The 72,089-nt window shown below is 44.7% G+C and overlaps 3 protein-coding genes across 3 annotated transcripts; all 3 read right to left on the reverse strand.

The window, feature by feature from the left end:
- Positions 1–17,054: 17,054 nt before the first annotated feature.
- LOC138643284 (octapeptide-repeat protein T2-like) lies at positions 17,055–17,693 on the reverse strand. The gene has a single exon (XM_069732215.1). It carries the CDS (start codon positions 17,691–17,693, stop codon positions 17,055–17,057), a length of 639 nt encoding a protein of 212 aa, XP_069588316.1.
- A 29-nt stretch (positions 17,694–17,722) lies between these two features.
- On the reverse strand, positions 17,723–19,255 carry LOC138643285 (trichohyalin-like). The gene has a single exon (XM_069732216.1). The coding sequence runs from the start codon at positions 19,253–19,255 to the stop codon at positions 17,723–17,725; it is 1,533 nt and encodes a 510-aa protein (XP_069588317.1).
- A 6,437-nt stretch (positions 19,256–25,692) lies between these two features.
- LOC138643537 (dynein axonemal heavy chain 1-like) lies at positions 25,693–53,172 on the reverse strand. Its single transcript, XM_069732431.1, has 4 exons — positions 53,032–53,172; positions 51,849–52,042; positions 51,641–51,713; positions 25,693–25,963 (listed from the first exon to the last, which is right to left on the reverse strand). The coding sequence occupies exons 1-4, from the start codon at positions 53,042–53,044 to the stop codon at positions 25,806–25,808; spliced, it is 438 nt and encodes a 145-aa protein (XP_069588532.1). The 5' UTR covers positions 53,045–53,172; the 3' UTR covers positions 25,693–25,805.
- Positions 53,173–72,089: the final 18,917 nt, after the last annotated feature.

The following is a 72,089-nucleotide window of genomic DNA, read 5'->3' on the forward strand; positions in this document are numbered from 1 at the left end:
GTTTGAACTTCATTTCCGACCTGGAAATAAGAATGTCAAAGCAGATGCTCTTTCGAGATCCTTTCAACCTCAGGACATGGAGGATTCTCCGGCTCACATCATTGATCCTGCGAGGATCGTCACTCTTGCTCCTCTAAGAGTGATTCCTACTCCTCCTGGCAAGACTCTTGTGGCTAATCAAGACAAGGAGAGAGTTTTACGTTGGGGTCACTCCTCCAAAATTGCAGGACATGTAGGAGTCAAGAAGACACTGTCTCTTATCTCTCGGCACTACTGGTGGCCATCTCTCCGTCAAGACGTCACCAAATTCATCGCTTCTTGTCCTTCTTGTGCTAAAAATAAAGTCCCTAGGCAGCTTCCCTCCGGTCTCCTGCATCCTCTGCCTGTGCCTTCCGTTCCATGGAGTCATATCGCTATGGACTTCATCACTGATCTACCTTCTTCCTTGAATTGCTCTGTCATCTTGGTTGTTGTAGATCGGTTCTCTAAAATGGCTCACTTCATCGCTTTGCCTGGTCTGCCTTCCGCTCCTGAGTTGGCAAAGATCTTTTTACACCAAGTCTTCCGTCTTCATGGTTTTCCACATCATATTGTCTCAGACCGTGGAGTACAATTTACCTCACGTTTTTGGAGAGCTCTCTGCAGTCTATTAAAGGTTAACTTGGACTTCTCTTCCGCCTATCACCCTCAGTCCAACGGACAAGTGGAGCGAGTTAATCAAGTTCTGACTACATATCTGCGACACTTCACCAATGCACACCAAGATGACTGGGTCTCTCTTCTCCCTTGGGCTGAATTCTCTTACTACAATCTTCCCAGCGAGTCTTCCTCCAAATCTCCCTTTTTCGTAGTCTATGGTCAACATCCGAACATTCCTCTTCCTGTTTCTCTTTCCTCGGGGGTACCGGCAGCAGATTTCTTGTCCCGGGAATTCTCTACGATTTGGAATGAGACCAAAGTGGCTCTTGAGAAAGCTAGAGCTTAATATGAAAAGGTTTGCTGACAAGAAGCGTTTGGATGCTCCGCCATATTCTCCGGGTGATAAAGTTTGGCTCTCCTCTCGCTATATCAAGCTTAAAATTCCCTCTTACAAACTGGGTCCTCGCTACATTGGTCCTTTTCCTATCTTGAGTCGCATTAATGATGTCTCTTATAAGTTGAAGCTACCTGCCTCTTTACGCATTCCCAATGCCTTCCATGTGTCTCTTCTTAAACCCGCAGTCTTTAATTGTTTTCACTCCGCTACCTCTTCCTCTCCTCAGCTCTGTACTTCTGATGGAATCTTTAATGTTAAAGATATTCTTGCCAAAAAAGTAGTTAGGGGTAAAACTTATTTTTTGATTGATTGGGAGGGATTTGGCCCTGAGGAGAGGTCCTGGGAGCCCCGAGAGAACATCAACGCTCCCCTTATCATGAAAAGATTCCTTTCTAGCCTTAAAAGGAGGGGGACTAAGGAGGGGGGTACTGTCACGCCCGCACATACTTACCCGGCTTCTCCCATCCCTCGGCGCGCTCACGATCCTGTCCCGCGCCGCTCTGCCTCCTCCTTCGCCGGCTCTCGGCGTCTGGTCTCTTCGCGCATGCGCGGTCGCGTCTCCCCCGTCGCTGAGCCTTCTGGGAGGTCGCGACCCGGTGGCTCCGCCCCAACATGGCGGCGCCCATCGGGTATTTCTTCCCGGCGTCTTCCTAGGTAAGACGCCTTTGCTTTGTAGGTGCACTGTCTGCCGTCAGTGTCCCTATGCCCTAGGCTCCCCTGTACCAGTGTCTTTTCTCAGCCCAGTCCTTGCTTTGTCTCTGTATCCTGCCAGTCCGTGTTCCTGCTGTATCCTCCCAGTCCGTGTTCCTGCTGTGTCCTGCCAGCCCGTGTTCCTGCTGTATCCTCCCAGTCCGTGTTCCTGCTGTATTCTGCCAGTCCGTGTTCCTGCTGTATCCTGCCTGTCCGTGTTCCTGCTGTATTCTGCCAGTCCGTGTTCCTGCTGTATCCTGCCAGTCCGTGTTCCTGCTGTGTCCTGCCAGCCCGTGTTCCTGCTGTATCCTGCCTGTCCGTGTTCCTGCTGTATCCCGCCAGTCCGTGTTCCTGTTGTATCCTGCCGGTCCGTGTTCCTGCTGAGTCCTGCCGTTCCGTGTTCCAGACATTCTTTCAGTTAAGTCTTGTTTTCCTATTATTCCCTGCCATCCTTATAGCCTGTGGTTTCCTTCTTTATTTTGGGTCGTCCCTTTGGCTCTAGCTGTTGTGTCTCCATTCCCCCGAGGTCCTGCTCCTAACACTCCCTGTATAGGGGGTGATTCCATCTGGTCCGCTCGACCCCAGGGGCTCTAGAGTCACGACCCAGAGGGTCCACTCTCGGATTTCTGTCCGAATACTTACATGGAGCATCTTATGGGGGCCATAAACCTTTATGGAGCAGTGTACGGGGCATATACCATGGAGCATCTTATGGGGGCCATAAACCTTTATGGAGCAGCGTATGGGGCATATGGATGGGAGCAGCAAATTACAGAACGGTGGCGCAGGATGGGAGCAGCACATGACAGGATGAGGGCGCAGGATGGGAGCAGCACATGACAGAACGGGGGTGCAGGATGGCAGCAGCACATGACAGAACGGGGGCGCAGGATGGGAGCAGCACATGACAGAACGGGGGCGCAGGATGGGAGCAGCACATGACAGAGCGGGGGCACAGGATGGAAGCAGCACATGACAGAACGGGGGTGCAGGATGGGAGCAGCACATGACAGAATGGGGCGCAGGATGGGAGCAGCACATGACAGGATAGGGGCGCAGGATGGGAGCAGCAAATTACAGAATGGAGGCGCAGGATGGGTGCAGCACATGTCAGAATGGAGGCGCAGGATGGGTGCAGCACATGTCAGAAAGGGGGCGCAGGATGGGAGCAGCACATGTCAGAATGGGGGCGCAGGATGGAGCAGCACATGTCAGAATGGAGGCGCAGGATGGGAGCAGCACATGTCAGAATTGGGGCACAGGATGGGTGCAGCACATGACAGGATGGGGGCGCAGGATGGAGCAGCACATACCAGGATGGAGACCATATACCAATATAAATGATCGCCACCCGGGCGTAGAACGGGTTCAATAGCTAGTTAATATTATAATGACAATCTATTTTACATTAGGACAATTATAAACATTCCATAAGTCATTACATTTTATTGGCATTTCCATGAAGTTTCTGTCGTGCCGTAATATTCCCAGCGCTGCCCCATATTTTTCAGACTTCTGCCCTTCGCCCCGGCGGATGGATATCTGCTGTCTGATGGCCGCCCATTCTTTCATTAGAGCTCGGAGTTTATCACAATTTCTGGGTTTTGTCTCTTTTTGAGGATTGTCCATAGCTTCTCATGTGACTGAGATCTGGGGAGTCTCCTGGACCCAAAATGTCAATGTTTTGCTTCCGGAGCCGCTAAGTTCTCACTTTTGCCTTGTGGCCTGGTCTTCATCATGCTGGAAAAAGCATCATTACACATTGTGAGTGATCCGCCTCCATGGATGAGAAGCCCCCACACATTGTGAGTGACCCCTCCATGGATGAGAAGCCCCCACACATTGTGAGTGACCCCTCCATAGATGAGAAGCCCCCACACATTGTGAGTGACCCCTCCATGGATGAGAAGCCTCCACACATTGTGAGCGATCCACCTCCATGGATGAGAAGCCCCCGCACATTGTGAGTGATCCCCCTCCATGGATGAGAAGTCTCCGCACATTGTGAGTGATCCCCTCCATGGATGAGAAGCCTCCACACATTGTGAGTGATCCCCTCCATGGATGAGAAGCCCCCACACATTGTGAGTGATCCCCTCCATGGATGAGAAGTCTCCGCACATTGTGAGTGATCCCCCTCCATGGATGAGAAGCCTCCACACATTGTGAGTGATCCCCTCCATGGATGAGAAGCCCCCAAACATTCTGAGTGATCCCCTCCATGGATGAGAAGCCCCCACACATTGTGAGTGACCCTTCCATGGATGAGAAGCCCCCAAACATTCTGAGTGATCCCCTCCATGGATGAGAAGCCCCCACACATTGTGAGTGACCCTTCCATGGATGAGAAGCCCCCAAACATTCTGAGTGATCCCCTCCATGGATGAGAAGCCCCCACACATTGTGAGTGATCCCCTCCATGGATGAGAAGCCCCCACACATTGTGAGTGACCCTTCCATGGATGAGAAGCCCCCAAACATTCTGAGTGATCCCCTCCATGGATGAGAAGCCCCCACACATTGTGAGTGACCCCTCCATGGATGAGAAGCCCCCAAACATTCTGAGTGATCCCCTCCATGGATGAGAAGCCCCCACACATTGTGAGTGATCCCCTCCATGGATGAGAAGCCCCCACACATTGTGAGTGACCCCTCCATGGATGAGAAGCCCCCAAACATTCTGAGTGATCCCCTCCATGGATGAGAAGCCCCCACACATTGTGAGTGATCCCCTCCATGGATGAGAAGCCCCCACACATTGTGAGTGACCCCTCCATGGATGAGAAGCCCCCAAACATTCTGAGTGATCCCCTCCATGGATGAGAAGCCCCCACACATTGTGAGTGATCCCCTCCATGGATGAGAAGCCCCCACACATTGTGAGTGACCCCTCCATGGATGAGAAGCCCCCAAACATTCTGAGTGATCCCCTCCATGGATGAGAAGCCCCCACACATTGTGAGTGACCCCTCCATGGATGAGAAGCCCCCAAACATTCTGAGTGATCCCCTCCATGGATGAGAAGCCCCCACACATTGTGAGTGATCCCTCCATGGATGAGAAGCCCCCACACATTGTGAGTGACCCTTCCATGGATGAGAAGCCCCCACACAGTGTGAGTGACCCCCTCCATGGATGAGAAGCCCCCACACATTGTGAGTGACCCTTCCATGGATGAGAAGCCCCCACACATTGTGAGTGACCCTTCCATGGATGAGAAGCCCCCACACATTGTGAGTGACCCTTCCATGGATGAGAAGCCCCCACACATTGTGAGTGATCCCCTCCATGGATGAGAAGCCCCCACACATTGTGAGTGACCCCTCCATGGATGAGAAGCCCCCAAACATTCTGAGTGATCCCCTCCATGGATGAGAAGCCCCCACACATTGTGAGTGACCCCTCCATGGATGAGAAGCCCCCACACATTGTGAGTGACCCGTCCATGGATGAGAAGCCTCCACACATTGTGAGTGATCCACCTCCATGGATGAGAAGCCCCCGCACATTGTGAGTGATCCCCTCCATGGATGAGAAGTCTCCGCACATTGTGAGTGATCCCCCTCCATGGATGAGAAGTCTCCGCACATTGTGAGTGATCCCCTCCATGGATGAGAAGCCTCCACACATTGTGAGTGATCCCCTCCATGGATGAGAAGCCCCCACACATTGTGAGTGATCCCCTCCATGGATGAGAAGCCCCCACACATTGTGAGTGACCCTTCCATGGATGAGAAGCCCCCAAACATTCTGAGTGATCCCCTCCATGGATGAGAAGCCCCCACACATTGTGAGTGACCCCTCCATGGATGAGAAGCCTCCACACATTGTGAGTGATCCCCTCCATGGATGAGAAGCCCCCAAACATTCTGAGTGATCCCCTCCATGGATGAGAATCCCCCACACATTGTGAGTGACCCCTCCATGGATGAGAAGCCCCCAAACATTCTGAGTGATCCCCTCCATGGATGAGAAGCCCCCACACATTGTGAGTGACCCTTCCATGGATGAGAAGCCCCCACACATTGTGAGTGATCCCCTCCATGGATGAGAAGCCCCCACACATTGTGAGTGACCCCTCCATGGATGAGAAGCCCCCACACATTGTGAGTGATCCCCTCCATGGATGAGAAGCCCCCGCACATTGTGAGTGACCCTTCCATGGATGAGAAGCCCCCAAACATTCTGAGTGATCCCCTCCATGGATGAGAAGCCCCCACACATTGTGAGTGACCCCCTCCATGGATGAGAAGCCCCCACACATTGTGAGTGACCCCTCCATGGATGAGAAGCCCCCAAACATTCTGAGTGATCCCCTCCATGGATGAGAAGCCCCCGCACATTGTGAGTGACCCCCTCCATGGATGAGAAGCCTCCACACATTGTGAGTGACCCCATCCATGTATGAGAAGCCCCCACACATTGTGAGTGATCCCCTCCATGGATGAGAAGCCTCCACACATTGTGAGTGATCCCCTCCATGGATGAGAAGCCCCCACACATTGTGAGTGACCCTTCCATGGATGAGAAGCCCCCACACAGTGTGAGTGACCCCCTCCATGGATGAGAAGTCCCCACACATTGTGAGTGACCCCCTCCATGGATGAGAAGCCTCCACACATTGTGAGTGATCCCCTCCATGGATGAGAAGCCCCCACACATTGTGAGTGATCCCCTCCATGGATGAGAAGTCTCCGCACATTGTGAGTGATCCCCCTCCATGGATGAGAAGCCTCCACACATTGTGAGTGATCCCCTCCATGGATGAGAAGCCCCCAAACATTCTGAGTGATCCCCTCCATGGATGAGAAGCCCCCACACATTGTGAGTGACCCTTCCATGGATGAGAAGCCCCCAAACATTCTGAGTGATCCCCTCCATGGATGAGAAGCCCCCACACATTGTGAGTGACCCTTCCATGGATGAGAAGCCCCCAAACATTCTGAGTGATCCCCTCCATGGATGAGAAGCCCCCACACATTGTGAGTGATCCCCTCCATGGATGAGAAGCCCCCACACATTGTGAGTGACCCTTCCATGGATGAGAAGCCCCCAAACATTCTGAGTGATCCCCTCCATGGATGAGAAGCCCCCACACATTGTGAGTGACCCCTCCATGGATGAGAAGCCCCCAAACATTCTGAGTGATCCCCTCCATGGATGAGAAGCCCCCACACATTGTGAGTGATCCCCTCCATGGATGAGAAGCCCCCACACATTGTGAGTGACCCCTCCATGGATGAGAAGCCCCCAAACATTCTGAGTGATCCCCTCCATGGATGAGAAGCCCCCACACATTGTGAGTGATCCCCTCCATGGATGAGAAGCCCCCACACATTGTGAGTGACCCCTCCATGGATGAGAAGCCCCCAAACATTCTGAGTGATCCCCTCCATGGATGAGAAGCCCCCACACATTGTGAGTGATCCCCTCCATGGATGAGAAGCCCCCACACATTGTGAGTGACCCCTCCATGGATGAGAAGCCCCCAAACATTCTGAGTGATCCCCTCCATGGATGAGAAGCCCCCACACATTGTGAGTGACCCCTCCATGGATGAGAAGCCCCCAAACATTCTGAGTGATCCCCTCCATGGATGAGAAGCCCCCACACATTGTGAGTGATCCCTCCATGGATGAGAAGCCCCCACACATTGTGAGTGACCCTTCCATGGATGAGAAGCCCCCACACAGTGTGAGTGACCCCCTCCATGGATGAGAAGCCCCCACACATTGTGAGTGACCCTTCCATGGATGAGAAGCCCCCACACATTGTGAGTGACCCTTCCATGGATGAGAAGCCCCCACACATTGTGAGTGACCCTTCCATGGATGAGAAGCCCCCACACATTGTGAGTGATCCCCTCCATGGATGAGAAGCCCCCACACATTGTGAGTGACCCCTCCATGGATGAGAAGCCCCCAAACATTCTGAGTGATCCCCTCCATGGATGAGAAGCCCCCACACATTGTGAGTGACCCCTCCATGGATGAGAAGCCCCCACACATTGTGAGTGACCCGTCCATGGATGAGAAGCCTCCACACATTGTGAGTGATCCACCTCCATGGATGAGAAGCCCCCGCACATTGTGAGTGATCCCCTCCATGGATGAGAAGTCTCCGCACATTGTGAGTGATCCCCCTCCATGGATGAGAAGTCTCCGCACATTGTGAGTGATCCCCTCCATGGATGAGAAGCCTCCACACATTGTGAGTGATCCCCTCCATGGATGAGAAGCCCCCACACATTGTGAGTGACCCCTCCATGGATGAGAAGCCCCCACACATTGTGAGTGACCCCTCCATGGATGAGAAGCCCCCACACATTGTGAGTGACCCGTCCATGGATGAGAAGCCTCCACACATTGTGAGTGATCCACCTCCATGGATGAGAAGCCCCCGCACATTGTGAGTGATCCCCTCCATGGATGAGAAGTCTCCGCACATTGTGAGTGATCCCCCTCCATGGATGAGAAGTCTCCGCACATTGTGAGTGATCCCCTCCATGGATGAGAAGCCTCCACACATTGTGAGTGATCCCCTCCATGGATGAGAAGCCCCCACACATTGTGAGTGATCCCCTCCATGGATGAGAAGCCCCCACACATTGTGAGTGACCCTTCCATGGATGAGAAGCCCCCAAACATTCTGAGTGATCCCCTCCATGGATGAGAAGCCCCCACACATTGTGAGTGACCCCTCCATGGATGAGAAGCCTCCACACATTGTGAGTGATCCCCTCCATGGATGAGAAGCCCCCAAACATTCTGAGTGATCCCCTCCATGGATGAGAATCCCCCACACATTGTGAGTGACCCCTCCATGGATGAGAAGCCCCCACACATTGTGAGTGACCCTTCCATGGATGAGAAGCCCCCACACATTGTGAGTGATCCCCTCCATGGATGAGAAGCCCCCACACATTGTGAGTGACCCCTCCATGGATGAGAAGCCCCCAAACATTCTGAGTGATCCCCTCCATGGATGAGAAGCCTCCACACATTGTGAGTGACCCCCTCCATGGATGAGAAGCCCCCACACATTGTGAGTGATCCCCTCCATGGATGAGAAGCCCCCGCACATTGTGAGTGACCCTTCCATGGATGAGAAGCCCCCAAACATTCTGAGTGATCCCCTCCATGGATGAGAAGCCCCCACACATTGTGAGTGACCCCCTCCATGGATGAGAAGCCCCCACACATTGTGAGTGACCCCTCCATGGATGAGAAGCCCCCAAACATTCTGAGTGATCCCCTCCATGGATGAGAAGCCCCCGCACATTGTGAGTGACCCCCTCCATGGATGAGAAGCCTCCACACATTGTGAGTGACCCCCTCCATGTATGAGAAGCCCCCACACATTGTGAGTGATCCCCTCCATGGATGAGAAGCCTCCACACATTGTGAGTGATCCCCTCCATGGATGAGAAGCCCCCACACATTGTGAGTGACCCTTCCATGGATGAGAAGCCCCCACACAGTGTGAGTGACCCCCTCCATGGATGAGAAGCCCCCACACATTGTGAGTGACCCTTCCATGGATGAGAAGCCCCCACACATTGTGAGTGACCCTTCCATGGATGAGAAGCCTCCACACATTGTGAGTGATCCCCTCCATGGATGAGAAGCCCCCACACATTGTGAGTGACCCTTCCATGGATGAGAAGCCCCCACACATTGTGAGTGACCCTTCCATGGATGAGAAGCCCCCACACATTGTGAGTGATCCCCTCCATGGATGAGAAGCCCCCACACATTGTGAGTGACCCCTCCATGGATGAGAAGCCCCCAAACATTCTGAGTGATCCCCTCCATGGATGAGAAGCCTCCACACATTGTGAGTGACCCCCTCCATGGATGAGAAGCCCCCACACATTGTGAGTGATCCCCTCCATGGATGAGAAGCCCCCGCACATTGTGAGTGACCCTTCCATGGATGAGAAGCCCCCAAACATTCTGAGTGATCCCCTCCATGGATGAGATGCCCCCACACATTGTGAGTGACCCCCTCCATGGATGAGAAGCCCCCACACATTGTGAGTGACCCCCTCCATGGATGAGAAGCCCCCACACATGAATGGTCTCAGGAGGCTTTACTGCCGGCAGACATAGGACTCATGGCAGCGTCACCTTCTCTTCTACAGACAATTGTTCTTTCAGATGTCCCTATGGTTTGAAGGGGACTTCATCAGAGAACATAACTTTGTAGGACATACAGGGATTGTACTGCAGAACACGAGAATAAAGTTATTTTTTCTACGTTGTTTTTGATCCCAGACAGTGGGCTCGCTTATGAAATGCCGATAATTGTACTCCAGTAACCATAGAAACAACCGACTAAAATATCTAAAAGCACTGAAGCAGCAAAGATTGTGGAAAACCAAATTTTATGTCGGTCCCAAAACTTTTGGCCTCAACTGTACAATAAAAAGAAAAGAGGGAAAAGCATAAACCGTACATAAAAAATAGATATGAAATTTACAGATAGATATTTATGTGATACCATCACAAAGAAGCAAGTATTTGTAAAGTGTAAAGAAAATGATACCCTTTTTTTAAATTATTTTAAGAATATAAATATGAACATTCTGAGGTGCATTTATATTCAGCCCCTGTAGCCTGATGTCCCCAAATAAAATCCTGAGAGACCAATTGCCTTCAGAAGTCACATAATTAGTACATTGTGTCCCTCTGGGTGTGATTTCTTCAGAATAACTATAGCTGCTCTTTGAAGGCCTCAGAGGTTTGTGTGAGAACATTAAAGCTCAAACAGCATCATGAAAACTAAGAAGGAGCCCACCAGACAAATCAGGGATAAAGTTGTGGAGAAGAGTAAAGCAGGGTTGGGTTATAAAAATAGTCCAACCTTTGAACATCTCACAGAACACTGTTGAAACCATCATCCAATAATAGGAGTATGGCACAACTGCAAACCTACCAAGACATGGTCATAGACCTAACCTGACATCCCAAGCAAGGAAAGCACTAATGAGTGAAGCAGCCGAGAGACCCATGGTAACTGTGGAGGAGATGTAGAGATCCATAGCTCAGGGTGGGAGAAGCTGTCCACAGTATAACTATTAACCGTATACTTTACAAATTGGGCCGTTATGGAAGAGTGTCAAGAAGAAAGACATTTTTGAAAGTCATAAGAAGTTCCATTTGCAGGGGACACAGCGAGCATGTGGAAGAAGGTGATCTGATCAGATGACACCAAATGGGAACTTTTGGGGCTAAATGCAAAACACTATGTGTGACAAAAAACTAACACTGCACATAACTCTGAAAACACCATCCCTACTGTCACATATGGTGGTGGCAACATCATGCTGAAGAAGGATTGTCTTCAACTGGGGCAGGGAAGCTGGTCAGAGTTGATGGGAAGATGGATGAAGCTAAATACAGGGCAATCCTAGAGGAAAACCTGTTTGAGGCTGCTGGACACTTGAGATTAGGGCGTAGGTTAGAGCAGGACAACAACCCTAAACATCCTGCCAGAGCTACAATGGAGGGCTTAGATCAGAGCATAATCATGTGTGTGAATGGCACAGTCACGGTCCAGACCAAAATCCCACAGACTCTGTGACAAGTCATGAAAATTGCTGATCACAAACGTCTCCATCGAATCTCCCTGAGCAAGAGCGAGTGTGCAAAAAAGAAGAGGCAAAATGTCACCTCTAGATGTGCAAAGCTGGGAGAGACAGACCTCAAAAGACTGCAGCAGTAATTGCAGCAAAAGGAGGTCCTACAAAGTACTGACTCAGGGGCTCAATACAAATGCACCTTACAATATTCAGATTTATATTTTTTAAATAATTAGAAAACCCTGTATCATTTCCTTTATACGTCACAAGCACTTATTACTTAGCATTTGGTATCAGAAAATTATGGGTGTAACGTGAAAAAGTGGGGAAAAGTTCATGAATATTTTTCCAACGCACTGTAGATGGATAGATACGGTAACTTGTGAACGTATTTACCACACCTTAACATTTTCCATGTTTTGTTGTTATAACCTTGAATTTCACTGTTGTTTTTGAGGGTTTGCATCAGTTCATGTAATGAACTTGCCTACAATTGTGAACATTTGGTTTTCTTGTTTTTGTGTGAAACAAACAACAAATAGGACAAAATAACCAAAAACTTCAGTGTGCAAAACAATTTACCCCCCCTAAAGTCAGTACTTTGTAGAGCCTCCTTTTGTGGCAAATACTGCTGCAGTCACTTTGGAATAGTCTCTATGAGTTTTCCACATCTGGCTACTGGGATTTTTGCCTAATCCTCAAGGCAAAACTGCTCTAGCTCCTTCACATTAGATGGTTTCCTCTGGAGAACAGCGATCGTCAAGTCTGACCACAGATTCTCCAGTGGATTAAGGTCTGGGCTGTAACTCGGCCACTCAAAAACATTTACATGCTTCTAATGCTTGCTTTAGCAGTATGCTTTGGGTCATTGTCTTGTTAGACGGTGAACCTCCATCCTGGTCACAATTCACTGACAGAAACAGGTATTAATCAAGAATATCCCTGTATTTCACGTCATCCATCTTCACCTCGACCATTATCCCTGTCCCTGCTGCTGAAAAAAATCCCCATGGCATGATGCTGCCACCATCATTTTTCACTGTGGGGATGATGTTCTTGTGGTGATGAGCGGTGTTGCTTTGGCACCAGACATAGCGTTTACCTTGGTGGACAAAAAGTTCAATTTTGGTCTCATCTGACCAAAGCACCTTCCTCTATACATTTTGGGGAGTCTCCCATCCGTCATTTGGTAAACTCAAAACGAGTCTTACAATTTTTGTGTGTAAGTAAAGGCTTTTATCTGCCCACTGCTCTATGGAGTGTATGGCTTATTGTGGTCGTATGTACAGATACTCCAGTCTCTGCTTGCGAACTCTGCAGCTCCTTCAGGATTACCTTTGGTTTCTGTGCTGCCTCTCTGATTAATGCCCTCTTTGCCTGTGCTGAAAGTTTTGGTGGATGACCTCTCTTGGTAGGTTTGTTGTGGTGCCATGTTCTTTCCATTGATGATAATGGATTTGATGGTGGTATTGGGGATCATCAGAAATTGAGAGGTTTTTTTTAACCGAACCTTGACTTGTACTTCTCAACAACTTTGTCCCTGAGTTCTTTGGAGATCTCCTTGGTCTTCATTATACTGTTTGGAGATCTCCTTGGTCTTCATGGTGTTGTTTGGAGATCTCCTCAGCCGTCATGGTGTTGTTTGGAGATCTCCTTGATCTTCATGGTGTTGTTTGGAGATCTCTTTGGTCTTCATGGTGTTGTTTGGAGATCTCCTTGGTCTTCATGGTGTTGTTTGGAGATCTCCTTGGTCTTCATGGTGTTTGGAGATCTCTTTGGTCTTCATGGTGTTGTTTGGAGATCTCCTCAGCCGTCATGGAGCTGTTTGGAGATCTCCTTGATCTTTATGGTGTTGTTTGGAGATCTCCTTGGTCTTCATGGTGTTGTTTGGAGATCTCCTTGGTCTTTATGGTGTTGTTTGGAGATCTCCTCAGCCGCCATGGTGTTGTTTGGAGATCTCCTTGGTCTTCATGGTGTTTGGTTAGCGGTGCCTCTTGTTAATGGTGCTGAATCCTCTGTGCCTTTTCATAGAAGGTAAAGTGTATATACTGACAGACATGTGACACTTAGATTGCACACAGGTGGACGTCCTGTCACTAAGCACGGGACTTATGTAGGGAATTGCTTGCACCAGAAAATTTTTAGAGGCTTCATAGCAAAAGGGGTGAATACATATGCAAATGCCAATTTTTAGTTATTTGAGCCCATAAATTACATTTTTGCCTATATTTTTCTCACTTCACCAACTTAGACTATTTAGTGCTGATGCATCACACACAAATCGGATTACAAAAGGATTAACACACAGGTTGCAATGTAGCAAAATAGATAAAAAGTCAAGGGGATGAATACTTTTGCAAACCACTGTATAAAAGGGTGGTGTCTATCAGCACCTGGCACATTCTATGGCATCGGACCTTGTGAAATTGCTCCACACCCAATGTTTATCTCTTCTATAACCAGGATTTTCTATGTGCTCTTTTTTCTTATTGCCGAGAGATGAGGCGGAGAGAACTTTTGTGCTCCATGGACAAAGCGTAGAATGTAGGCTATCTTCAGGAGAGGGTGCGCACCCCTGAGAGCCGACTGTTGTGTGGGAATTCATGTCCTATAAAGGTCTCTGGACACAGAAAATCCACATTTGCATTTACTCCGAGTCATCTATTGAGGGGACTGCGGCCTGGAGTCAGCGCTCTCTGCCCGGGCAGCCAGAATTATGCGGAAACTTTGGGTTTTTTGGAAAGGAATCTCATTAAACCTCTCCGAGAAGAGTCCAGAGAATCCGTAACAACCTCTGTGAGGTGAAGCTCGCACATCTACAAGGCTCCAGGGTCAGACCCTTATTGTACGCCTCCTGAAAATGTGTGACACCCACACAAAAAGAGATTGGCGTGAAACAATGGAGAGAGACGCCGAAAAGATTAGAGCCGGTATCTGAGCACAATCAGTATTCAGCCCTGTCACCCAATAATCTCCTGAGCGAAACCCGGGGAAAAATAAAGAGGCAACCGTGAAAAACAAGAGAAAAACTGCAACAACAAGTGCAAATGACACCGCCCTGCAGTCACAACATGGAAAGCCTGGCAGAGTTTGCTTATTGTTAACTTTTTTTTTTTTTTATAGTATATGAAAAATATTTTGTGGCCAGGAAACTATCAACAAGCAGGAGAAAGAAAGAGAAAGAAAGAAAAAGAAAGAAAGAAAAAAAGAAAGAAAGAAAGAAAAAGAAAGAAAGAAAGAAGGAAAGAAAGAAAGAAAGGAAGGAAGAAAGAAAGAAAGAAAGAAAGAAAGAAAGAAAGAAAGAAAGAAAGAAAGAAAGAAAGAAAGAAAGAAAGAAAGAAAGAAAGAAAGAAAGAAAGAAAGAAAGAAAGAAAGAAAGAAAAAGGAAGAAAGAAGGAAAGAAGATAAAAATAGATATGAAATATATATATAGCTAGACAGGAAAAATGTCAGCAATCTAGTTGTGAGATACTGAAAAAAAAGAAAGCTAGATGGTTAGATAGATAGATGACAGGAGATGCCGCGCTGGTGGAGTGTTATTAATGGAGCCCTAATTGGCTCAGTGACTACAGAAGACAGAGCACAATGGGGCTGACAGGAGTATTGTGTAACAACTCATAAAAGATTTCATAAAAGACAATCACAGAAGAAGTACGAAATAATTTGACAGGCAAGTAATTAACATGATCAGACGGAGCAAAACACAATTAATGCCATGACTTAAGCAAAATAAATTATCTTAATATCCACCTTGTGTTCAGTTGGTAGAACAATTCCATATGCAAAATATGAGACTTTATAGACAGATAGATAATATATATATATATATAATAGATAGATAATAGATAGATAGATAATATATCATAGATAATAGATAGATCATAGATAGATAGATAGATAGATAGACAATAGATAAATGATAGATAATAGATAAATGATAGATAATAGATAGATTATAGATAGATAATATAAAATAGATAAATAGATAAAGAGATACATAATAGATAATATATAGATAATAGATACATAGATAATAGATAGATAATAGATAAATAATATATAGATAATAGAAAGATGATATATAAATAGATAATAGACATATAATAGATAGATAATAGATAGATAATAGACATATAATAGATAGATAGTAGATATATAATAGACTTAGTTCTGGAAAGTAAAACAATTTGCTGCTGCTGATCTATGATTTCAGCTCTGGATAGCTCAGGTGACGTGTTAATGTGAACGTCTTGGAAAGAGATTTTAATAAGAAACCAATTAGATTTCCCAAAGCCGCTTGTGTCTGGAGGAAGGTGCGGGGCGCTCGGTGACTGGAAAAAAATTTTTGAATGAAAAAGTGCTAAACTATGTTGTATGATTCCTTGATCTTCTTCCATTGTGGAGAGATCTCCGGCACAGATCACTTACAGGATCACACGCAGAGTGCAGCCATTTCCATGGAGGGTTTCCCTCATTCAGCCCTATGGGTAAAGCAGCTGTGAGAAGCTAGAATGAAGGACATGTTAATGATTCAGGTCCGGCGCTGCAGTCAGATAAGTCGCTGCCCATGAGGATCTTGGCGTGGGGACTGGCAGAAGGTTGTGTAAGACAATTGCACTAATATAAGCCGTGCGGATTATAACGAGCGCATGACACCATGTATTACCAAGGAAAAAACGCTCACCATATATTACCATCCGCGTGAGGAACACCACATAAGTGCAGGACATAGTGAGCGCGCGCCACCGTGCATTACCGCGTGTACAGAATATCGCAGGACTGCACAATGTGCATTATATACAGTCCCATGTAACACTGCCAGATGACTGGGCAGAGACCGGTGTGGCTGCTCAGGGTTTCCATTATGAAGAAAGCTGGGAAAGCATCAAGGAGTGATAGAAAGCTACAAATGCAGAAAGCAAGCAATGCGGGAAGCAGAAATGCATCCAATGCACTGCAGATGTACATTCATACGTTCCTTCCCTTCTTTCCTCTTTCCTTCTCTTTCTTTTCTCAATCTCTTCCCTCATTTCCCTCCTTCCTTCGCCTCCTTTCTTCTCTCCCATTCTTCCATCCTTTCTTTTATTCCTTCCTTCCTTTCCTCCATCCATTTGATATCCTTCTTTCCTTCCCTCTCTTCTCTTCTCGCATGATTCTTTCCTTCCTCCCCTCCTTCTTTCCTTCCTCCCCTCCTTCCTTCCTTCCTCCATCCCTTCCTTCCCTCCATTTGTTCCTTCTTTTCTTCTCTTCTGCTCACCCTTCCTAATTTTCCTCCTTCCTACCTTCCATCCCATAATTGCAGTCACATGATTTAGGAGACGACCGTATGTGATGGAAATGGCAGAAGACAGCGATGGGTAAGTATTTTGTTACACACACTGGACATACTTCTTATCCTTCACATCCCCTTATTTCACCCTTCCTTTTTCTTCTTACCTTCTGTGCCTTCCTTTTTGTATCCATTTACTTCTCTTTATCATCTTCTCATTGTCATCTATCTTTTCTTCCCATACATTGAACATTTGTCTTTTTCCATTCCTCTACTTCCCACTCTTTCCTCCTTGCTGTTTTCCGTTCTGTCAACTTTTCATCCTTCTTCCTATTACCTAATGGGTCCATTTCCTTTTTCCATCTCTTTCTTTCCATTGAATTAATTCCTTTCCTCACTCCTTTCTTGCCTTTTCCCACCAATCCCTTACTTTTGTTCTTTTCTCTTCCTTTCCTGCCTCACCTATTCCCTTTCATTCATGGTTTCCTTCCCTTCTTTGCTATCCACTTCCACCTCTTTCTTCTTGTTGCCCCCACTCTTCCTTCCATTATTTTCTCTTTCCTTCTGCGCTTTCGTCCACTGTTCTCTTCCTTCCTCTTTGCCTCCATTCTTTTCCTCCCTTTCCTTCTATGCTTTCTTCCATCGTTCTCTTCCTTCCTCTTTACCCTCATTCTTTTCCTCCCTTTCCTTCTGCGCTTTCTTCCATCGTTCTCTTCCTTTCTCTTTGACTTCATTCTTTTCCTCCCTTTCCTTCTGTGCTTTCTTCCATCGTTCTCTTCCTTCCACCTTTGCCTCCATTCTTTTCCTCCCTTTCCTTCTGCTTTTTCTTCCACCATTCTCTTCCTTCCTCTTTGCCTCCATTGTTTTCCTCTCTTTCCTTCTGCACTTTCTTCCACTGTTCTCTTCCTTCCTCTTTGCCTCCATTCTTTTCTTCTCTTATCCTTCTGCGCTTTCTTCCATCGTTCTCTTCCTTCCTCTTTGCCTCCATTCTTTTCTTCTCTTTTCCTTCTGCGCTTCTTTCCACCATTCTCTTCCTTCCTATTTACCTCCATTCTTTTCCTACCTTTACTTCTGTGATTTCTTTCATCGTTCTCTTCCTTCCTCTTTGCCCCCATTTTTTCCTCCCTTTCCTTCTGCGATTTCTTCAATCAATCTCTTCTTTCCTCTTTGCCTCCATTCTTTTCCTTTCTTTCCTTCCACCACTCTCTTCCTTCCTCTTTGCCTCCATTCTTTTCCTACCTTCCCTTCTGCGCTTTCTTCCATCATTCTCTTCCTTTCTCTTTGCCTCCATTATTTTCCTCCCTTTCCTTCTGCGTTTTCTTCCACCATTCTCTTCCTTCCTCTTTGCCTCCATTCTTTTCCTCCCTTTCCTTCTGTGTTTTCTTCCATCGTCCTCTTCCTTCCTCTTTGCCTCCATTCTTTTCCTACCTTTCCTTCTGTGCTTTCTTCCATCGTCCTCTTCCTTCCTCTTTGCCTCCATTGTTTTCCTCCCTTTCCTTCTGCGCTTTCTTCCACTGTTCTCTTCCTTCCTCTTTGCCTCCATTCTTTTCCTACCTTTCCTTCTGTGCTTTCTTCCATCGTCCTCTTCCTTCCTCTTTGCCTCCATTCTTTTCCTCCCTTTCCTTCTGTGCTTTCTTCCATCGTCCTCTTCCTTCCTCTTTGCCTCCATTCTTTTCCTCCCTTTCCTTCTGTGCTTTCTTTCATCGTCCTCTTCCTTCCTCTTTGCCTTCATTCTTTTCCTACCTTTCCTTCTGTGCTTTCTTCCATCGTCCTCTTCCTTCCTCTTTACCTCCATTCTTTTCCTCCCTTTCCTTCTGTGCTTTCTTCCATCGTCCTCTTCCTTCCTCTTTACCTCCATTCTTTTACTCCCTTTCCTTCTGTGCTTTCTTCCATTGTCCTCTTCCTTCCTCTTTGCCTCCATTCTTTTCCTCCCTTTCCTTCTGTGCTTTCTTCCATCGTCCTCTTCCTTCCTCTTTACCTCCATTCTATTCCTCCCTTTCCTTCTGTGCTTTCTTCCATCGTCCTCATCCTTCCTCTTTGCCTCCATTCTTTTCCTCCCTTTCCTTCTGTGCTTTCTTCCATCGTCCTCTTCCTTTCTCTTTACCTCCATTCTTTTACTCCCTTTCCTTCTGTGCTTTCTTCCATCATCCTCTTCCTTCCTCTTTGCCTCCATTCTTTTCCTCCCTTTCCTTCTGTGCTTTCTTCCATCGTCCTCTTCCTTCCTCTTTACCTCCATTCTATTCCTCCCTTTCCTTCTGTGCTTTCTTCCATCGTCCTCTTCCTTCCTCTTTGCCTCCATTCTTTTCCTCCCTTTCCTTCTGTGCTTTCTTCCATCGTCCTCTTCCTTCCTCCTTGCCTCCATTCTTTTCCTCCCTTTCCTTCTGCGCTTTCTTCCATCGTCCTCTTTCTTCCTCTTTGCCTCCATTCTTTTCCGCCCTTTCCTTCTGTGCTTTCTTCCATCGTCCTCTTCCTTCCTCTTTGCCTCCATTCTTTTCCTCCCTTTCCTTCTGCGCTTTCTTCCATCGTCCTCTTCCTTTCTCTTTACCTCCATTCTTTTCCTCCCTTTCCTTCTGTGCTTTCTTCCATCGTCCTCTTCCTTCCTCTTTGCCTCCATTCTTTTCCTCCATTTCCTTCTGTGCTTTCTTCCATCGTCCTCTTCCTTCCTCTTTACCTCCATTCTTTTCCTCCCTTTCCTTCTGTGCTTTCTTCCATCGTCCTCTTCCTTCCTCTTTACCTCCATTCTATTCCTCCCTTTCCTTCTGTGCTTTCTTCCATCGTCCTCTTCCTTCCTCTTTGCCTCCATTCTTTTCCTCCCTTTCCTTCTGTGCTTTCTTCCATCGTCCTCTTCCTTCCTCCTTGCCTCCATTCTTTTCCTCCCTTTCCTTCTGCGCTTTCTTCCATCGTCCTCTTTCTTCCTCTTTGCCTCCATTCTTTTCCGCCCTTTCCTTCTGTGCTTTCTTCCATCGTCCGCTTTCTTCCATCGTCCTCTTCCTTCCTCTTTGCCTCCATTCTTTTCCTCCCTTTCCTTCTGCACTTTCTTCCATCGTCCTCTTCCTTTCTCTTTACCTCCATTCTTTTCCTCCCTTTCCTTCTGCGCTTTCTTCCATCGTCCTCTTTCTTCCTCTTTGCCTCCATTCTTTTCCTCCCTTTCCTTCTGTGCTTTCTTCCATCGTCCTCTTCCTTTCTCTTTACCTCCATTCTTTTACTCCCTTTCCTTCTGTGCTTTCTTCCATCATCCTCTTCCTTCCTCTTTGCCTCCATTCTTTTCCTCCCTTTCCTTCTGTGCTTTCTTCCATCGTCCTCTTCCTTCCTCTTTACCTCCATTCTATTCCTCCCTTTCCTTCTGTGCTTTCTTCCATCGTCCTCTTCCTTCCTCTTTGCCTCCATTCTTTTCCTCCCTTTCCTTCTGTGCTTTCTTCCATCGTCCTCTTCCTTCCTCCTTGCCTCCATTCTTTTCCTCCCTTTCCTTCTGCGCTTTCTTCCATCGTCCTCTTTCTTCCTCTTTGCCTCCATTCTTTTCCGCCCTTTCCTTCTGTGCTTTCTTCCATCGTCCTCTTCCTTCCTCTTTGCCTCCATTCTTTTCCTCCCTTTCCTTCTGCGCTTTCTTCCATCGTCCTCTTCCTTTCTCTTTACCTCCATTCTTTTCCTCCCTTTCCTTCTGTGCTTTCTTCCATCGTCCTCTTCCTTCCTCTTTGCCTCCATTCTTTTCCTCCATTTCCTTCTGTGCTTTCTTCCATCGTCCTCTTCCTTCCTCTTTACCTCCATTCTTTTCCTCCCTTTCCTTCTGTGCTTTCTTCCATCGTCCTCTTCCTTCCTCTTTACCTCCATTCTATTCCTCCCTTTCCTTCTGTGCTTTCTTCCATCGTCCTCTTCCTTCCTCTTTGCCTCCATTCTTTTCCTCCCTTTCCTTCTGTGCTTTCTTCCATCGTCCTCTTCCTTCCTCCTTGCCTCCATTCTTTTCCTCCCTTTCCTTCTGCGCTTTCTTCCATCGTCCTCTTTCTTCCTCTTTGCCTCCATTCTTTTCCGCCCTTTCCTTCTGTGCTTTCTTCCATCGTCCGCTTTCTTCCATCGTCCTCTTCCTTCCTCTTTGCCTCCATTCTTTTCCTCCCTTTCCTTCTGCACTTTCTTCCATCGTCCTCTTCCTTTCTCTTTACCTCCATTCTTTTCCTCCCTTTCCTTCTGTGCTTTCTTCCATCGTCCTCTTCCTTCCTCTTTGCCTCCATTCTTTTCCTCCCTTTCCTTCTGCGCTTTCTTCCATCGTCCTCTTCCTTTCTCTTTACCTCCATTCTTTTCCTCCCTTTCCTTCTGTGCTTTCTTCCATCGTCCTCTTCCTTCCTCTTTGCCTCCATTCTTTTCCTCCCTTTCCTTCTGCGCTTTCTTCCATCGTCCTCTTCCTTTCTCTTTACCTCCATTCTTTTCCTCCCTTTCCTTCTGCGCTTTCTTCCATCGTCCTCTTCCTTCCTCTTTGCCTCCATTCTTTTCCTCCATTTCCTTCTGTGCTTTCTTCCATCGTCCTCTTCCTTCCTCTTTACCTCCATTCTTTTCCTCCCTTTCCTTCTGTGCTTTCTTCCATCGTCCTCTTCCTTCCTCTTTACCTCCATTCTATTCCTCCCTTTCCTTCTGTGCTTTCTTCCATCGTCCTCTTCCTTCCTCTTTGCCTCCATTCTTTTCCTCCCTTTCCTTCTGTGCTTTCTTCCATCGTCCTCTTCCTTCCTCCTTGCCTCCATTCTTTTCCTCCCTTTCCTTCTGCGCTTTCTTCCATCGTCCTCTTTCTTCCTCTTTGCCTCCATTCTTTTCCGCCCTTTCCTTCTGTGCTTTCTTCCATCGTCCTCTTCCTTCCTCTTTGCCTCCATTCTTTTCCTCCCTTTCCTTCTGCGCTTTCTTCCATCGTCCTCTTCCTTTCTCTTTACCTCCATTCTTTTCCTCCCTTTCCTTCTGTGCTTTCTTCCATCGTCCTCTTCCTTCCTCTTTACCTCCATTCTATTCCTCCCTTTCCTTCTGTGCTTTCTTCCATCGTCCTCTTCCTTTCTCTTTACCTCCATTCTTTTCCTCCCTTTCCTTCTGTGCTTTCTTCCATCGTCCTCTTCCTTCCTCTTTGCCTCCATTCTTTTCCTCCCTTTCCTTCTGCGCTTTCTTCCATCGTCCTCTTTCTTCCTCTTTGCCTCCATTCTTTTCCTCCCTTTCCTTCTGTGCTTTCTTCCATCGTCCTCTTCCTTCCTCTTTGCCTCCATTCTTTTCCTCCATTTCCTTCTGTGCTTTCTTCCATCGTCCTCTTCCTTCCTCTTTACCTCCATTCTTTTCCTCCCTTTCCTTCTGTGCTTTCTTCCATTGTCCTCTTCCTTCCTCTTTACCTCCATTCTTTTCCTACCTTTCCTTCTGCGCTTTCTTCCACTGTTCTCTTCCTTCCTGTTACTTTGTGTAAATCCCACATTCAACTCATTGATGCTTTGGTGCCAAGTAACGACACTAATGATTTAATTTGAAGATTCACAAATGTTTTGCGCGTCTCGTACTTCTCCGAACTTGGGATCTGTTTATCCAACACCCTGTGACTCCGGCGGGTTTACACGTCCTTATCGCTGAATAATCAGAGTCTTAATCGCTCCGTGAAGTCAATTAACACCTCCGGTCTAATTACCGTCTATGGTAAGAACTCGACCGTCTTCACGGTTCTGAGCGTCTTCCATTTCTTTACGGCTCCTCCTAGGCCGGGTCTCCAGGTCCAGTCCTTGTAGATCCCATCGGGGGGGGAGGCTTCCAGGATTTACAGTATGTTCTTAATTAGCCAATTAACCTCACTCCAGTTGGAAATGTAAAATGTCTCCACGGTGTGTGAGAAATTGAAATCCAGACCCATCGGACGCCCAGAATTAAATTTTTAAGTTTACAATTTAATTGGATATTAACGACATCTGAATTCCTGCAATTATTTTCGTTAAGATGTTTAAAAAAAGGAGTGATCAGTTTTAATTAAAGGGTTTCCATGCTTCACACAATCCGTTTTTGCGATGTCGCCTCCAGCTGTGATTTGCAGGGAAATCGTGATGCAATTTCCTTACAGCGCCACCACAGGAGTAAAGATGTATTACACCACTCCCTTACGGAATGAATGGACACTGTGTCGGGATTTTACTGAACCTTCGATGCTCATGGTCGGAGTCACCCACTGCATATAGCCTAGGAAGCGATGATACACAACCCTCGGATCTCAGGTCAGGGCGCAGAGTGTGGTGCCAGTGCCTCCGGAGTCATGGTGGCAGACCACCACTTCAGTAGCAGGATTCTCACTCACATCTATGCTAAAACCCCAGGTCTCCATCCTTCCCCCTTCTGCAGATGATTATTTCCACCGTCTGAATGTGGACAAGAATGTTTCCATTCACTAACAGCAAGCAGAGATCTTCATGTTAAAGATGGATCTCCCATCATGTCTTCATCCTATGTGCCCCTACCATGGCCACTTCTTCGCTGACTTTTCCTGGACTCCTCGGTGACTACTCTCTACATCTATTTGCCTAATGTATCAATGTCTAATCAGGAAAATGTATCAGGAAAAATGAGTAACACTGGCAACCCCTCTATTAGCTGCACAGGGGGCGACAACCATCCCTTCACTTAAAGGCTATACAAATAAAATATTGTCCCCAATAAACCATTACATTTTACTTGCAGTACCACTCCTGGCCACACAGCGAAGACGGCGCAATATTCATTTTCCGCTACAGGGAATGTGTGAGTAGGATCCACCCTCCTAATCCGTCCATATGAGCATGTAGGTCATAAGAGGATACCTTCATTACTGCAATCCGATATCTTATTCCAGAGAAATCCATGTTTTTCTTAAAGGGAAGTTGTCAGGTCCCCCATGCCCTCCAATCCTGCAGCATTCAGCTATATGCGATTAACCTCCCTCCCTAACCAGGCTTGTATAACAGAATTCAGTTAGGCTGTGTGCACACGTTGCAGATTTTTTGTGTTTTTTTTCACGTTTTTTTTTGCTATAAAAACGCGAAAAAAAGCATACATTATGCATCCCATCATCCCAATTGTATCATACAATTATTAGGTTCTGTAGAAGGACGTAGATCTGGGGATTTATTATGATGGAATATAGGCTGAACTGGATGGACAAATGTCTTTTTTCGGCCTTACTAACTATGTTACTATGTTACTATATTTAGAATGCATTCTGCAAATTTTTGTGCACATGATGCGTTTTTTTCCGCGAAAAAAAAACGCAGCATGTACATTTATTTTGCGGATTTTTTGCCGATTTCCCACTATATTATTGCATTGGGAACCTCCGGAAAAATCTGCAAAGAAACGCACCAAAAACGCTGCAAAAACGTGGTAAAAACGCGCAAAAACGCATGCGGATTTCTTGCAGAAAATGTCCTGTTTTGCTCAGGAAAATTCTGCAAGAAATCCTGAACATGTGCACGTAGCCTGAAAGAAATGCTTTAAAAAAAAAATCATTTATAATCTCCGCTTTCACTACGCTAATCAGAGCTTTGACTAGTCAGCCCACTTTCCATGTTATCACGCGCCTGTACGAAGCGACATCATAGCCAGCTCATGCAAATCTACGCAGGCGAGCCACTCATTCCTGCAGCATCACTGCGTCTCTGAAGCCGGTTGCACGCTTCCCGGCTTCAGAGACATGCACTGAGCATGTCAGGAAGTTCAAAAGATGGCTTCTGCTTGAGAAAGGTCCACACTTGGAATGAAATATCGCCACTATGACTGGGTGTAAATAAATCTCAGTAATTCTTTTTGGAGATAGATAGATATATCATAGATAGAGAGATAGATAGATAGATAGATAGATAATAGATCTATAAATAGATAATAGATATATAATAGATACAGTAGATAATAGATAGATAATTAATAGATAGATCGATAATAGATAATATATAGATAATAGATACTACTATGTTATGTTACTATGTAATAGATAACAGATAGATAATAGATATGTAATAGATAATAGATAGATAAAATGCGTTAGTAGATAAATTTCTCTAGAATGATATCAGTATATTTTTGCCCTGTGTTGTCAGATCTCGGCTACTTGCTGCAGGAGGATCCTGAATCCCATCATCCGCCTTATTAAGCATTCAATGCGTGTCCGCTCAGCAGTCTGGACGAGAGGCCGATGTCAGGAGATTGTGCACATTAATGCTGAAACACACAACTTTCATTTCCCATTCATTTACCAGAGCCATATGATAAGATAATAGAATGTGACCTTGTGCAGGCCGCTAATATGTGACACACTGCAAACCAGCCCACCATGGAGAACAAAAAAGAACTGCCCTGAATGGGGCAAATCTACGAGCCAATCACATATCAGGAGAAGTAGGACAGGTTGTATACTGGAGATTATGTGTGGGGAATGTCAAAGGTCGCAGCCAGGGGGGTCACGAACAGCTCTGTGCTGCCCCCTATCATCCAGACAATATGCAATTGACCGACGATCAACAGAGAAGGCCGCAGGCTTTTTCCACTAAGGCCGGTTATTGGGAAACTAACAGCATGTGGTATATACTACTCCGATTCCAAAGCATAGAATATGTGTATAAACTCTTTGTATGGTCACTGCTAACTGCACGATAACCCAAAAACTACTCGCCGCCACCACCAGTCATTTGTATACAGGCCGCCTGGAGGCCTCGTTCTGGTAGCATATGGCTTTGGGGCGCGGTTTACAGAACAAAAAGAACAGAACTGTTATGTTTTATATTTACTCCAGATTGATAGGCAGTGTTTGTTAAATATATGCAAAAGATTTTACAAAGGGGGACAAACAATACAGCATATGCAATTACAGAAAATAAAGAGAATAAACAAAAGAAACTTACTAAACCTCTAAGTATTGACGACGTCTAAAAGTTGGCATTTACCTTTTATTTGCTCCTAAGTTACACCCACACCCCTCCACTTGTTGACTCCTACCAGGGTTGAACATGGGATGTGGCTTCAGTTTCAGATAATTATGAGATTCACTACATTGATGATATATTTGCTCCTGAGAGTCGCAGGTGCTCGATTTTGATGTCATAATTTTTTTTTAACATGATTTTATCTAGAGACCAAATATGACAGGTGTAGCCTGGTCTATCAGCCCATATTTAATTGAAAGGTATCTGGTCATCACTCAGAGACGTGAAACAATGCTTTGCATTCGCCATTTCATCCCATTTCCGAAAATATCATTTTCCTATTTATGGCAGTTCATACAAACCATCCCTTCTGTGGGGGGTGCACACAAGCATCCCAGAAGCAAAGCATCGAGATAAAGCCGTTATTCCATGGCAAGGAATTAACATCCATCTTCTCTCTTCACACAGGTACAACTCCCCACCTCTGCTTGCTGTCGCATCTGGGAAAACCGAGAGACTATTTGTCCAAAACAGTAACCATATTTTATTTATCGCATCTTTTAAACTAACAATGTATGACTACAAAACATAATGAATGACAAAAGCTAGATAATGGTGAACACTGGTGAAGCTCCTACACCCCTTTTACATATTATATATATATCAATAAAGTGGATGGGTGGACGGTGGACCCATAAGGTTAGCAGCAATAAAAATAAAGTGCTAGTGCTTAACTTGATCTAATCATTCATTCAATGCCCCTATGCAGTGTTTAATAATCCCTAAGCGTATGGATATATACTAGCTATTCAGTGCAATCTCACACATAGTGACACATATGCTGGAAGTTAAGTAAAAAGGGCAGCACACTGCAGCGCCAAAACATGCAAACTTGAAAACACGAAATTTGAACTGCATTACTGCACTAGAAATATGAAAAATGAGCGCTTTTAGCGCATAAAAATGGCCATATTTATGTGTACCTCGTAGCCACTTTACGGCATCTCTCTTATACCAGGTCCTACGTTTGACCTACCTCACCGAGAATAAACGTCTCCATCTGAATGGGTACATGTGAAACCTCTTCTTGGACTCAAATTCTCTCTCTCTGTGGAGGGGTATTGGACCTACTATAATTAAAACACCTGTGGCTAGGAGGCGGAGTGCACGATCAGAAGGCTAGAGAATACATTTCAAAAACCTGACCTGCACATCCAAACATAGACTGAGTGTGAACAGGTGCTGAACCCAGAGTCGCCAACTCGTATATAGTTAAGTAAAAAGGGCAGCACACTGCAGCGCCAAAACATGCAAACTTGAAAACACGAAATTTGAACTGCATTACTGCACTAGAAATATGAAAAATGAGAGCTTTTAGCGCATAAAAATGGCCATATTTATGTGTACCTCGTAGCCATTTTTGAAATGAAACATATGCTGGAAGGTCAGTATATCACTGCAGAGCATTCACCATAAATGATATGCTGCCACTGACATTACATTTCAGGGTTTTTTTTACCCATAGTCTCCACACGGTGTCAGATGCAGACAGCCCCGACGCGCGTTTCGTGTGGGCTTCCTCGGGGGGCCGTGTCTACCTGTTTATATATCGGGCATAATACCAGATCCAGTTACATGTACATAAATTTAAAAAATTTACACAAACGTGACTATAGCCTGCATTAGTTCCCCATTGTTAAATGTAGAGGAATAAATTTATACAAATCATATAAATTAATTTTGTGTCAAATACTAATAACCAAAAAAAGTGTATAAAAATACTTAGTGTTAAACATATATTAGATGTGCACTCTTAAGAACACACATAATAATAATAATCTTTATTTATATAGTGCCAACATATTCCGCAGCGCTTCGGCACACATACAAACGGATAGATGACAAAGCCAGAGTGCGCAGACCTAGACGGCCAAATATAATCAATACAACACACTCAAACCCAATATAAATCCATCATAATCATTAACCCACATAGAACATTTTTCTCAGAGGGGTTCGTGTGTTTGTTGATAGCTTGTCATGTTATCATCTATAGGCCCATATAAGACGAAATCCGTTATGGTCAATCTACAGTCATATGAAAAGATATTAATTAGTACATCAGTACAAATAAAAAAGAATCTAAAAAAAACAAGACTGCATACGTAAGACAACACATAGATACAATCAAGTCCAGAGATATATTCATTACAGAAACGGCACAAAACTAAGGTGTTCATTTAGGCCTGCAGGAGTCATTGTCCCCAATATTGTGATCCATCGGCACTCACATTGTGCCAGGTTTCATTTAGGCCTGCAGGAGTCATTGTCCCCAATATTGTGATCCATCGGCACTCACATTGTGCCAGGTTTCATTTAGGCCTGCAGGAGTCATTGTCCCCAATATTGTGATCCATCGGCACTCACATTGTGCCAGGTTTCATTTAGGCCTGCAGGAGTCATTGTCCCCAATATTGTGATCCATCGGTACTCACATTGTGCCAGGTTTCATTTAGGCCTGCAGGAGTCATTGTCCCCAATATTGTGATCCATCGGCACTCACATTGTGCCAGGTTTCATTTAGGCCTGCAGGAGTCATTGTCCCCAATATTGTGATCCATCGGCACTCACATTGTGCCAGGTTTCATTTAGGCCTGCAGGAGTCATTGTCCCCAATATTGTGATCCATCGGCACTCATGTTGTGCCAGGTTTCATTTAGGCCTGCAGGAGTCATTGTCCCCAATATTGTGATCCATCGGCACTCACATTGTGCCAGGTTTCATTTAGGCCTGCAGGAGTCATTGTCCCCAATATTGTGATCCATCGGCACTCATGTTGTGCCAGGTTTCATTTAGGCCTGCAGCAGGAGTCATTGTCTCCAATATTGTGATCCATCGGCACTCACATTGTGCCAGGTTTCATTTAGGCCTGCAGGAGTCATTGTCTCCAATATTGTGATCCATCGGCACTCACATTGTGCCAGGTTTCATTTAGGCCTGCAGGAGTCATTGTCCCCAATATTGTGATCCATCGGCACTCATGTTGTGCCAGGTTTCATTTAGGCCTGCAGCAGGAGTCATTGTCTCCAATATTGTGATCCATCGGCACTCACATTGTGCCAGGTTTCATTTAGGCCTGCAGGAGTCATTGTCTCCAATATTGTGATCCATCGGCACTCACATTGTGCCAGGTTTCATTTAGGCCTGCAGGAGTCATTGTCCCCAATATTGTGATCCATCGGCACTCACATTGTGCCAGGTTTCATTTAGGCCTGCAGGAGTCATTGTCCCCAATATTGTGATCCATCGGCACTCACATTGTGCCAGGTTTCATTTAGGCCTGCAGGAGTCATTGTCCCCAATATTGTGATCCATCGGCACTCATGTTGTGCCAGGTTTCATTTAGGCCTGCAGCAGGAGTCATTGTCTCCAATATTGTGATCCATCGGCACTCACGTTGTGCCAGGAGACGTTTAGCATCTCCATCCCGTATGCCCAGACGTATCCTGTCAATTCCCCTGATTTTTAATTACCTTATATACTCGAGTATAAGCCGAGATTTTCAGCCCAAAAAAATGGGCTGAACGTGCCCCTCTCGGCTTATACTCGAGTCATGGTCGGCGGGTGAGGGGGAGCGATGCCTGTCAAATACTCACCCGCTCCTGGTGCTCCTGACGTGGTCCCTGCATGACAACCTGCAGGCCATTTTCAGTATTCTGTAGTGGATTCTCTTGGCATTGGGAACTTCTCGCAGGAGAAAACTCCTAATATTCTGTTTAGATCAGCACATTACTATCACTGCTGCCACATACAGCAGAAACATCTCCCGGCAGAGTACCACATTTTTTTACTTATTTATTTTTTTTGGAGTGGGGGGGGGGGGGGGTGAGTGCATCTTGTGTCATTTATCTCAGGATCAGATTTCCTGGAGTTTTAGGCCATAGAAAATGTTGGAACTATTTTTCAAATTGTCTCTTCAGAGAGGAAGAGGACTAGAACTCTAGCGCCACCTATTGGAAGTAGCCATCCTAACAGTCAATGTCGACCCTTTAACGAGCCTTGTCACATGACTTAGGATAAGAGCCAAACCAGAATCTCAATTTGCAGACACGATGTTTCGGGGTACTGCCCCTCGTCAGTGCAAAGTGGAGATCTGGTTTGGCTGATTGAGAGGCGTTGACTGTTAGGATTGCTACTTCCTATAGGTGGCACTAGAGTTCTAGTCCTCTTTCTCTCTGAAGAGACAATTTGCATATTTCCCAGAGGAGCATTGCGGCTTTAAGTCTCCTCACCTCGACATGCTTATCATGTCACTCTCCGCAAGGAGAAACGATACTTCTTGGATCCCGGAACTATTTTTCCTAACACTTTTTTATTTAGTTCTTTTTGCCATTTTCCTGATCATTTGTAGATGATCTGTGATGTTCCTCTCGTTTAGTTATGTGATTTTGGTGACTTTCCGCTCACAGATAAGAGACATAATTGTACAGATAATCCGGTGCTCGGCCCGTCCCCGCTAATACCTGCCGGCCGCGAGTGCACGCAGCGTTCACAGGCGGCGTGAAAGCCGCGGCGTGCGGAGAATAGAACATTCTGTAATAATTAATGAAAAGGCTGCAGAGCAAAAATCTGCTCATTACCACTAAAATGTAAGAGACACGACTGGTGCGGCGGCTGCTCGAAATAAAGGGGCCGACAGAGAAACTCTGTTACCATAGCAGCAATCTGCACAGTTCAGAACCCCGTCCTCTGCCTCCTGATTGCTTCCCCGAGGAGGTAAACAAACAGCTGGTTTATTTTATTTCCTCGCAAAAGCCTCCGAAAATTCACATTCTACCTTCGGAAATACACACAGCACCCAGGAAAGGGAAAAATGACCAAAAATATCCAAAAATTACATAAAATAATGTAATAACCAAAATAACTACACAAGTACTGTATGACGAGAATAATTACAAAACTAATAATAATAATAATAGTAACAAAACATTTGGAGAACAGCAACGAAACACTGGAAGGCAGAACTGATGCTCAGAAATGAAAACTACGAACTAAAATAAAATGAATATAAATAATAATAATAATAATAATAATAACACAAACAATTGTAATTATTATTATTATTATTATTTATAACAGCAAAACCTTTGAAGAAAAGCCAATGAAAGACTGGAAAGCAAAACGGATGTTTAGAAATGAAAAAATATTATGGACTATAATTAAATAATTGTTATCATTTATGATTAATTATTGTATTATATTATTAGATTACTTATAATTATTTATAATTAATTATTATATTATATTACTTATTATTGTTATTTATAATTCATTATTTTATTAATGTATTAATTATTATTATTTATAATTCATTATTATATTATTATATTACTTTTTACCATTTATCCTCGTTCCTAAGGAGGCACATTCCATTTTTTTTTTTATTCGTGAATGTGGTATAAAGAGCTGTAAAACATATTCTCATTTGGATATTTAAATCATTTTTGTCTTTTTTTTCAAGATACGTGGGGCTTTATATTTCTCTTATTTTTGTATTCTCTTTTTTTTAGCCGATTCTAATTTGAAATTCAGTAAGTGGTTAACAATTATTTGTCATCATTAACTTAATTAATAATAAAAAGTCAAAGAATTTGTTTAAAGGGTCTTGTGGTCGGGCAGTAAAATATCGTGAGAAGTATCTTCTTAATGTTGTTCATCACTGCCATGAACTCACTATCAATAATTCTGAAGAAAACAAATCTTGAGTGTTCAAATCAGCAAGAATTCATAGAGGATTTAACATCTATTATATACGGAAGACATGAAGCTGCACGAAAAAATCTGACACTGAAATTCAAACATTGACAAAAACCGCCAGAATATTCAGTACAGACATTTCAACGGATTTTTTTTTTGCCCCTAAAAATTAGATGTTCCTGTTCACAAAAAGAGGAAAATCCTGGACAGCGAAAGAATTGAAATACCAAAATGATGCCAAATTATTGAGAACAATCATAAATACCCGACTACCCGTGCATTCTGCTGCTGGGTAACATTAAGCACGGACAAGTAAAACGCAAGATCACTTTCAGAGAGAGCAAAAAGTGCAAAACTATATGGTGACAATTTTTGGAAGAAAAGTTGACCAGTAAAAAAAAATACAAAAATATGGCTACGGCTTAAAAATGCAAATTTGAAGAAATAAACTGAAGGGCCAATTCTAGCGACACAGGAATTGACCATTCAAACGATGGAAAAGCCAAGACTGAAAATTCTTCCAAGTGTAGACTGTGCTAGAAATCACACAAAACAATAAAATTATCGACAATGTGCTCAGTTCATGTAAAAAATAAATTGCGCAGACTGACTACAAACAATCACATAATACCGCAACAACCAAAAATGTCGAAAATTACCAGTTATCCACTAAAAAGAACTGGTGGAACAGCAGAGTGGTCGGAAATTAATATGCGGAACTTTTATGGGACTTTTGCATACAAACGAGCAAATTATTACACACCCAACCTCACACTCGTCAAGAAAAGAGGATGTGGTCATCGACAAAACAATACTTGTAGATTAGGGTTGAGCGAAACGGGTCGGCCATTTTCAGAAGTCGCCGACTTTTGGCAAAGTCGGGTTTCATGAAACCCGACCCGACCCCTGTGTGGGGTCGGCCATGAGGTCGGCGATCTTCTGATCTGGAATCGGAATTCCGATACCGAGTTCCGATATGTTTAAGATATCGGGAATCGGTATTGGAATTCATATTTAAAATAAAGAATAAAAATAAAAAAATATTGATATACTCACCCTTGGACGCGCCCTGGTTCTCACCGGCAGACTGCCTTCCTAAGAATGAGCGCCTGAAGGGCCTTCGATGACGTCGCGGCTTGTGATTGGTCGCGTGAGCGGTCACATGGGTGGTCACGCGACCAATCACAAGCCGCGACGTCATCTAAGGTCCTTCAGGCGCTAATTCTTAGGAAGGAAGCGTCCGAGGGCGCGTCTGAGGGTGAGTATATTCCTAATAGGTATATGCTCACCCTCGGACGCGCCCTGGTTCTAACCCGCAGCCTTCCTTCCTAAGAATCAGCGCCTGAAGGACCTTAGATGACGTCGCGGCTTGTGATTGGTCGCGTGACCGCCCATGTGACCGCTCACGCGACCAATCACAAGCCGCGACGTCATCGAAGGTCCTTCAGGCGCTCATTCTTAGGAAGGAAGGCTGCCAGTGAGAACCAGGGCGCGTCCGAGGGTAAGTATATCAATATTTTTTATTTTGATTCTTTATTTTACACTTAAATATGGATCCCAGGGCCTGAAGGAGAGTTTCCTCTCCTTCAGACCCTGGGAACTATTAGAAACCCAATGCACTGTATTGGGTTTCGTGTTTCGGCTGACCCCGACTTTTCTATATGATCGGCCGATTTCACTCGACCCGACTTTTCAGAAAGTCAGGATTCGTGAAACCTGACCCGATCCTATAAAAAGAAAAGTCGCTCAACCCTATTGTAGATAGCAGAGTGGAGGAAAAAGAAATGGGAAAGGCTTGAAAATATCAAGACCTGAAAATTGAAATTCAAAGACTGTGGCACAAGGTAGCAGCCTTGATACCAGTGGTTACCAGAACAGTGGGTGTTATCCCTAAAACCCTTGGGAGGCATTTACAAGTCAATGCCGACAAAATCACCATTGGTCAACTACTACACTTACACTGTGCAACATCTTGAATTCTGGGAAGAACGTGATGTGTATTGGAGGCCAACACCAATGTGACATCGGGCAGTTACGATTTATAAACAATATTATTGAAAAGTACTAATATTAACCCCTTCAGCACACAGGAATTGTATTAGCTATTTTGCGTCCCAGCTTTCCTAGAACCAGAATTTTTATTATTCCGTCGATGTAGTCATATGCAAGTTTATGTTTTAGTTGTTGAGACTAATTTCATTTTTTGGGGTTATATGTACTGTATTAAAAATACATCATACAGTTATTTAGGGTTGAGGGAAAAAAACAGGAATTTTGCATTTTTTTATTTTGCAGTTCAGTACAATTAAAAACACTTTTCTGGAGAAGGCAACATTAGAATTTCTGTCTCCGTTCTCATACTTTCATGTTGGCAAAATAAGGACGTAAAAGTCCAGGAAATATCTCCCACCTGAGCAGGCCACCTACTTTTGTGTAGGGTCTAAATAAAATCCACACCTTTTACATATCCCTAAATTTGCCGGATTGTTTTGCTGCAAGTGAAAATCTCACCAAGGGCAAATTTGCAAAATCAATATCAATTTGCGCAAAACCCAAATAAGCAAAATAAGCCAGAAACCCCCCAAAACTTAGTCAAATCATGTCATAAACTGACAAATGATCATCAGACTAGTGTGCAACAGAGATTTCATGAGCGGAGTTGCTATAAAAAAAAATTCATGACATAGGCCAGTAATATTCTGAACTCTAAACCCGATCCTAAATTGTATGCTGACCCTCAATCAGACCCCAAAATTAATTCAAAACCCAATACCTGACCCCAAAATCAATTCAGATCCCAAATTAATTCCCATTCCAAAACTCTGTAATAAAACTAATGTAGACTCTAAATCAGACCTACCATATTAAGTACAGACGAGGACCAGAGACCCCAAAACTCAATCACTACCTCAAACCCGAGACAAAAATGAATGCAGTCCAAGACAAGACCCCAAGATTAATCCAGTCATAAAGTCAGACCCTAAATCAAATTAGACCTCAGGCCGAGCCCCAACAAAATTCAGTTTAGATTCCAAACCAGCCCCTTCCAGTTATTAGCCACTAGAGCTTAGTGAATCCCCTGAAATTACATTTCGGCAGATTTTCTCAATTCCGGGAGTGTGGTTGCAGATTATTCTTCTAAGCGGAGGATGAAAATTTTTTTGGGCCCTTTCCCTACCAATCATTGTATCACTGGTCCCGCCTGGCCTTCTGATCGAACTCTCGTTAGTCTTCTTCTTGGGTTTTCTGTTGGCCAAGCATGCCGCCAATAAAGTGCAGCTTGCCCCCTTTGTGATCGCGTAGACATAGTTAGCCACGGCACAATCCAGAAGACCCAGAGGAAGGATAAGAGCTTAGAAAACGCCTGGGGAGCGGCAATGGTGGGACAGTAACGGGAGGGTCAAGGAGAGGCGAGAATGATTTCAATGCTTTTTCCAACCCCTTCCCGATATTCAGAATCCAGCAAAATTCACGCTATTCAAATTCCAAAAATTCAGTTTAGTTCCAATCAGAATTATTGGAGAAATTTGTAGCAAATACGATTTGCTCGTCTCTATTGGCCACTCCTCACTCTTGGGACCTCGTCACCTCCCGGCAGGTCAGAAGGTTAATTATCAAGATGGTTTTAACTCCATATTGTTCCCCTATTATGATATTTGCTCTGTACCGGAAACAAACATCTGTGTGTCTGATACCCGCCCTCCGTATGTATTCACGCCTTCACTGAGTGATTGATATTAACACTGAATATGCTCGCCTAATGAATGCCGTCGCGGTTTTAATCACCGATGTGTTGAGTGAGTGCTGGGAAATATATGAAAACGGCTGAGAGGAATGCTAATACTCTATTAATTAGAACACTCTGCCCTCCTGGGGTTCATAACATAAGACGAGAAAGGATTACAAAAGCAAATGAATAAAATTACCGCTCAGAGAAGGACACTAGATAAATTAATGATAGACTTCAAGAGGACAGAAGAACCCGAGCTCCTCCAGCAGCGCTCCACGGCTAAGAAGCAAAACAAATGTAACCTCTTCCCAGGTCCAAGCAATCAACAAAGAGCGGTCTATTATTCAGAGAAAATATGAGACATCCAAGGATTAAAGAGTTACACAGAAGAATCATCAATATAGGGGCAGTATTATAGTAGTTACATTCTTGTATATAGGGGCAGTATTATAGTAGTTATATTCTTGTACATAGGAGCAGTATTATAGTAGTTATATTCTTGTACATAGGGGCAGTATTATAGTAGTTATATTCTTGTACATAGGAGCAGTATTATAGTAGTTATATTCTTGTACATAGGGGCAGTATTATAGTAGTTATATTCTTGTACATAGGAGCAGTATTATAGTAGTTATATTCTTGTACATAGGAGCAGTATTATAGTAGTTATATTCTTGTACATAGGAGCAGTATTATAGTAGTTATATTCTTGTACATAGGAGCAGTATTATAGTAGTTATATTCTTGTACATGGGGGCAGTATTATAGTAGTTATATTCTTGTACATAGGAGCAGTATTATAGTAGTTATATTCTTGTACATAGGGGCAGTATTATAGTAGTTATATTCTTGTATATAGGGGCAGTATTATAGTAGTTATATTCTTGTACATAGGAGCAGTATTATAGTAGTTATATTCTTGTAAATAGGGACAGTATTATAGTAGTTATATTCTTGTACATAGGAGCAGAATTATAGTAGTTATATTGTTGTATATAGGGGGCAGTATTATAGTAGTTATATTGTTGTAAATAGGGGGCAGTATTATAGTACTTATATTCTGGTACATAGGGGCAGTATTATAGTAGTTATATTCTTGTACATAGGAGCAGTATTATAGTAGTTATATTCTTGTAAATAGGGACAGTATTATAGTAGTTATATTCTTGTATATAGGTGCAGTATTATAGTAGTTATATTCTTGTACATAGGAGCAGAATTATAGTAGTTATATTCTTGTACATAGGAGCAGTATTATAGTAGTTATATTCTTGTGCATAGGGGCAGTATTATAGTAGTTATATTTTTGTACATAGGAGCAGAATTATAGAAGTTATATTCTTGTACATAGGGGCAGTATTATAGTAGTTATATTCTTGTACATAGGAGCAGAATTATAGAAGTTATATTCTTGTACATAGGGGCAGTATTATAGTAGTTATATTCTTGTGCATAGGGGCAGTATTATAGTAGTTATATTTTTGTACATAGAGACAGTATTATAGTAGTTATATCCTTGTGTATAGGGGCAGTATTATAGTAGTTAAATTCTTGTATATAAGGGGCATAAATCCAATATTTTTTTGTATAATTGAGTTTACGATTTGGAGTGTTAGCCCCGGCTTTATTCATAATTTTTACACAGTTTTCATGTTTGTTTGTTTTTACATAACATTTAAATTTACTTATTTCTTTAAACCATACTCACTGCCATTTACTTTGCAGTATGAGCACTTGCACTTCTGATGTTTCCATGGTAACATCATTCTTTCGGTGTGCGGTGTCCAGGGTGCTGAGATTTGCACTGTACAATCCTGAACTAGAGATAGACTTCTTAATTCCCAAGTAGCACTTATTACAGAAGAGACTTTTCTGAAAACAGTCTTTTGAAAATCAAGTGCGACTAGATGAGACTGCAGAGTCCTGTTTCTGTGAGAGATAATCTGGCCTTAAAATGAAATTCCAGTGGGACCAATGCTCATTATGTTCAGTGTCACTTGCAAGGAAAAGCCAGAGTGTGGGACAAGGAGTGAGCCTAGTTAAAGGTAACAAAGGCGGTGTGCATTTTCTCATTTTTGCTTCAGAGGATCATTGGCTGCAACTTTCTGCAAATCCTAAAACTTTTTTTTTCAATAATATATAAAAAAGATTCATAAAGCCACCACTAGGGAGTCCTCACTATACACAGATTTATACCGCCACCACTAGGGGGAGCTCACTACATACAGATTTATACAGTCACCACTAGAGGGAGCTCACTACATACAGATTTATACAGTTACCACTAGAGGGAGCTCACTACATACAGATTTAGGCCATGTTCACACAGTGCGTTTTTTACTGCGGAACCGCAGCGGTATTGCCGCTGCGGTTCCGCAGCAGTTTTCCATGCAGGGTACATAACAATGTAACCCTATGGAAAACAGTCACTGCTGTGCACATGGTCCGTAATTTCGTTTAAAAAGCCGCGCAGAATAGCTGCGGCAAAAAAGAAGGAGCATGTCACTTCTTTTTCCTGAACCGCAGCGGTTCTGCACCCATAGACCTCCATTGTGAGGTCAAAATCGCAGTAAAACCCGCAGATCAAAAATATATCTGCGGGTTTTACTGCGATTTGATGTGCAGAACCGCTGCAGCAGGAAGTGCGGGGAAGCGGGCGGAAGTGCGTGAGCGGAGTGTGGCTGCCCCGATCCCACCCCCCCATGCTCCGATGCCCCCCCCCAGTGCTCCGATGCCCCCCCCGTGCCCTAATCTCCCCCCCTTATACTTACCCGGCGTCCCGGTGTCCGTCCGGCCGTCTTCTCCCTGGGCGCCGCCATCTTGCAAAATGGCAGGCGCATGTGCGCAGTGCGCCCGCCGAATCTGCCGGCCGGCAGATTCGCTCCAAAGTGCATTTTGATCACTGAGATATAACCTATCTCAGTGATCAAAATAAAAAAATAGTAAATGACACCCCCCCCCCACTTTGTCACCCCCATTGGTAGGGACAATAAAAAAATTAAGAATTTTTTTTTTTTTCACTAAGGTTAGAATAGGGGTAGGGTTAGGGGTAGGGTTAGGGTTAGGGGTAGGGTTAGGGGTAGGGTTAGGGGTAGGGTTAGGGTTAGGGGTAGGGTTAGGGTATTTTCAGCCATTTTAGCCCTAAAAAGCTTCCTAGGAAACACACAGTCTCTGCATAGAAAACTGCATAAAAAAAGGATAAAAAAACGCATCAAAAAACGCATCAAAAAACGCATCAAAAAAGGACGAAAAAAGGACCAAAAAAAGGACCTGCGTTTTCTGCCAAGAGCTGCAGTTTTTTTAAAAAAACTGTCCTGAAAAAAAAAGGATGGAAATCCTGAACGTGTGAACATACCCTTATACAGTCACCACTAGAGGGAGCTCACTACATACAGATTTATACAGTCACCACTAGGAGGAGCTCACTACATACAGATTTATACAGCCACCACTGGGGAAGGTCACTAAATACAGATTTATACAGCCACCACTAGAGGGAGCTCACTACATACAGATTTATACAGTCACCACTATGGGGAGCTCACTACATACAGATTTATACAGTCACCACTAGAGGGAGCTCACTACATACAGATTTATACAGTCACCACTAGAGGGAGCTCACTACATACAGATTTATACAGTCACCACTAGAGGGAGCTCACTACATACAGATTTATACAGTCACAACTAGAGGGAGCTCACTACATACAGATTTATACAGTCACCACTAGGAGGAGCTCACTACATACAGATTTATACAGCCACCACTGGGGAAGGTCACTAAATACAGATTTATACAGCCACCACTAGAGGGAGCTCACTACATACAGATTTATACAGTCACCACTATGGGGAGCTCACTACATACAGATTTATACAGCCACCACCAGAGGGAGCTCACTACATACAGATTTATACAGTCACCACAAGGGGGAGATCACTACATACAGATTTATACAGCCACCACTAGAGGGAGCTCACTACATACAGATTTATACAGCCACCACTGGGGGAGGTCACTAAATACAGATTTATACAGCCACCACTAGGAGGAGCTCACTACATACAGATTTATACAGCCACCACTAGAGGGACCTCACTACATACAGATTTATACAGCCACCACTAGGAGGAGCTCACTACATACAGATTTATACAGCCACCACTAGAGGGAGCTCATTACATATAGATTTATACAACAACCACTAGGGGGAGCTCACTACATACAGATTTATACAGCCACCACTAGAGGGAGCTCATTACATATAGATTTATACAACAACCACTAGGGGGAGCTCACTACATATAGATTTATACAACAACCACTAGGAGGAGCTCATTACATATAGATTTATACAGCCACCACTAGAGGGAGCAAACTACATACAGATTTATACAGCCACCACTAAGAGGAGCTCATTGTATACAGATTTATGCAGTCACTACTAGAAGGAGATCATTTTATACAGATTTATACAGCCACCACTAGGGGAGCTCACTATATACAGATTTATACATTCACCACTAGATGGAGCTCACTACATACAGATTTATACAGCCACCACTAGAGGGAGCTCACTACATACAGATTTATACAGCCACCACCAGAGGGAGCTCTCTACATACAGATTTATACAGCCACCACTAAAGGGAGCTCACTACATACAGATTTATACAGCCACCACTAGGGAGAGCTCACTACATACAGATTTATACAGTCACCACTAGGAGGAGCTCTGTACATACAGATTTATACAGCCACCACTAGGGGGAGCTCACTACATACAGATTTATACAGCCACCACCAGAGGGAGCTCTCTACATACAGATTTATACAGCCACCACTAAAGGGAGCTCACTACATACAGATTTATACCGTCACCACTAGGGAGAGCTCACTACATACAGATTTATACAGCCACCACTAAAGGGAGCTCACTACATACAGATTTATACATTCACCACTAGAGGGAGCTCTGTTATGATCTGGTGGCCTTGGAGCCGCATGGAACTTCCTCTGGAGCTGGTGGAAACTATACTGACCGCAAATCCTGAACTTAACATCGCAACTAGAAGTAGCCGTGGGGTGTGCCTAACAAATCCTAGACACCTCGACACAGCCGAAGGACTAAATACCCCTATAGATGGAAGTAGGAATTCTACCTTGCCTCAGAGCAGAACCCCAAAGGATAGGCAGCCCCCCACAAATATTGACTGTGAGAAGTAGAGGAAAGACACACGCAGGCAGGAAACAGGATTTAGCAAAAGAGGCCACTTCTAGCTAAATAGGAAAGGATAGGACAGAATACTAAGCGGTCAGTATGAAAACCCTTCCAAAAAATATCCACAGCAGATGATACAAAAAACTCCACCATCTAACTAAAGATGTGGAGTGTATATCTGCAACTCCTGAGAATCCAACTAGACTGAGAAAAACACTGACACAATCTAAGCTGGACAAGAGAAAACAATGAATAGCACAAAATTATTAGCACACAGCAAGTGTGCCACAGAAAAAGAAACCAAACAATTATCTTTGCAGATTTAGCAGCAAGGCAGGAGGAACCAGACAGAGAACCTACTCCTCCCAGAACCATGGACAACTGTCAAGGACTAATGAATCCTGCACACCTAAATACCCCAGTCAGAACTGCAATCAGCAGAAACACCTGACCAAGACTGCCCTTCAGGGACAACTGCATTACCACCTACAACCCCCGGAGGGAGCCCAAAAGCAAAATTCACAACAGAGCTCACTACATACAGATTTATACAGACACCACTAAGGGGAGCTCATTACATACAGATTTATACAGCCACCACTAGGGGGAGTTCACTACATAGATTTATACAGCCACCACTAGGGGGAGATCACTGCATACAGATTTATACAGCCACCACTAGGAGGAGCTCACTACATACAGAGTTATACAGTCACCACTAGGGGGAGATCACTACATACAGATTTATACAGCCACCACTAGAGGGAGCTCACTACATACAGATTTATACAGCCACATCTAGGGGAGCTCACTACATACAGAGTTATACAGTCACCACTAGGGGGAGCTCACTACATACAGATTTATACAGCCACCACTAGGGGGAGCTCACTACATACAGAGTTATACAGTCACCACTAGGGGGAGATCACTACATACAGATTTATACAGCCACCACTAGAGGGAGCTCACTACATACAGATTTATACAGCCACATCTAGGGGAGCTCACTACATACAGAATTATACAACCACGTCTAGGGGGAGCTCACTGCATACAGATTTATACAGACACCACTAGGGGGAGCTCACTACATACAGATTTATACAGCCACGTCTAGGGGGAGCTCACTGCATACAGAGTTATACAGTCACCACTAGGGGGAGATCACTACATACAGATTTATACAGCCATCACTAGGGGGAGCTCACTACATACAGATTTATACAGTCACCACTAGGAGGAACTCACTACATATAGATTTATACAGTCACCACTAGGAGGAGCTCACTACATACAGAATTATGCAACCACATCTAGGGGAGCTCACTATATACAGATTTATACAGCCATCACTAGGGGGAGCTCACTACATATAGATTTATACAGCCACCACTAGGGGAGCTCACTACATACAGAATTATGCAACCACATCTAGGGGAGCTCACTACATACAGAATTATGCAACCACGTCTAGGGGGAGCTCACTGCATACAGATTTATACAGTCACCACTAGGGGGAGCTCACTGCATACAGATTTATACAGTCACCACTAGGGGGAGCTCACTACATACAGATTTATACAGTCACCACTAGGGGGAGCTCACTACATATAGATTTATACAGCCACGTCTAGGGGGAGCTCACTACATACAGATTTATACAGCCACGTCTAGAGGGAGCTCACTGCATACAGAGTTATACAGTCACCACTAGGGGGGGCTCACTGCATACAGAGTTATACAGCCACCACTAGTGGGAAATAATTTAAGGAATAATAAATTATTCTTGTCATAGAGGACAGTTAACATTTGAAGCAGAAACCTCCTGCTGTTGACAGGTGATTATCTGCTGAGGAAAAGATAGCAACCTGTGAGATCTGTTTACACAGGGGAGGAGAAATAGAGAGAATGGCTTTTGTTCCAAGTAAGAAGCTTTCTGGGTTCATAGGAGTTTTCTGAGGGTGGTCCAGACTTTGTGTCTCCTTTGTCCATATATGAATATTGTTGTTTTGTATTGATCCAATATTTATGGGATATAGATTTTCGGCGTAGTAGTGAAGGGACAAACTAAATGCATTCACTCATATTACCGTGGGGCCACTAGAAGCCCTCCACCTTAATAACGGTCTGATAGATGATGCGAGCCAGGCCATGTTTGATCTTTATGTAATGGTAAAATCATGATAAGAAATATGACGTCAATATCTAATACCTGGAACCTTCAGGTGCGAACATATCCTGTAAGCTGGGGATCTCATAACACTCCAATAGACCTAGCACATCCACAATCCGCACCCACATGAGCTATGGTCGATACGTGGTGGTAACTCTGAGATAATAAAAAGCAGTCTTTGGATCTGGGCCATTTGTCCGCTTTGGAAGGTGCAGCTTGCCGTAGGTTCTGTCTGTTTTCTTGAAGTATCTCCCTCCGCTAATCTCTGAGCAGTTTCCATGACATCAGGTTTATTTATTTTCTTTCGCTATTCCTTTTTATTTCATGTACTGTAATGTTATATATCATATTGTTTATTACCATTTTGTATCATCTTGCATATTTTTTATAAACACTGCCTATCTTTCTAGATTAAATACATAAAGTTGAATAGCTCTATTCCTCTTGCTCTGTAAACCGCCCCCTGAAGTCATACACTACCTGTAATGGGCCTGTATAAGCAATTGGTGGCAGCTAGTAGCTCTTTTGTCATAATGGAGAATAATGGAGATGGCAGTGATCATTCTGGGGTATGTATGGAGCTCCCGCTAGGACCGTAGGTACTCGGTACCGGGCCGGTTCTGTTCTTAAAGGGGTGGTCACAGTGCCAGTGACCCAGTCCGTGGCCCTGGGCGTCCATTTAAAAAGGGTATTAATGGAAATGGGAATAAAGTCTAATGTAGTATGTTCGTGAGGCCACCTGTGGTATTCGGCCAGGGGTGGCTGATGCTGCTTAAAGGGGTCCTCTGAGGCTGAAGGTTTGGCAGCTTAGATGGTATAGCTCCTCACAGGTAAAGCTTTGTCCCCGGGGCTCCTGGTGTAGTTGGTAAGAGGGATGATTGACGGTGGGGTGCAGGACTGAGGGTGCAGGAATTAATTGCAGGACACAGGGATAGCAGTTTCCTTTACCTTTAACTGGTATAATTCAGGTACAGTCCAGGGTACAGGTAACAGGTGATGGTGTGGTCTGGGCCGCCTGGAAACAGCTTGGGATCCGCTTAGCCAGGTGGGTTAGGAGGCCTTCCTTCTGCGCTGTATATCTGACCCGTGCTGCCTAATGCTCTGCATGAATCCTCTCAGTGTCTGTATTCTCAACCTGTATGGTTGACTGCTTGAACCTTTCATGGGCACTGTCCTTTCTCCGGCAGCCCCAGGATCTTCAGGCTCTTCACTTGCTGTGGTACCTGCAGGTGTTGGATGGGACAGGAGACTTGCAATCTCCTGCCCTCCGGGTTCAGTGGCTGGGTCTGCAACTCCCACCCCACCATGGACCCTCGTGTCCCGTGTCTTGGCGCTTTTCCCTGGGGTGAGCCCACTCGCAGCTCCAGACCCCAGACTTCTATCCTTTGCCTCCTCTCCTTTCAGTATCCCTCACACAGACTAACAGACTGTCTAACACCTCCCCCAGACCAGAATTTATAGGGAAGTTCCCCTGAAACTGGGTTTAGAGCTCCCCCTTCTGGTCTGGAGTCAGGACGGTGTTGCATGTCATTATTACCTGATTAAGGGATCCCTCCTTGTTTCCAGGCATGACATCACCTCCACCGTGAGGAAGGCAATACCATTGTGGCATCCAGACTCCTGGGGTGCCACATGTATATATACAGTTGTGTTCAAAAGTTTACACACCCCGGCAGAATTTTACTTTCTTGGCCTTTTTTCAGATAATATGAATGATAATACCAAAACTTTTTCTCCATTCATATTTAGTGGTTGGGTGAAGCCATTTATTGTCACTACTGTGTTATCTCTTTTTAAATCATAATGACAACCGAAAACATGCAAATGACCCTGATCAAAAGTTCACATCCCCTGGGGATTTTGTCCTGATAACATGCACAGAAGTTGACACAGATGGGTGTGAATGGCTACTGAAGGTAACATCCTCACCTGTGACCTGTTTGCTTGTAATCAGTGTGTGCATAAAAGCTGAGCGAGTTTCTGGGATCCAGACAGACTCTTGCATCTTTCATCCAGCCGCTGACGTTTCTGGATTGTGAGTCATGTGGAAAGCAAAAGAATTGTCAATGGATCTATGGGAAAAGGTAGTTGAACTGTATAAAACAGGAAAGGGATACAAAAAGATATCCAAGGAATTGATAACGCCAGTCAGCAGCGTTCACACTATGATTAACAAATGGAAAATCAGGGGCTCTGTAAAAACAAAACCACGGTCAGGTAGACCAACAAAGATGTCGTCCACAACTGCCAGGAATATTGTTCGGGAAGCAAAGAAAGACCCACAAATAATATCAGCTGACATACAGGACTCTCTAAAAACTAGCGGTGTGGTTGCTTCAAGATGCACAATAAGGAGGCACTTGAAGAAAAATAGGCTGCATGGTCGAGTCGCCAGAAGAAAGCCATTACTGCGCAAATGCCACAAAGTATCTCACCTACAATACGCAAAACAGCACAGAAACAAGCCTCAAAAGTTCTGGAACAAGGTAATTTGGAATGATGAGACCAAAATTAAACTTTTTTGGACACAACTATAAACGTTACATTTGGAGAGAGGTCAACAAGGCCTATGATGAAAGAAACGTTCAAACTGTGATTAACAAATGGGAAATCAGGGATTCTGTAAAAACAAAACCACAGTCAGGTAGATCAACAAAAATTTCGTCCACAACTGCCAGGAAAATTGATTAGGATGCACAGAGAATCCCACCCCAAATGAAGTTCCCGAGGCTGGGTAAAAAAGTTTGCCGCTATATATAAGTGTGATTGAATTTTTACTAGTAGGAATTGTATTGTGTTTTTATGATACTTGAAGGATATATACTGTATCTGAAATGCGTTGTATCTTTTGAAAAATTTTTTCAAAATATCCTCTTTGTATGTGAGTCCTGGGAAGCGCTGCCGTTCATGGGCTGGATGTGTTCGTTTTGATTTCCTTGTCCTGTGTGAACCTGCGGTTGGCTCTTTCACTTGGATCCACCCGATACAAGCTGCAAGCCCTGTCCATTGAAAAGTATCCCAGAGGAATTTTTTGAGGCTACATGATCTAAAGCCATATCAGTCTTCCACCAGGTGAGTGCATGAGGTTGTGCACCCATCAGAGACTATTATATATTGTGTTTACGCAATTAGGGTGCTGCGTTTTGTCTGTAGTTCTCTCCCAAATAGGGTTTTATTCTGTTTATTCGTATAAGGTAATTTGGAGTGATGAGATCAAAATTGAACTTTTTGGCTACAACTACCCCTGGACGAAGTATTTCATTGCGAAACGCGCGTCGGGTGTGGTGGACTCCTGGACCCTCTTTATTCTTCCTGGTAGATAAGTGTTCTTATGTATTGTATTAGACATGTATGCAAGATGGTTGCATTCGGATACTGTGCATGTTGTTATATATGGCACATTTAGCCTTATTTATTAATACCCTATACATGCCTGTTTCTCTTGTATTTATCTATTTATATATTTATTTATGTTAATATATTTATCTCTATTCATTAGTATAGAGGTTATAGCACTGGCTAGTAATAAATAAATAAGTGCCATTTTGTGCCTTTTTTTCTAAAAATTTACCACTCATTTGCCATAGTGAGAGTTATATTCACACACTGGTAGTTGTACTATTAGCTTCCATGTTCGTCCATCTTCTTTTTTTCTGTGTCTGGTGTTTCTTACCTGTGCCTGATTTGGCCTTTTATGACTATGTTTGGTCTTGTTTTATCTATTTTTGCTATGAATAAACATTATCTTTAAATTGTCTTCGTGCGGTGCCTCTCTTTGTAGGTGTATTTGTATTGGTTGGCTAACCATATAGGATATATTATGTGTTTTGCTCTTTTTTTCACAACTACAGTGGGGCAAAAAAGTATTTAGTCAGTCAGCAATAGTGCAAGTTCCACCACTTAAAAAGATGAGAGGCGTCTGTAATTTACATCATAGGTAGACCTCAACTATGGGAGACAAACTGAGAAAAAAAAATCCAGAAAATCACATTGTCTGCTTTTTTAACATTTTATTTGCATATTATGGTGGAAAATAAGTATTTGGTCAGAAACAAAATTTCATCTCAATACTTTGTAATATATCCTTTGTTGGCAATGACAGAGGTCAAACGTTTTCTGTAAGTCTTCACAAGGTTGCCACACACTGTTGTTGGTATGTTGGCCCATTCCTCCATGCAGATCTCCTCTAGAGCAGTGATGTTTTTGGCTTTTCGCTTGGCAACACGGACTTTCAACTCCCTCCAAAGGTTTTCTATAGGGTTGAGATCTGGAGACTGGCTACGCCACTCCAGGACCTTGAAATGCTTCTTACGAAGCCACTCCTTCGTTGCCCTGGCGGTGTGCTTTGGATCATTGTCATGTTGAAAGACCCAGCCACGTTTCATCTTCAATGCCCTTGCTGATGGAAGGAGGTTTGCACTCAAAATCTCACGATACATGGCCCCATTCATTCCTTCATGTACCCGGATCAGTCGTCCTGGCCCCTTTGCAGAGAAACAGTCCCAAAGCATGATGTTTCCACCACCATGCTTTACAGTAGGTATGGTGTTTGATGGATGCAACTCAGTATTCTTTTTCCTCCAAACACGACAAGTTGTGTTTCTACCAAACAGTTCCAGTTTGGTTTCATCAGACCATAGGACATTCTCCCAAAACTCCTCTGGATCATCCAAATGCTCTCTAGCAAACTTCAGACGGGCCCGGACATGTACTGGCTTAAGCAGTGGGACACGTCTGGCACTGCAGGATCTGAGTCCATGGTGGCGTAGTGTGTTACTTATGGTTGGCCTTGTTACATTGGTCCCAGCTCTCTGCAGTTCATTCACTAGGTCCCCCCGCGTGGTTCTGGGATTTTTGCTCACCGTTCTTGTGATCATTCTGACCCCACGGGGTGGGATTTTGCGTGGAGCCCCAGATCGAGGGAGATTATCAGTGGTCTTGTATGTCTTCCATTTTCTAATTATTGCTCCCACTGTTGATTTCTTCACTCCAAGCTGGTTGGCTATTGCAGATTCAGTCTTCCCAGCCTGGTGCAGGGCTCCAATTTTGTTTCTGGTGTCCTTTGACAGCTCTTTGGTCTTCACCATAGTGGAGTTTGGAGTCAGACTGTTTGAGGGTGTGCACAGGTGTCTTTTTATACTGATAACAAGTTTAAACAGGCGCCATTACTACAGGTAATGAGTGGAGGAAAGAGGAGACTCTTAAAGAAGAAGTTACAGGTCTGTGAGAGCCAGAAATCTTGATTGTTTGTTTCTGACCAAATACTTATTTTCCACCATAATATGCAAAAAAAATGATAAAAAACAGACAATGTGATTTTCTGGATTTTTTTTTCTCAGTTTGTCTCCCATAGTTGAGGTCTACCTATGATGTAAATTACAGACGCCTCTCATCTTTTTAAGTGGTGGAACTTGCACTATTGCTGACTGACTAAATACTTTTTTGCCCCACTGTATAAGGTCAACAAGGCCTATGATGAAAGGAACACCAGTCCTACTGTAAGGCACGGAGGTAGATCGCTGATGTTTTGGGGGTGTGTGAGCCAGAAAGGCACAGGAAACTTGTTCAAAGTTTAAGCAAAGATGAATGCAGCACATTATAAGGAAATACTGGAGGCAAATTTGCACTTATCAGCCTGGAAGCTGTACATGGGATGTACTTGGACGTTCCAACATGACAACGATCCAAAACACAAGGCCAAGTCGACCTGTCATTGGCTACAGCAGAACAAAGTGAAGGTTCTGGAGTGGCCATCTCAGTCTCCTGACCTCAATATCATTGATCCACTCTGGGGAGATCTCAAGCGCGCAGTTCATGCTAGACAGCCCAGGAATTTAAAGGAACTGGAGGCTTTATGCCAAGAAGAGTGGGCAGCTTTATCATCTGAGAAAATAAAGGACCTTATCCACAACTACCACAAAAGACTGCAAGCTGTCATTGATGTTAGAGGGGGCCATACACGGTATTAAGAAATGGGGTATGTGAACTCTTGATCAGGGTCACTTGGATGTTTTGGGTTGTCATTATGATTTAAAAGGCGAAAACACAGTAGTTTGACAATAAATGGCTTCACCCAACCACTAACCATGAGTTTTTGTGTTATCATTCATATTGTCTGAAAAAAGGCCAAGAAAGCAAAAATTCTTCTGGGATATGTAAACTTTTGAGAACAACTGTATATATATATTCCATGCGTTGGAATTGGAGATGTATATATGGTATGCTGTTAATTCTCCAATAACCGGCCTGTGGTGGAAGCAGCCGCGGCTTCGTCCATCACTCGTCAGCCAAATGTCCTGGCGTTCCCTTGACAAGTTGTAACGGTGGTGGGTTCTGCGAGACCCCTTCCACCCGGCTGTGTATTCTTGCATCCAACTTCCATTTCAATTCATAGTAAAATTGACAAGAATCATCATCTGGTGAGCTGCGCTAACCCAGTCTTATTCTAGAAGGGTGGTGCTCACCGTTTTTAACTGTCTATGTATCATAATCTACTTTTCCACAACTTCATGAAGAATTGAAGTCTTGCTCGTCACCATCATTGATTGCTTTGTGTTGCTCTAGAGGTGTTTTCATTGAAAATCTCTTTGTGCAGCTTTGGCATTTCTGACGTCATTTATATCTGACCAGGGCCGTATTTAGAGTTTCTGCTGCCCTAGGCACTTTTAGCGCTGCCTCCCCCTCTGGTGAGTATGACACTATCCGCAGTGACTTTGGGAAGAATCACTGATGTGAAAGTTGCCGTTTGCAGCAGATCAGGCAGTTTTTCTGCATCTGCCACGTAACGGATCACTTACGGCAACACTGCGTTTGGTTTCATTCATTCCTTATGGGATTTGCGGTACTTGATGTGATCTGGGAAATGCGGTGCCATACCTCCCAACTTTTGAAGGGAAAAAGGTCTAAAGGTTGCGGCGCACTTAGTGCGCCGCGGCAAATTTTAGGCCACGCCTCTGACCACACCCATTTCACAACTAATCACACCCATATCCAAGTCCCAACCACACCCATTTAGCACTGCTGATCACAGTTTCATATACATTAAAACAAAAAAAAAAATATGGCCACGCAGTGCTTCATACTGTACAATGGCTATGCAGTGCTCCACATACTGTATAATGGCCCTACATGATGTTCCATACTGTATAATGGCCACACAGTGCTCCATACTGTATAATGGCCACGTCTGTCCTGTGTCCTTGTGTGTACCACATTGAGAATGGAGAAAAGAAAGAAGACCAAAGAACTGTCTGAGGACTTGAGAAACCAAATTGTGAGGAAGCATGAGCAATCTCAAGGCTACAAGTCCATCTCCAAAGACCTGAATGTTCCTGTGTCTACCGTGCGCAGTGTCATCAAGAAGTGTAAAGCCCATGGCACTGTGGCTAACCTCCCTAGATATTGACGGAAAAGAAAAATTGACAAGAGATTTCAACGCAAGATTGTGCGGATGTTGGATAAAGAACCTCGACTAACATCCAAACAAGTTCAAGCTGCCCTGCAGTCCGAGGGTACAACAGTGTCAACCCGTACTATCCGTCGGCGTCTGAATGAAAAGGGACTGTATGGTAGGAGACCCAGGAAGACCCCACTTCTTACCCCGAGACATAAAAAAGCCAGGCTGGAGTTTGCCAAAACTTACCTAAAAAAGCCTAAAACGTTTTGGAAGAATGTTCTCTGGTCAGATGAGACAAAAGTAGAGCTTTTTGGGCAAAGGCATCAACATAGAGTTTACAGGAGAAAAAAAAGAGGCATTCAAAGAGAAGAACACGGTCCCTACAGTCAAACATGGCGGAAGTTCCCTGATGTTTTGGGGGTGCTTTGCTGCCTCTGGCACTGGACTGCTTGACCGTGTGCATGGCATTATGAAGTCTGAAGACTACCAACAAATTTTGCAGCAGAATGTAGGGCCCAGTGTGAGAAAGCTGGGTCTCCCTCAAAGGTCATGGGTCTTCCAGCAGGACAATGACCCAAAACACACTTCAAAAAGCACTAGAAAATGGTTTGAGAGAAAGCACTGGAGACTTCTAAGGTGGCAGCAATGAGTCCAGACCTGAATCCCATAGAACACCTGTGGAGAGATCTAAAAATGGCAGTTTGGAGAAGGCGCCTTCAAATATCAGGGACCTGGAGCAGTTTGCCAAAGAAGAATGGTCTAAAATTCCAGCAGAGCATTGTAAGAAACTCATTGATGGTTACCGGAAGCGGTTGGTCGCAGTTATTTTGGCTAAAGGTTGTGCAACCAAGTATTAGGCTGAGGGTGCCAATACTTTTGTCTGGCCCAATTTTGGAGTTTTGTGTGAAATGATCAATGTTTTGCTTTTTGCTTCATTCTCTTTTGTGTTTCTTCATTTAAGACAAATTAAATGAAGATAATAATACCAAAGAATTTGTGTTTGCAATCATTTTCAGGAAGAAACTGAGTATTATCTGACAGAATTGCAGGGGTGTCAATACTTTTGACCATGACTGTACTGAGCCCGAGTGACGGGCGAGACACCACATGTACTGAGCCCGAGTGACACTGTAATATGTAAGTAACATCAGACTGTATTGTGGGGACCATTCACTTCTATGGGAGGGTGTTAAAGGGAACCTGTCACCCCCAAAATCGCGGGAGAGGTAAGCCCACCGGCATCAGGGGCTTATCTACAGCATTCTGGAATGCTGTAGATAAGCCCCCGATGTAACCTAAAAGATGAGAAAAAGACGTTATATTATACTCACCCAGGGGCGTTCCCGCTGTTGGTCCGGGTCTGGCGCCTCCCATCTTCATCAGATGACGTCCTCTTCTGGTCTTCACACCGCAGCTCCGGCGCAGGCGTACTTTGCCTGCCCTGTTGAGGGCAGAGCAAAGTACAGCATTGTGCAGGCGCCGGGCCTCTCTGACTTTTCCCGGCACCTGCGCAATGCAGTACTTTACTCTGCCCTCAACAGGGCAGGCAAAGTACGCCTGCGCCGGAGCTGCGGCGTGAAGACCAGAAGAGGACGTCATCTGATGAAGATGGGAGGCGCCAGACCCGGACCAACAGCGGGACCGCCCCTGGGTGAGTATAATATAACGTCTTTTTCTCATGTTTTAGGATACATCAGGGGCTTATCTACAGCATTCCAGAATGCTGTAGATAAGCCCCTGATGCCGATGTGCCTACCTCACCCGCGATTTTGGCGGTGACAGGTTCCCTTTAAGGAGGAGGAGGAGGTGAGCTGTGACATCTCCTATTGTGACTGTTGGATCTGGTTGCCGGGGTCTACCTTCCTGTGGTTGTTACAAGTATCCTCCGCTCACCTTTCGGGGTGTTGCGCTCCTCGTCCACTTGTCTCAGGAGATTCGGTTGAACGCTCGGTCCGGCGCTGACATGCTGCAATATAATGGAAATGGCGGCTGAAGCTGCAGCACAAGGAGACACCGGAGAACGGCGGGGACAGAGCGCTCTGTAGCCGTGGACACGTGCAGTATAGCACGCGGCTGCCGGTCATGTGACGCCTGCAGTCACTTTCACCAGAGGAGCGGCGCTATAGGTCAGAATATCAGAGTAGAAGCCTCGCTGTCTGATCACCGGATATTTCCGCGGGAGGACGGCGCTGATCCGCGCGGGTGACACCGGCACAAGCGACTGCGGACGCGGGATCTCCCAGTGTGGACGGGACTCCGCGGAGGATGGGGGTCGTCTGCCGTTATCTGCTCCATCTGCGCCCAACAGAGAAGACAAACATGTCCGATAACTCTACAGGACCGCGACAGCTGCAGAACATCGTCCCCCCCTCCCTCCCTCCCTGCAGAGCTTCATCGCCCCCCCTCCCTCCCTGCAGAGCTTCATCGCCCCCCCTCCCTCCCTGCAGAGCTTCATCATCGCCCCCCCTCCCTCCCTGCAGAGCTTCATCATCGCCCCCCCCCTCCCTCCCTGCAGAGCTTCATCATCGCCCCCCCCTCCCTCCCTGCAGAGCTTCATCACCGCCCCCCTCCCTCCCTGCAGAGCTTCATCATCGCCCCCCCCTCCCTCCCTGCTGAGCTTCATCATCGCCCCCCCCCTCCCTCCCTGCAGAGCTTCATCGCCCCCCCCTCCCTCCCTCCCTGCAGAGCTTCATCATCGCCCCCCCCCTCCCTCCCTGCAGAGCTTCATCATCGCCCCCCCTCCCTCCCTCCCTGCAGAGCTTCATCGCCCCCCCTCCCTGCAGAACATCGCCCCCGTCCGTCCTCATACTCACCTCCTGTCACTCAGCTCAGCTGCCTGTCCCACACACTGCGCGCGCCACAGCCGCCGACATCCCTCTGGCGCTCTGTCCCGCCGCCTTCTTCCTGACTGAGTGAGCGGTCATGTGATACTGCTCAATAAGGTAATGAATATGCGCATATTCATGACCTTAATGACCGGTACCATGTGACCTCTCACTCAGGACGCGCTACAGACGGTGAGAACAGGCATCGCTGGAGGCTGGAGCAGGAGGTGAGTATCGTCTCTCTTCATGGAGGGTGGGTGGGATGCGGAGGCGGGGAGGGGCGCGGGGAGGCAGGCGGGGAGGCGGGGTTTTGCGTCGGTCGCGTTTGTGACTTAAAAAAATAAAATAAAAAAATCCTTGCCCAGGTGCCGCCCCCCCCCGCAATGTCGCCGCCCTAGGCACGTGCCCTCGAGTGCCTAGTGGCAAATACGGCCCTGTATCTGACGATTCTCCACATACGCACGTTGTACATTATAGATGAAGTCCTGGTCCCAGCGGTGAAAGGCTTGCTCCTGTTATCCTTTAATATTGCTTGGCTGAAGGTTCTTCTGCTTTATCAGCTTTGGTGGATAATGAAGAACGGTGAAGATGACACTTGGAGGGATCTATAAGTGATGGTAGATATGGGCTTAACTGTTAGGTTTATGGTATACAGTACGTATAGCAGAATCAGCAGCCATCCCCAACTCAGAGCTGAAGGAAACGAATGCCTAAATGCCAGCTCTCCTGGAATGTACAGCAGGATTCCCCAAAAATGGGAGATTTACTGTAACAAGTCTCTTTGAATATGTCAAAAGCACCCAAAGAGTCACAAGTAGCATATTTCCCCTCCTATACAGAGTATTAATTGGTGAAGGAGTTAATAATTGTTAAAATTATTTTATTCTCTATAGTGGATGCTTTCCTGAAACGGAAAGTACTTGCAAGCAGCATAATACAAAGAATAGCAGGTTTACCCAGAATCCTTTGCAGTAGGCGGAGCTATGCAAATAATCTCTTTCCACCCCAGTCTAATCCACAGCGCTTGGAACCGCCAAGCGTGCAATGCTGCGGATTAGTTCAATTCAATTCAAATGAGCTTTATTGGCAGGACTAAGTACATGTTAGCATTGCCAAATGCTTCTGATTGATTAGTTGCTTGCTTGCTGATGATTAGTTTCTAAATTTACACAGCCAACCAATTCCTACCTGTGGACACGTGTTTCGGGCTTTAGGCCCTCATCAGCACAGGGCTGGAATTGGTTGGCTGTATGGAGTGGGGCTCGGTGAGCAAGCGATACATACATGCTAGCCACCTTAGGGAGAGACCCAAGTTGGGCTAAATGTAGCGGGACGAAAGAGACCGAAAAGCCCTCTACTTAAAGGAAATACATAGTGGATGCTTTCCTGAAACGGAAAGTACTTGCAAGCAGCATAATACAAAGAATAGCAGGTTTACCCAGAATCCTTTGCAGTAGGCGGAGCTATGCAAATCATCTCTTGCCACCCCTGTCTAATCCACAGCGATTGGAACCGCCAAGGGTGCAATACTGCGGATTAGTTTCTAAATTTACACAGCCAACCAATTCCTACCTGTGGACACGTGTTTCGGGCTTTCGTCCCGCTACATTTAGCCCAACTTGGGTCTCTCCCTAAGGTGGCTAGCATGTATGTATCGCTTGCTCACCGAGCCCAAATCCATACAGCCAACCAATTCCAGCCCTGTGCTGATGAGGGCCTAAAGCCCGAAACACGTGTCCACAGGTAGGAATTGGTTGGCCGTGTAAATTTAGAAACTAATCCACAGCATTGCACGCTTGGCGGTTCCAAGCGCTGTGGATTAGACTGGGGTGGAAAGAGATGATTTGCATAGCTCCGCCTACTGCAAAGGATTCAGGGTAAACCTGCTATTCTTTGTATTATGCTGCTTGCAAGTACTTTCCGTTTCAGGAAAGCATCCACTATGTATTTCCTTTAAGTAGAGGGCTTTTCGGTCTCTTTCGTCCCGCTACATTTAGCCCAACTTGGGTCTCTCCCTAAGGTGGCTAGCATGTATTTATTCTCTATGTAAGATAATTAAATCTAGATCCGTCATCATCTTACAAATACAAAGACTATATGCTGAACACCTTCAGGACGTTTTACAATTTCGATGTTATTGAGGAGAAACCACTGTGCTGTCCAAATTACCATTTGCTGTGACATTTCACATTAATCCCAATATGTGCTGTTATATGTCATGCAGTACATTATATTATGTGTTATATGTGCATGCAACGAAAAATACTAAGGTGTGATGGCTGATGAATTGGAGATTTGTGAGTTAATACATCACATGGGAGAATTGCCCTGCCAGGTCTAAATATGCCCAGTGAGTAACAGTAATGAAGTATGAAGTGATGTATCCAGAGCATAAAAAGTTAACAAACTGAGCTGCTGTGTGCAATAATGAATCACAGAGGGAGAGAGGAGTTAGCAATAACGTGCATGGCTAAACCTAGATGTGTATAGCGAATCTCCTTCCTTGAGTGAGCAGATACATGCAGACGGGCAAATTGAAGAAGTATAATTTCAGCCGGCTCAACAGATGATGTCTATCAAAATTAGCCAGTGTTTTTCAACTGTTACGGTTCTGGTGCTGGGCTCTGTTTCTTATTTCCCCACTGGGATAAATATGACCAGAAAGTACAACACTGATTAACAGTAAGGAAGTCTGGAAGTCTGAAGTGATGAATGCAGAGCCTAAAAAGTTAACACACTGAGCTGCTGTGTTAAATAGTTACAGTAAGTGAGGAGTTAGCATTAACATGCATGGCCAAGATGTCTACAGAGAAGCTCAGGCTTATAGTGAGAAGATGCACACAGATTGGCAAATTAAAGAAGAATCCTGTTTATCATAAATAGCCCTTGGTTCCCAACTGTTAGGGCTCCGTGGCTGGACTCATTCTTCCTTCTTCTATGGCTCCTTTTGTGCTATTTCTTGTTATTGTAGCTCCACATTCTCCTCTGATGTCATCATCCAAGGTCTTTTCAGGCCAGCTCAAGTGGCTTCTTAATGCCTAAGTATTAAATTAGTGTAATATTCTGTTACCATTTATTTGTCAGGCGTTTAGCTTCACCTTCACCTTCCACTTGACTGAGATCCATCTAGTTGTCTATTTCCTCAGCTTCTATCCAGCAGCCAGTGTTATTACCAGTGTCTGTACATGTTTTCACAGACAGTGCTGCTCAATCAAGATTCTAGATACACCATTCATCTCAACTACTTTTGGTGTCATTCATACCTTCGTCTCTGTTACCAAGGTATCGTCTAATTATTTTTTCTGCTGTGGTGATGTTGTCTACACGTTCAACTCAGCTGTGTCAAGTTTCCTGGTAACTAACTCATCTTAACTGTCCTAGTGATGTCAGTACTTACGACACTGCAGTTCCTGTCAATTATACTTCTGCATATTACCACTAAGCTTACACATAGCTGCTATTCCTGTGATTAACCGTACTACTGCTGTAAGATACCACTAAGCTTATGTATCTCTGCTATTCCTGTGATTAACCGTACTACTGCTGCATATTACCACTAAGCTTAAACATAGCTGCTATTCCTGTGATTAACCGTACTACTGCTGTAAGATACCACTAAGCTTATGTATCTCTGCTATTCCTGTGATTAACCGTACTACTGCTGCATATTACCACTAAGCTTATACATAGCTGCTATTCCTGTTATTAACCGTACTACTGGTGTAAGATACCACTAAGCTTATGTATCCCTGCTGTTCCTGTGATTAACCATACTACTGCTGCATATTACCACTAAGCTTCTGTGCTGTATCTCTGCTATTCCTGTGATTAACCGTACTACTGCTGCATATTACCACTAAGCTTACACATAGCTGCTATTCCTGTTATTAACCGTACTACTGCTGTAAGTTACCACTAAGCTTATGTGCTGTATCTCTGCTATTCCTGTGATTAACGTACTACTGCTGCATATTACCACTAAGCTTATGTATCCCTCCTGTTCCTGTGATTAACCATACTACTGCTGTAATATACCACTAAGCTTATGTATCTCTGCTAGTCCTGTGATTAACCGTACTACTGCTGTAAGATACCACTAAGCTTATGTATCTCTGCTAGTCCTGTGATTAACCGTACTACTGCTGTAAGATACCACTAAGCTTATGTATCTCTGCTAGTCCTGTGATTAACCGTACTACTGCTGTAAGATACCACTAAGCTTATGTATCTCTGCTAGTCCTGTGATTAACCGTACTACTGCTGTAAGATATCACTAAGCTTATGTATCTCTGCTATTCTTGTGATTAACCGCACTCCTGCTGCAAGATACCATTTTGCTTATACATTTCTGCCATTTCAATGCATAACTGCATTACTGCTTGCTGCAAGATACCAGTTTGCTTATACATATCTGCTATTCCTGTGTAACTTCAATCCTGCAGCAAGATAGCAATTTATCCATACATCTCTGCAATTTCTGTGAGAAACCGCACACCTGCTGAAAAATAAGAAGCAAGAGTTTGTCTATGCATCTCTGCTGATTCTGTTCAATCTGCACATCTGGCTCAGCTGCAACCAGAGCTTCCAGCGCCGCTTACCATCTACCATCTTGCATACACTATTGTACTGGTGCTTGCTGATCTATATGAAATCTGACAATTCCAGCTCTGCTGCATCATTGCCTCTTCTATATGCTCCTAATCTGGACCTACGGCAAAGAGAATCCACATTCTCAAATGAGCTAAAAAAAAATTAAAATGGGGGTGTGTAGTACTCGAAATACTTGGTGTGCTGCCCCAAAGCTATTGAGAGGCCACAGAGGATCAAAGAAGGAAGGACAAACTTTTCTGTCTTTTTATTTTTAAATGGAAAAGCAACTAGCTCAACTAGATGAGAACACCGCTATAACAGAAAGGGTGAGCATTGCCAATGTAAGGGGAGAGAATTATTCCTATCTTTGAAAATTGATGCACCAAAGGAGTATAGCCGCTGATGCCTGTCACAATATATGTTAGTTGGCGGCAAGGGCATGCAAACTAAAAGACAAGAGCTACTGCAGGGCATTGCTGCCAACAAAGGTGACCATGAAGCGGGCCACTATGAGTGTGCGATCTGCTGCATTTTGGGAAACACAGATACTGCTTCAGCGTGAAGGAAGGGCTGCTGATAAAATTGCCAGCAGACTGTCACAGGTGCTAGTGTCAGTTAATTGCTGTACAAAACTGTTAACTTCTGTTAAAGCCCATTGTCTTTTAAAGGAACATTAACCATCAAGCTTGTTGCCTCCCAGAGAACAAAATCTTCTTGGGTACATTTTTCAATAATTGGGGCAGCTGTCTTGTATTAAAAATTATTTAATCTCCGACAGAACACTCCATTAAAAGTGGAGTATTAAGAATCATAGAGGCGACAGCAGGGTAAAAATGTTTGAAAGAAAGGCACATTTGCTGCTATATATACATAATTAAAAATAATAAATAATACTGCATCAGAGCTGAGAACGTAACTACACCGAACCCCTCCCGAGTGATAGAACCATATGGGAGCTAAGCAAAATGTAAATTCCCTTTCCTAAAAGCCTCCTTCTGTCCGACAGGCCATTACTGTCCTCCTCATAGAAGCAGAAGAACGTCTATTTTAGCTGCAGCTTATTTCAAAGAACCGACATAACATGTTATTAAGACGATTGTGACGATCAGAGAGGATTATTCAGAAAGGAACTAATTACATACGAGCAAGAAATGTGCAGCAACTGCGGAGACAAGACTATAATGGCTGCACAGACTGTTCCTCACTGATTGTAAATCAATAATTAGGGACACCCTCTATGGAGCCAGAGCCCTTATCCTGCCACTCAGCCCTCCATAGGAAGAAAAGAGTCTGGGGATAAGTCTTTTGTATGAGATTCATTAAGGTCCTGAAAATATAATAAAGTGGAAAAGTATCAGAAGCAGAATGTAAAGAGGAACGTCATCCATCATAAATATAAAGACAAATAATATATAAAACTGAGATACAAAATATTCTTATCACAATGATGGGCGTAAATACAACTGCTATAATGCTTCCCTTTTTTGTATGAAAATATACAGTAACTACTATAATAATATGTATAACAACCTAACTACTATAATACTGCCCATATGTCCAAGAATATAACTACTATAACACTGCTCCTATGTACAAGAATATAACTACTATAATACTGCCCCTATGTACAAGAATATAACTACTATAATACTGCCCCCATGTACAAGAATATAACTACTATAATACTGCCCATATGTCCAAGAATATAACTACTATAACACTGCTCCTATGTACAAGAATATAACTACTATAATACTGCTCCTATGTACAAGAATATAACTACTATAATACTGCCCCTATGTACAAGAATATAACTACTATAATACTGCCCCCATGTACAAGAATATAACTACTATAATACTGCCCCCATGTACAAGAATATAACTACTATAATACTGCCCCCATGTACAAGAATATAACTACTATAATACTGCCCCATATGTCCAAGAATATAACTACTATAACACTGCTCCTATGTACAAGAATATAACTACTATAATACTGCCCCTATGTACAAGAATATAACTACTATAATACTGCCCCTATGTACAAGAGTATAACTACTATAATACTGCCCCTTAAGTCCAATAATATAACTACTATAATACTGCTCCTATGTACAATAATATAACTACTATAACACTGCCCATATGTCCAAGAATATAACTACTATAATACTGCTCCTATGTACAATAATATAACTACTATAATACTGCCCATATGTACAAGAATATAACTACTATAATACTGCTCCCTATGTAGAAGAATATAACTACTATAATACTGCTCCTATGTACAAGAATATAACTACTATAATACTGCCCCTTAAGTCCAAGAATATAACTACTATAACACTGCTCCTATGTACAAGAATATAACTACTATAATACTGCTCCTATGTACAAGAATATAACTACTATAATACTGCCCCTATGTACAATAATATAACTACTATAATACTGCTCCTATGTACAAGAATATAACTACTATAATACTGCCCCTATGTACAAGAATATAACTACTATAATACTGCCCTCTATGTACAATAATATAACTACTATAATACTGCTCCTATGTACAAGAATATAACTACTATAATACTGCCCCTTAAGTCCAATAATATAACTACTATAATACTGCTCCTATGTACAATAATATAACTACTATAATACTGCCCCTATGTACAATAATATAACTACTATAATACTGCTCCTATGTACAAGAATATAACTACTATAATACTGCTCCTATGTACAAGAATATAACTACTATAATACTGCTCCTATGTACAAGAACATAACTACTATAATACTGCCCCTTAAGTCCAATAATATAACTACTATAATACTGCTCCTATGTACAATAATATAACTACTATAATACTGCCCCTATGTACAATAATATAACTACTATAATACTGCTCCTATGTACAAGAATATAACTACTATAATACTGCTCCTATGTACAAGAATATAACTACTATAATACTGCCCCTTACATCCAAGAATATAACTACTATAATAATGCCCCTATGTCCAATAATATAACTACTATAATACTGCTCCTATGTACAATAATATAACTACTATAATACTGCCCCTATGTACAATAATATAACTACTATAATACTGCCCCTATGTACAATAATATAACTACTATAATACTGCCCCTATGTACAAGAATATAACTACTATAATACTGCTCCTATGTACAAGAATATAACTACTATAATACTGCCCATGTACAAGAATATAACTACTATAATACTGCTCCTATGTACAAGAATATAACTACTATAATACTGCCCCTATGTACAAGAATATAACTACTATAATACTGCTCCTATGTACAAGAATATAACTACTATAATACTGCTCCTATGTACAAGAATATAACTACTATAATACTGCTCCTATGTACAAGAATATAACTACTATAATACTGCTCCTATGTACAAGAATATAACTACTATAATACTGTCCTATGTACAAGAATATAACTACTATAATACTGCTCCTGTGTACAAGAATATAACTACTATAATACTGCCCTCTATGTACAAGAATATAACTACTATAATACTACTCCTATGTACAAGAATATAACTGCTATAATACTGCTCCTATGTACAAGAATATAACTACTATAATACTGCCCTCTATGTACAAGAATATAACTACTATAATACTGCCCTCTATGTACAAGAATATAAGTAGTATAATACTGTTTGAATCTACAATTATACAGTATATTCCATGTTATGAATATGAATTTTAGGGACAGCACAGATTCCATTTTTCCGGTCTCCTCCTCCTTGTAAGATGTAACTATACAGCAGTATTATATATGATATAGTTATTGTTTTTTCTGTATTACGGCTCTTTCTGCTGCTCTATAGATTATTCGGAGGTGGAGGAGATGAATATTTGAGCAGGCTGGTGACCAGGGTCCTATTTGCAGCCGCCCTGTTGCTTTGCTAATTAGTATTTGACCTTTTCAGCACAAGCTGGTTTCCTCCAGGTCTGTGCTGGAGATAAGAGGCCAATGGTTATTATCAGGCCGGCAGGCGCTATATGCAGATGTAGCAGAGCTGGGGTTGTCAGTTAACTCTTTCTATTCTGGGCCATATTGGGCAGGGTTGGGGAGAAGTGTTGATTGGCGACTGGAGGAAAAGGCGATCTGGGATTCGAGAATGGGAAGATAATGATGTCTTGTCTGGGGTCTGAAATATTTTTAGAATTTATTTTGGGGTCTGATCTGGGGTCACGTTTTGGAGTCTGATTTGATTACTGGTCTGGTCTGGGGTCTGCATGTGTTCTGCGTTACTTTCACGTTCTGATCCGGGGTTTGACCCCTCCGTTGCTCCTTTCCAGTCCATGTGATGCTTTGCTGTAGAGCTGGACAGAGAGTGGCTGGGAATTTGCTGGCCGTTGCAGCAGGATGGCAGCAGCTCGGGGACCCCTCCTCACTTATATTTGCAGTTAACCCTTTGCCATAGGTTCCACTTTTTATTTAATTCATCAGCCAAAACTCATCATTTCAGGTCTGCAGTTTCTTAAACAAGTGATCCGGGACCCCCACCTATCTCAGGCCCCCTGATCCCCTATTCTGATTGGTACCCTGGCCGGTGTGGCTGGCGAGGCATGGTCCCTCTGTTTGGGGATTCTGGTGCATTTTCTCGGATGCTTTTGGAGCTGTCATGGAGATGAATGACTACAAATAAGCATTGACAGCCTTGTCTCCAGACACCGAGGCTTTGTGACCTCCAACGATTAAGACAATGCAGTCCTATGGGGTAACAGTCTTTCCTTACAGATGTTCGTATCTTTTCTTCTCTATCCAATCCTGAGCGCCATAATGACTTCTCCTAATGACTGACAAGAGCAGAACATGAATCAGACCCTAAAGGAGTCATCCCAGAAGAGATAATGATCAGCATTCGACAGAAGAGATGATCGATGTGTAGGGTCCCCACCTTTAAGAGAATGTAGACCCTCAGCCCCACTATTTCTCCTTACAGACAGCCGGGTATAGTGTTCAGTACAATCCATGAACCCCATAAGTACTGAATGAAGCTGCTTTATCTGTACGGGGTGCCCAGGACTCTGACCCCCAGGGATATGATGGAACACCCCTTTAAGGGCCGGGCTCTAGGACCAAGGAGATGTGATGTTTGGAGCCTTTTATTGCAGATTAAATCTTCCGCCCATTTAACCCTCCAATATCCAGGAGCCGGAACCTCACACCTGGACGACGGACAAGGAGGAGATCTTCAAGTTAAATCTGCCGTTATCATTTAATTATGGTGCAGTCTCCTCCGTGATGAGCTCCGGCCTGAAATATGATGTAACCTCCTGAAATTCTGGCCGATTAGATTTCTCGGAGGAGCTGTGGTCGAAATGATCATTGCCGTATGAGTCATTCCCTCCATTTAAAGGGATGTTCCAGTTTTGGTCAATAGAACTTGAATGTTGTGTAATGCAAATCTAGTCTGAATGGTTCCTTCACTGTTTTCCAGATCTCTGCTTGCTGTCAGTAAACTGGGATGATAAACGGCTGCTGTGAGCTAATTAGTTCTTTGCACACTTATAGGGTAAGCCACACAGGTCTGATTAGCGGAGGTCGCGCTTATTCGCCGACGCTTGGGGGCTCTTATGTTCAGGTGGCCTCCTCTCCATTGAGGTCGATGCCGCTCCCGCCTGGTTTGCATTGGCCAATAGAGGTTGAGGGAAGAAAAGTTAAAAGTAAGGATCTGACCAGATCTCTGGAACTTTGCTTCCCCCTTTAAATCCCCCCCAGCGTCCATGGATCAGTCGTTCATATCAATCTCTTGATCGAATCTCCCATCGTCTTCTAGGCAGAGTCTCAGATTGTGGCATGCTGCCCCATGACCGTAGGCAGGACGTCCAGCTGCTTGTATCTGCCGTGCACTGGATGCTGTCGGAGAGCGGACACAGTAAAGGAAACAGTCATAAGGGTGAGTCATGTGACCACTGCTAACATGGTGGTGGTGGTGCTTACATCCCTGTGCCATGGGCAAGATTTACCCGCAAACCTCTATGACAATTAACCTGCACGTTCCACTGTACCAAGACCAGAGCTTGGGCCCTTAAACGATATGGACCCCTCTAGAGACAATTTTTCAAACTAAAAAATAATTTTTGGACATAAATCAGCTGAGAAAAGTTCAGAAAAATACCGATAAAAGGGTTACGTACTTTCCCACCAGAACAAGCTGACTAATAGGGAAACATGGAGCCAAGAATGTTGCACTTTTTGCTTCTTTGTTTCCCTCTCCGTCAGCTTGTTCTGGTGGGAAAGTTCGTAACCCTTTTATCAGTATTTTTCTGAGCTTTTCTCAGCTGATTTCTATCCAGCTCAACTTTCATCATAAATCAGCAGAGAGGAGCTCAGAAAAAAAAGATCATAGTTACAAATCCAGAACGAATTCCAGGATGGATTCTCAGTTAACTCATTCTGCAACAACTGAGCTGAACGTGTAAACATGGAAGGAGATTCGACTTGTATGGAATGCATTTGGTATTGATTGAATCTACCAGGAAGGTGTTGAAAAATACGCACCTCTCCTCGACCCTCCCAATACCTGTTACTCTGCAGCGACCCGTCTGGTCCTCCGATTGGTTCTTCTTCCAGCGGGCGCCACATCTTGTGGGATCATTAACGAGTTCCCAGTCTAGCAGAAGACGCGGACAGAAAAAGAGGAGCCATCCGGAGAAGAGGACGGGAGTGGTGGCAGGATGGGTGTGGGACGTCCCAGAGGGGAGTATAGTACAGTACAAGTAATAATTTCATTCAACTCCTTCTTGACCCACAGAATCCAGCAAAATAGCGGACGGTCACAATTTTGAGGGATTTGTGCGAAGCGAAGAACCAAACACTTGGATTTGTGTAAATTCACAAATATTGGGAAATTCTAAATTAATTTAATGTGCTTAGAATGGATTCGCTGGTCTCTAAGAGCCGACAACGGACTGTTCAACGCAGCGACTATGGAGACCAATCAACACAGCGACCATGGAGACTGTCATGACACAGCTGTTGGGTGACGCGAAACCAGGGGCTCCTTCCCTGTCCCTACCACTAGGGGGCGCCCTAGCTCGCCCTATTCCCCAGGATACTTCTGAAGGTGAAGATGCTGAGGTCTCCACCCTTGCCTTATCTCCTGAATCAGTCCTCCGTCTGTTCTCTTCCCCCACCCAGGGAAGAGGGACACTAAAGCAATCAAACAAACAAGGCAGCACAAACAAGGGTTTGTTTGCACTGGGGCGTGGAGGTAGGGGAATACACCAAAATAAAGAAGGATACTGAATTACCACATTTACAAACCAAGCAACAGTCACATAACTCCTCCAACTCTCCTTCTTATATGAACACCTCTCCCTTCAGAAGCCATGCAGCAAATGCTAGCTCTGACAAGGATTTGCAACAGAGCCCAGATTATAAAGGGGAAAGGAGTGGATAATTGAGCTTAGTTGTGAGCACAGAGATTTCCGACATGACCGATTAACTCCTGTTCTGCCAGAAGGAATAAACACCATTAAAATGAAAGAGAAGTGCTTGTTCTCAGCGCTGGAGAAGGAGCAATCAGATGCTGTGGTCTTCTGGCTTCACACTGTCGCCATAACCCCATGACACTGTTCAACACAGCGACTATGGAGATTGATCAATGCAGCGACCCGACCATAGAGAGTGATCAACGCAGCGACCATGGAGACTGTTCAACGCAGCGACCATGGAGACTGTTCAACGCAGCGACCATGGAGACTGTTCAACGCAGCGACCATGGAGACTGTTCAACGCAGCAACCATGGAGACTGTTTAATGCAGCGACCATGGAGAATGTTTAATGCAGCGACCATGGAGAATGTTTAATGCAGCGACCATGGAGAATGTTTAATGCAGCGACTATGGAGACTGTTCAACGCAACGACTTTGGATGCTGTTCAATGCAGCGACCATGGAGGTTGTTCAATGCAGCGACCATGGAGACTGTTCAACGGAGCGACAATGAAGACCGTTCAACGCAGCGACCATGGAGACCGTTCAATGCAGCGACTATAGCGGCTGTTCAACGGAGCGACAATGGAGACTGTTCAACGGAGCGACTATGGAGACTGATCAATGCAGCGACCCGACCATAGAGAGTGATCAACGCAGCGACCATGGAGACTGTTCAACGCAGCGACCATGGAGACTGTTCAACGCAGCGACCATGGAGAATGTTCAACGCAGCGACCATGGAGAATGTTCAACGCAGCAACCATGGAGAATGTTTAATGCAGCGACCATGGAGACTGTTTAATGCAGCGACCATGGAGAATGTTTAATGCAGCGACTATGGAGACTGTTCAATGGTGCGACCATGGAGACTGTTCAACGCAATGACTTTGGATGCTGTTCAATGCAGCGACCATGGAGGTTGTTCAATGCAGCGACCATGGAGACTGTTCAACGGAGCGACAATGGAGACCGTTCAATGCAGCGACTATAGCAGCTGTTCAACAGAGCGACAATGGAGACTGTTCAACGGAGCGACAATGGAGACTGTCCAACACAGCAACAATAGAGACCAATCAACGCAGCGACTATGGGGACTGTTCAACGGAGCGACTATGGGGACTGTCCAACGGAGCGACCATGGAGACTGTCCAACGCAACCACTATGGAGACTGTTCAATGCAGCGACTCTGGAGACTGTTCAATGCAGCGACTATGGAGACTGTTCAATGCAGCGACTATGGAGACCATTCAAGACAGCAACCATGGAGACTGTTCAACGCTACAACCATGAAGACCGTTCAACGGTCTTAATGACGATCAATTGCAGACAATGAATTTTCGCCCTAAATATTTGCATTTACAAAAAAAAATAAATGACCCTGAAGGTGCCCAAATCCCTGTTGAATGTCACTGAAGGGGTGGGGTGAGGGGTCTCTCAGTGTGGAGGTCTGTTGCAAGTGTCCATATATCGCTCCGGCTGCCTTATTTGTTCCCCCTGCCGGAGAAGGGTCAGATCAACGTCCGGAGAAGACTCGGCAGGAAGAAAATAAAAGGAATATTGAAATATTCCATCATGTCATAAAGTCGAGAAACAAAGTACCAGTTCAGAGCGTTCGCCACAACAAAGTCTGAATGTATTTTCTTATGGGAAATCGATAAAGAGTAAAAAAAAAAATAACGACTAAAATTCAACTAAAAATAGTTGAAATGAGTTCTTCTGCCAACGGGGGGCACTGCCACTGTTCTGTCGCCATCCATCATAATAGTCTGACTATGCTGCAGCGCAGCGGTTCGCTCTAACCCCCCTCCATTTTAGTTTTTTGTTCTCTTCCATTTCTATGTTTCGCTGCTGTGCACAAGCGCAAAGAAACAAGGAAACGGCATTTACCGGAGAAGATTCTCAGCGTGAGAGTTGCCGTTCACTAGAACCATCATTATGTTACCGCAGGGTTTTTGTTTTTGACAGAGCAGCACATCACGCTGTCAGGCATTTTCTTGTCTAATTTCCCTTCACTCAATTTCCCGCGTTAGGAAGACGCTGGTGATAATGTGACCAGACTGCGATGAGTATATACATCTCATCCTCATGTATACAGGAACTGGGGAGAGAGGAGCAGGGGTGGGGAGGACGTGTGAAAAAAAAGTATCAAAGGAAGAAAACACAAATGTAACAAATTGTAACAAGTTACTAAAAATAATCAAAATATTTTCAAAAAGTTTCAATTCACTGATGAAAGAACATTTGGGTGTTTTTCTATCCGGTTCTCAGATGCTGTAACTATTAGATTAAGGCTCAATCTATCGCCTGAGATGCCGCCATCATGTGAGACTTTTTAATTAGTAGGAGCAATATTAATCTGGGAGAGCTGGAGGGAATTCTGCTCCTCCACGGCTTCATTTCTGGTCTCATCATTGAATGTAGCAAACAACAGACATTTACTAAAGTATCGTAGAGTAAAAGAAACGTTAAAGATACAGAAAGTAACAGAGGAGACTTTATAATGTGATTGTGTTGGGTTCACAATAAGGGGAAATAATTAGCTGCAAATTCTGACACAGTGACGAGCGCCCTGATTACATCACATTGTATCATACTCTAAAGAATTGCTGCATAGCTTTATACATCGAGAGAGTGACAAGAAAGGAAGCAGCGTTCTCTGCGGAGCCCAAACTAACTATTCTGCGGGTTATTAAGACAAACACATAACTATGTAAAGAAGAGGAGCTCATAGAATACAGCTCTGGAGTATAAGTAATGTAGTGTACACAGTGACTGCACCAGCAGAATAGTGAGTGCAGCTCTGGAGTAGAAGTAATGTATGTACACAGTGACTGCACCAGCAGAATAGTGAGTGTAGCTCTGGAGTATAATACAGGCTGTAACTCAGGATCAGTAATGTAATGCATGTACACAGTGACTGCACCAGCAGAATAGTGAGTGCAGCTCAGGAGTATAATACAGGAGGTAACTCAGGATCAGTAATGTAATGTATGTACACAGTGACTGCACCAGCAGAATAGTGAGTGCAGCTCTGGAGTATAATACAGGATGTAACTCAGGATCAGTAATGTAATGTATGTACACAGTGACTGCACCAGCAGAATAGTGAGTGCAGCTCTGGAGTATAATACAGGATGTAACCCAGGATCAGTAATGTAATGCATGTACACAGTGACTGCACCAGCAGAATAGTGAGTGCAGCTCAGGAGTATAATACAGGAGGTAACTCAGGATCAGTAATGTAATGTATGTACGCAGTGACTGCACCAGCAGAATAGTGAGTGCAGCTCTGGGGTATAATACAGGATGTAACTCAGGATCAGTAATGTATGTACACAGTGACTGCACCAGCAGAATAGTGAGTGCAGCTCTGGAGTATAATACAGGAGGTAACTCAGGATCAGTAATGTAATGTATGTACACAGTGACTGCACCAGCAGAATAGTGAGTGCAGCTCTGGAGTATAATACAGGATGTAACTCAGGATCAGTAATGTAATGTATGTACACAGTGACTGCACCAGCAGAATAGTGAGTGCAGCTCTGGAGTATAATACAGGATGTAACCCAGGATCAGTAATGTAATGCATGTACACAGTGACTGCACCAGCAGAATAGTGAGTGCAGCTCAGGAGTATAATACAGGAGGTAACTCAGGATCAGTAATGTAATGTATGTACACAGTGGCTGCACCAGCAGAATAGTGAGTGCAGCTCTGGGGTATAATACAGGATGTAACTCAGGATCAGTAATGTATGTACACAGTGACTGCACCAGCAGAATAGTGAGTGCAGCTCTGGGGTATAATACAGGATGTAACTCAGGATCAGTAATGTAATGCATGTACATAGTGACTGCACCAGCAGAATAGTGAGTGCAGCTCTGGGGTATAATACAGGATGTAACTCAGGATCAGTAATGTAGTGTACACAGTGACTGCACCAGCAGAATAGTGAGTGCAGCTCTGGAGTAGAAGTAATGTATGTACACAGTGACTGCACCAGCAGAATAGTGAGTGTAGCTCTGGAGTATAATACAGGCTGTAACTCAGGATCAGTAATGTAATGCATGTACACAGTGACTGCACCAGCAGAATAGTGAGTGCAGCTCAGGAGTATAATACAGGAGGTAACTCAGGATCAGTAATGTAATGTATGTACACAGTGACTGCACCAGCAGAATAGTGAGTGCAGCTCTGGAGTATAATACAGGATGTAACTCAGGATCAGTAATGTAATGTATGTACACAGTGACTGCACCAGCAGAATAGTGAGTGCAGCTCTGGAGTATAATACAGGATGTAACCCAGGATCAGTAATGTAATGCATGTACACAGTGACTGCACCAGCAGAATAGTGAGTGCAGCTCAGGAGTATAATACAGGAGGTAACTCAGGATCAGTAATGTAATGTATGTACACAGTGACTGCACCAGCAGAATAGTGAGTGCAGCTCTGGGGTATAATACAGGATGTAACTCAGGATCAGTAATGTATGTACACAGTGACTGCACCAGCAGAATAGTGAGTGCAGCTCTGGGGTATAATACAGGATGTAACTCAGGATCAGTAATGTAATGTATGTACACAGTGACTGCACCAGCAGAATAGTGAGTGCAGCTCTGGGGTATAATACAGGATGTAACTCAGGATCAGTAATGTAATGCATGTACATAGTGACTGCACCAGCAGAATAGTGAGTGCAGCTCTGGGGTATAATACAGGATGTAACTCAGGATCAGTAATGTATGTACACAGTGACTGCACCAGCAGAATAGTGAGTGCAGCTCTGGGGTATAATACAGGATGTAACTCAGGATCAGTAATGTAATGCATGTACATAGTGACTGCACCAGCAGAATAGTGAGTGCAGCTCTGGGGTATAATACAGGATGTAACTCAGGATCAGTAATGTAATGTATGTACACAGTGACTGCACCAGCAGAATAGTGAGTGCAGCTCTGGGGTATAATACAGGATGTAACTCAGGATCAGTAATGTAATGTATGTACACAGTAACTGCACCAGCAGAATAGTGAGTGCAGCTCTGGAGTATAATACAGGATGTAACTCAGGATCAGTAATGTATGTACACAGTCACTGCACCAGCAGAATAGTGAGTGCAGCTCTGGGGTGTCATACAGGAAGAGGCGGAGCCTGTTTGCCGTGTGCTCTGTGTGCTGCCTAGAGAGAGCTCCTGGGAAGGGAGGTAAAGTTTTCCATCCAGGACTTTTTATCTGCCCCCTTCCCAGGAAAGAAGGCTCATTTTGGGACTGGCCTCCGGGGCTGGGCCCCTGGCTCCCACCTCCCGGTCCAAGCCGGCGGGGGGTGGGAGGACTCCAACTCCGGCTAGGGCCACAAGATCTGGCCAAGGATCCAACATGAAGACCCGGAGGACCCCTGAGGCCGCTGCAGCTCCCTCCCCCGGAGGTAGGCAGAGTACGAGCAGGGGTGCTACAGCGGTGCCTCTTGGTTGGGGCACCAAGGCGGCTAGAGAATCCGCCCTGGTCTATGGTTCCCGCGTCCATGCGCACCTCTGCGAGTATGAGGACGCCTCAAGGAAGCTAAAATCCCACAGGGGGGAGTTGAGGGTAGCTAAGGAGAGGTCTGACAGGGCCTCCGGCAATAAGAAGGCCGAGCTATCCGCCGCGGTCAAGAAGATCAAGAAATCCATACAAGACCTGGAAAGCCGGAGATGTGAGATCCTGGATGGCAGCGGGCCCTTCCGTGAAAAGCTGGAGAACGATGACCAGTTCAGAGCCATGGCCGGTGGGGCTCTGGAGGGGTCACGGAGCTCCGGCCAGGTGGTGGAGGAGGTGGTGGAGGAGGATGATGAGGAAGAGGAATGTGAGGAGGAGGTCGTGCCCTACCCACCGCCTGGTGGCCTGGTAAGAGATCTCCAGGCGTCGCATAGCGGGATAGCCCCCGAGCAGGTGGCTCTCCCGTCAGATTCTGGCCCTTCAGGGGACAGCGGGAGCGAGGGGGAGGATGAGGATGGTGGGAGTAGTAGCAGTGAGGGGGGCTGCCTCGTCATGCAGCAGATCCGGCAGATCGAGTCCCCGATCCGTTTTAACCAGCTGAGGTTCGGTGATGAGATCTGCGAGGACGAGGCAACCAGGAGGGGGATGAAGAGAAAGGCTAAGAAAAGGAATAAGCAGAAAACATCTACTGTGCAGAAATTTGTGTATGTCCCCCTCTCTGGGGCCCCCCGGTCCCGCTGTGCGGCACCCGCTACCCACCCCGGCTCGGCCTCTGTTGTGGGTCCGCAGCGAGGGAGCGGGGAGATTACAGGCCATGACACGCAGGGCGCTGCCTCTGTTTGTGGTAATGGAGGGGGTAGTGATGTGTCTGATATGGAGCATGATGTGGAGGGCGGCCCAGTGGTGGGCAGGAGAGTGACAGCCGGGACCGCATCTCCGGCGGTGAGCGCTGGGGTGTCCGGGTCCCCCACTTACGGATCCGTTAAAGCTGGATCGCTTCTGGGGACCCAGGCACCTAGTAAAGTAAAGGGTGAGGGGCCTGCGGCTCCGGCTGAACAGGCTCATAAAAAGAAAATGGTGGAAGCTCCCCTGGCGGGGTCTGTGGTGAAGTCGGGGTCTCCTGCATTGGGGGCACCGCCGCTGGTGGATGCTGAGGGGGAGTGGCCTAGCCTGGGGCCATCCGCTGGAGTTGCTGTGGCCAGGCTGTTTGTGGCCCAGGGTGTGGTGGTGGGGGGTGCTGTGCCTCGGGGGACTGGTACCGCTGGGGGTATTCCTGGGGGTGGATCCAGCTCTGGGTCGGCTCTGGGGGTCCCGCTACGGCCGGTCTCAGGGGGCGTGGCCTCCTCGGCACCCGCTGCCCATGTAGGAGCAGCTTTGGATAGCTGTGCTGTGCAGCTGAAGGCTGGGGGCGTGGCTTCCAAAGCAAAAGAAAAAAAATTGTCTTAGCTGCGGTCAGCAATGGTGCAGGAACTGCAGCTGCAGCAGATAGCAGCAAGGGCGCCTGCCTGGCGGGGTCCCCTGTGTCCGGGGGCTTACCTGCGGTGGGGGCTCTGGCCACAAGGCAGGATGGAGCTGGAGGCGGGTCTGCTCCTGACTTCCTACCTGCCAGTGAGGGAGGAAGCTCTGTGCCTGCTGTGGTGGAAAGTCAGACAGTGCTGCTTAAACCCAATGGCAGCAGGACTCTTAAAGGGACAGCAGCACTGTGTGTTCCAAACCCCCCAGCAGGGTAGATGCCACCAGTATGTGACGGTAACAGTGGGAAAACAAAACCTGGAAATACCCAAAAGGTGAGGCAAAATAATACTGACCCCAGTGTGCATGTGAGTGAGAGTGCGGTGACTGATGGAGTGGATGAGGAGGGTGCGGGTATGGAAGTGTCTGTGGTTGAGGATGCGAGTGGCAGTGCGTCTGAGGTGGCAAGTGTGAAT

The sequence above is a fragment of the Ranitomeya imitator genome, chromosome 6 (genome assembly GCF_032444005.1).
Source record: "Ranitomeya imitator isolate aRanImi1 chromosome 6, aRanImi1.pri, whole genome shotgun sequence".
In the NCBI taxonomy this organism is placed as follows: Eukaryota; Metazoa; Chordata; class Amphibia; order Anura; family Dendrobatidae; genus Ranitomeya; species Ranitomeya imitator.

Excerpts from the sequence above, each read along its gene's own strand:
- LOC138643537 (XM_069732431.1), bottom strand. Across the intron at positions 51,714-51,848 it reads GCGCCGCTCCTCTGGTGAAA|CATGTCAGCGCCGGACCGAG; the intron begins GTGACTGCAGGC and ends ATTATATTGCAG. Across the intron at positions 25,964-51,640 it reads GGAGCGCAACACCCCGAAAG|ATGCGACAGCAAGCAGAGGT; the intron begins GTGAGCGGAGGA and ends CGGTTTTCCCAG.
- LOC138643284 (XM_069732215.1), bottom strand. The coding sequence starts at position 17,693 with ATGGGGGCAAAGAGGAAGGAAGAGAACGATGAAAGAAATCACAGAAGT.
- LOC138643285 (XM_069732216.1), bottom strand. The coding sequence starts at position 19,255 with ATGGAGGTAAAGAGGAAGGAAGAGGACGATGGAAGAAAGCACAGAAGG.